A 72089-nucleotide genomic window follows, 5' to 3' on the forward strand; every position below is an offset into this window, starting at 1 on the left:
ACCAGGCGTGCGGAAGAGGTTTCTAGGCTCATAAACCATAGACAGACGGGACTGAGCCTTCTGGTGCCTTATCCTCATGATCTCATTTGATGCGTTCTGATCCATCATAAGCTGAAAAGACTCTAAGTGAATCTGCTGGGCCCGAGCATCCAAATTCGCCCGCTTTGCGGCCATCCTGACTTCCTCTGCTGCCAGGTTCTCCTTGGCTTGTGCTACCTCCTCATGTAACTGTGCCACTTCCACATCATGTTGAGCTTGATCCGCCGGATTGACCACGGCGGTTAACAGGGTTGTCATCTTATCCATTAAAGCCATCAGAACCTGAGTCGGCAGGCGCACAGGGCCTCCTGCCCCGGATGCCGTCATCGCTGCTGACCCGAAAGTCATTGCTGTCACAACCGTAGAGTTCTGCCCGAGTTGCGTGCCAGCCATGAAGATCCCGACTCTGTTTGGTAGCTCAAAGGGGTCCAGAATAATGTTGCCATCGGAATAGCCCCCAAGCACGCCATCTTGCAGTTGATACAATGAATCTGTCTCACCCGTGGACGATTCACCATCCGAGTAGATGGTTGTCTCACCGTCAGACACAGATCCTTCAGAAAGTTCCCCTCCGTGGATGCATCCCACGAAGGCACGCTTCACGGCGGGCTGAGCTCGGGCGGCTCTCGCACGCTAAGCCATCTCGATGATGTTGGTGCAGATGTCCGGCTTTAGGGCCCAGCTTGCCGATCTTGCCGACGAAGACGTGGATTCCGCTGAAGGGGACCCGGTACCCGTACTCAATTGAGCCGGCCTCGGGGCCCCTGCCTGCATCGTCGATGTAGAGCTTGTTGGGACGACTCTTGGTCATCCGGCCCACTGTGTATCCCTTGAGCCCTTCGAAGCTGCCCTTCAAGAACTCAAATCCACCATGCGCTAGCCCCACGGTGGGCGACAACTGTCGTGGAAACGTCACGACAGATGTCCTAGCAAATGGACTTAGTTATGGAGCCATCGCAACTTGGAAGCTTAAAGGGGTTAAAACGGGACAAAGGACACAGGTGTTTATACTAGTTTGACCCCTTGCGGTGAAGGTAATGGCTTAATCCAGTTTGAGGTGGGATTGCTTATGTCTCGATTACCAGGGAGCGAATTTGCTTGACCTAGCTTTCGATCTGATGTTACTTGTCCTGAACCGCCGCCGGGTCGTCCCTTTATATACAGAGGTCGATGCCCAGCGGCTCACAGAGTCCCGGCCGGCTCATAAACAGTGTTCGACTCAGTGTCTATCTATTCCTGCCTTACAATACAAGTCATATACATATGGCAGTCTATCTCTACGGTCCTTAAGCCGCCTTTGGGCCTTGGGCCCTCAACTGAACCGCCATCTTCAAGTATCGTCTTGGGCTTCATATTATGAATCGCCATAGGTATAACCTGGCCCCTCCTAGGCGGGTCATACCTAGTAGTTATATCCCCAACAGTGCCCCAAGATTTCTACTGGAGAAATAAAGAGAAGAACGTGCGTCAACCCCTATGCGTAGATTACCCCAATTTCACCTCGGGAATTCGCGAGTTGAGTGCCAAAACATACATCAAGTGAATCAATATGATACCCCATTGTCACCACGAGTATTCATTTGCAAGACATATATCAAGTGCTCTCAAATCCATAAAAGTATTCAATCCAATAAAACAAAATCTCAAAGGTAAAACTCAATTCATCACAAGATAGATAGAGGAAAACACCATATGATCCGACTATATTAACAAAGCCCGCTCTACATTAAGATCGTGACATGTCAAGAACACGAGAGAGAGAGAGAGAGATATTAAACACATAGCTACTAGTACAAACCCTCAGCCTTGAGGGTGGACTACTCCCTCCTCATCATGGTGGCCGCCGGGATGTTGAAGATGGCCACCAGTGTTGATTCCTCCCTCCGGCAGGGTGCCGGAATGAGGTCTAGATTGGTTTCTCGTGGCTACAGAGCCTTGCGGCGGCGGAACTTTTGATCTAGGGTTACCCCGAAGGTTTTTGGAATATTTGTTGATTTATAGGGCAAAGAGGGGGTGCGGGAGGCCACCGAGGTGGGCACAACCCACATGAGCGCGCCTGGGCCCCCAAGCGCGCCCTGGTGGGTGGTGCCCCCCTCGGAGCACCCCCGAGGTGATTGTGACGTCCGGGTAATTAAGCTACAGTGATCCTCTGCTAATGATGCCACGTGACCTCGTTTATAGCTACTAATCTCCAGTTAGTTCGAAACCGATTCAAATTCAAATTCAAAATTAGGCAAACAATAAAAGTTTTCAAATATTAAAACTAAAATGTTCGGAGTGAACCAAATATTGCATAGATAATTATTGGGGAAAAACCACACATTTATAAAATGTTTAAATACTATGAGATGAATAAAACAGTAGTAAAAATGATTATTTGAATAACTTTTATGATTAATAAAATGTCAAACTAAGTTATTTGGGGTCTAGACTTTTTGTGACTGGACTAAGTCAAAATACTGAATTAGATACTAAGTGTATATTTTACTAAATTAAAATGCAACTAAAATAAAGAAATAAAGATATAATAAATAAAACAGAAAACAAGACAAAAAAAAGAAAAGGAGAACCCCCCCTTGCCCCCTGGGCTTCGGCCCAGCAGGCCACAAGCCCCCCCCCCCCCCCCCCCCACCACTGGGCCCCTTGGCCCAGTTGGCTCAGCCGACCACGCCGGCCCAGCCGGCCCACCGACGGCGGCCCACCCCACTCCCCTTATCCCCCTCACCGAAACCCTAGCCCGATCCCACCCCCCACTTCCCCCGTTTCCCACTCCCTCCCCACGTTCTGGATCGGGGGCGCTCACCCCTCGACCCCGACGCCCGCGTCGACCACCATCGCCGACCCCGCCGCCTCCCCCCGGCGACCGCGCCCCCCCCCACTCCTCGACGCTGGCGCGCGTCCTCGGCGCCGCCTCGCATCGCCGCCGTCGCCTCGCCCCGCCACCAACCCCGAAGCCGCCGGATCGATCCGCGCCCCGCCGCCTGGACGCCGCCACCACCCGACACCGGCACCCTCGACACTGCTGCCCACCACCGCCACGGCCACCTCCTCGACACCTCGCCGGAGCTGCCCCGCCGTCCTCTCCGACGCGACCTCAACTCCTCCCCGAGCCACTGCCAGATCCCTACGCCCCCCCTGTGAGCTCCCCTTCTCCTGGCCCAGTCACCGCGCGACCGCGTCGCCCCGCTCACCGCGGTCGGGCCACTCCCTGGCCGCGCCCGTCGCCCCGCACCGACGCACCTCGCCCTGCCCTGCCGTTCCGCTACGTCCGTCGCCGCCTGCGCGTGCGGCCACCGCGCCTCGCCCGTCCGCCTACGCCGCGCTGTCGCTCGCCGACACACGCGCGCCCATGGCTCCGGTCCCCTCCGTCCCGCTGCCCTGTTCCGGCCGGCGCTCGTGTGCCCTTGGCCGCCGGCGCCCGCGGCCAGCTCTGGCGCGTTGTCTGGGCGGGTTATGCCCGCACAGCGGGGCTCCGCCCCGTTTCGCCGGGTCCACCCGCGAGCCCTGTGGCTCTGCTCCGCTCCATCCCCGTTAACCCGCGCCCGATAAGCCCCCTGGGCCAATGACGAACGGGGCCCACGCCCAAAATGATTTTAAAAAATGATAATAATAAAAAAATTAAATTAAAATTAAAAATAAATAAATAATAATTAAATTAATTAATTAATTAATTAAGTTGATTAATCATGTTTAATTAACCTAATTAACTAGTTAGCTTAATTAAACCCTAATTAGTTTAAACAGTCAATGACGAACGGGACCCACCTGTCAGGTTGACCAGGTCAACTACTGACGTCATGCTGACGTCAGCAGACACTATTCTGGATAATGTTGATTAAATTAAATAAATAAATCCTAAAAATGATTTAAATCTTTTAAAATTAATATAAAATAAACCGTAGCTCGGAAGGAAAAACTTTGTACATGAAAGTTGCTCAGAACGACGAGACGATTCCGGATACGCAGTCCGTTCGTCCGCCACACACCCCTAGCATACCGAACACGCAACTTTCCCCCTCCGGTTCACCAGTCCGAAAACGCGAAACACCGGGAATACTTTCCCGGATGTTTCCCCCTTTCATCGGTATCACCTACTACCGCGATTGGGCACACCTAGCATCGTTACTTGTCATGTCATGCATCGTTATGCATTTGTTTGCATTGTATTCATTGTTTCTTCCCCCTCTTCTCTCCGGTAGACTACGAGACCGACGCTGCTGCTGCCCAGTTCGACTACGGAGTTGACGACCCCTCTCTCTTGCCAGAGCAACCAGGCAAGCCCCCCCCTTGATCACCAGATATCGCCTACTCTTCTCTATACTGCTTGCATTAGAGTAGTGTAGCATGTTACTGCTTTCTGTTGTACCTATTCTGATGCATAGCCTGACATTGATGCTACACCTGTTGATACCTTACCTGCAATCCTAAATGCTTAGTATAGGATGCTAGTTTATCATCATTGGCCCTACATTCTTGTCAGTCTGCCTTGCTATACTATCGGGCCGTGATCACCTGGGAGGTGATCACGGGTATATACCATACATACATACATACTATACAGATGGTGACTAAAGTCGGGTCAGCTCGAAGAGTACCCGCGAGTGATTCACGGATTGGGGGCTGAAAGGACCTTTGTCCCGACGGCCCTCTGTGTGGATCTTTGTGGCGGAGCGACAGGGCAGGTTGAGACCGCCTAGGAGAGAGGTGGGCCTGGCCCTGTTCGGCGTTCGCGGACACTTAACACGCTTAACGAGATCTTGGTATTTGATCTGAGTCTGGCTACGAGCCTATACGCACTAACCATCTACGTGGGAGTAGTTATGGGTATCCCGACGTCGTGGTATCAGCCGAAGCACTTCAGACGTCAGCGACGGAGCGGCGCGCGCCGAATTGGACTGGAACGCCACTAGGCTAGGTCTGCTTTCGGCCGCCCTCGCAACGTGCAGGTGTGCTATGGGCGATGGGCCCAGACCCCTGTGCGCTTAGGTTTAGACCGGCGTGCTGGCCTCTCTGTTGTGCCTAGGTGGGGCTGCGACGTGTTGATCTTCCGAGGCCGGGCATGACCCAGGAAAGTGTGTCCGGCCAAATGGGATCAAGCGTGTTGGGTTATGTGGTGTACCCCTGCAGGGAAGTTAATCTATTCGAATAGCCGTGATCTTCGGTAACAGGACGACTTGGAGTTGTACCTTGACCTTATGACAACTAGAACCGGATACCTAATAAAACACACCCTTCCAAGTGCCAGATACAACCGGTGGTCGCTCTACCTCAGGGATATGAGGAGGGGATCGCCGGGTAGGATTATGCTATGAGATGCTACTTGGAGATGCCACTTGGAGGACTTCAATCTACTCTCTTATACTTGATGCAAGACGGAGGCTGCCAGAAGCGTAGTCTTCGACAGGATTAGCTATCCCCCTCTTATTCTGGCATTCTGCAGTTCAGTCCACTGATATGGCCTCCTTACACATATACCCATGCATATGTAGTGTAGTTCCTTGCTTGCGAGTACTTTGGATGAGTACTCACGGTTGCTTTCTCCCCCCTTTTTTCCCCTTTCCTTCTTTCTGGTTGTCGCAACCAGATGCTGGAGTCCAGGAGCCAGACGCCACCGTCGACGACGACCCTACTACACTGGAGGTGCCTACTACTACGTGCTGCCCGCTGACGACGACCAGGAGTAGTTTAGGAGGATCCCAGGCAGGAGGCCTGCGCCTCTTTCGATCTGTATCCCAGTTTGTGCTAGCCTTCTTAAGGCAAACTTGTTTAACTTATGTCTGTACTCAGATATTGTTGCTTCCGCTGACTCGTCTATGATCGAGCACTTGTATTCGAGCCCTCGAGGCCCCTGGCTTGTATTATGATGCTTGTATGACTTATTTTATTTGTAGAGTTGTGTTGTGATATCTTCCCGTGAGTCCCTGATCTTGATCGTACACATTTGCGTGCATGATTAGTGTACGATTAAATCGGGGGCGTCACAAGTTGGTATCAGAGCCGACTGCCTGTAGGAATCCCCCTTCCACACTCCTTGGCCGAAGTCGAGTCTAGACATTACAAAAACTTTTACTAACTTGGCTGTGTGCCTTACGGGCCCACGTCGCCATCGGGTGGTATTAGGATCTTTTACTCCTCGATCTTTACTCTGGGATTCTGAACTCTCTTCTATTCGGGTTAAACGATTTTGCTAATAACAAAACTAACTTTAGGTTCTCGCGAGTGCTTTCTCCCGGAGAGCCCCTTCAGTCCAGATGGTCACCGACTGCACCAGAAGATTTCGGAGATACTCTTTGATATTCTCTCGAGACTTTGTGCCCATCACTTTTGCTATTCCCGACCACCGATAAATCCTTATGGATAACTACTTACACTTGCCATTCTTACGATCATTCCCCATTGTTCTTGTTATTACAAGATACCCGAAGTTTTCTCTATTGTTCCGAGAATACTTCGTGCCTACTGCCTAGCAGTTCTTTGCCACATGAATACCCCTTCAAATAAATCGCCGCACTTGCCGAGTATCCGCTCATCCCCAGTTGTTCTTGTGTTTCACAAAAGTCTTCAAAAATAATATTCGATCTTCCGAAAATCCTCTGGAGCCTTTGGCTCTTGAAATTCTTGCTTGCTTGCATTATGGTTAATCCCATAACTCTCGTAGTCTTAATGACATTCCTTGTCATTATCATTTTGAGTCTGTTGACTCAATATGTTTGCGAATACACGCAATCATCATTGATCCTTATAAATTACTTTTCCGGCTGAGCTTCCATTCTTTTAACTGGAATTGGTTCTCGACCAATCCAATTGTCGTTGATTATACCCTAAGGCTATTCAACTTATCCATCCCTAATCAGAGCATTGCTTCTGATCCCTTGATTTGGAAATCATAATTCCTTTGCATTTGACAATTGAGTTAGTCAGTTGTTTCTATAATCTGATCTCCTTGCATTCTTCTCCCTCTAGTTGAGTACCGATACTCATATCAGATCCTTTGTGGACCATCAAGTCCTTTGTTGGATTGTTATCCGACAGTGTCCTTCACATTTGATCACTTTATGAGTTCTTCCCCTGATACATAATGCCTTTGTTAAGTTGTATCCTCCGCTTGGCCAACCTTACTCTGCTTTCGGGCTTGTGTTATTTACTCTTGAAACTTGTGGTATATGCCTCTAAGAAGCCCTATGGGTTGAACATATGCCTTCTCTAAACCGTGTGAACCCGAAAGTTTTCACGAGTCATACACTTCTGGTACTTCACCAGATAAAATTTCAACACTGCATCTTCATCGGACGTGAGAAGTGAATGAAAGGTTATGCATTGGAGAAGTGGGAGTCGACCTTGAACTTGTGTTCATGCCCATGGACACGATGTAGATCTTATCATTAAAGCTTCTTTTAAATAAATTATTCCTTTGGTATAAGTTCATCTTATATCTAGGATCTGGCCTTTTGCAACCGTGGTTCCGACCATGATTGTTCTTCTTAGATCTCATTTCTCGGACAAGTTAAAACAATTGTCTTCTATGGAATAATACACCCGTCCAACCTTTACTTTGATCTTGTGTCGAGTATTACCCCCCTGGTATCTCGAGATTATCATGGGACTGCATAACTTCCTATGAGTTCTTCATCAAGTACTACATACTCATTGATTACAAATTTTTCATTGGGCTCTGAGTTATTAAACACTCAAAGACACCGATAACTAAACCAAGTCCGCATTACGGTTTAACAACTCTTACTAATATTCTTTATGTACGAGTTTGTACCCGATCATGTCATTCCTAGCCTGATCGGTTATATCATTACCATGCTAAATTTTAACTGTGCTACCTGGTCCTTAATCCCGGAGCACAACTTTTGACAATGAGCTAAGGTTACGTCGATCTTCCTCGTCATATCAGTTCGCCTTGAACAACAATCTTGATTTCAGGTTTGTGTTGTACCTATGGTTCCAATAACCTCTTGCTTCATCATTCTTTTGACTGATGTGATCGCGGATCGATTACATCTTCGTGGAACCTCTCGACAAATGTGTCATGATCACCATCTACATTCTGATGCTCTTCCAGGATATCAAGTGAATTAATGATGAGACATACCATCCTTGCCCTCGATGAATTGTATTATCATCGACCACTTTATTGCCTTCCCACCAACACAAGCTTGTTCATGTTTGGTGTTATACCTTGAGTTCCTTGCTATCCAGCAATTGTTCTTCTTTACCTTGGAGTATTACCATCCTTTATGTCAAGAATGTTCTGAGATTTGTTCCACCCCTTGAGAATTCTTGACATAGAAATACTTCTTACCATCACCATTCTTTCTTGGTCCCCGTGTTAATTCCAACAAGTGAACGATGTTGTTTGGATTCTTTCCTTCTAGCAACCCTATCTCTTTGAAGTTAATGGTCGAAAGTTCATTCTTAGGCTATTGATTATTGCATCACCATTCTGACATTGGTCGTGCAACCCAACCCATATTTCGGGCGCACCTTTCAACCAATGTTTAATTGTGTATGTTTTTCCTCGAGCATACTTCCTTATATCTTTTGATCTGACAAATGTTATCTCCTTGTTCACTTAATTGTGGACATCCATCTTTTGGGAATCTCGGTGAATTGCTGTTGAGTTCACCAGACACCTCCTTGTCCTCTCCTTGGGTTAATGATGAACTCTTGATAACGGAAATCACTTCATAGTTCATTTCCCGAGAATCTTACAATGTCATTTCGTTGATATGTGCCGCAGCTTTTCTTCTCGGACATCCTGAGTCTGAGGTATCATGACACCAATCGGATCTGAATCTTGGTCGGATATGATGGTTGGGACAACTTTCCAAGAGTTATGATGTTGATCCTTTGATGACCCGGTAACATGATGTCATGCCTAGCACCCCCCCCCCCCGGCTGGAGGACCTATCATTATAGATTCCTTTTCAGCAAGGTTATCCATTCACCCATGAGGAAATTGTAAGACTTATTCTATAAGTTCTTCCTGATGGACCCTTTTTGTTTCCAAAGCCTTAACTTGCTTGAAGACCATGTAATGCTATCTCGAAGCATGTTTGTGGTACTTCGATTTTCAACAAGGACATTTGAAGCCAATGCTAAATGTTTCCTGCTAAATTATCCAAACACCGCTGTATGGGTAATGTCATGAAATTTCTCTCCCCTACCTAAGGAGTTTTCTATATTATATCCTGTCGTGGATATCATGCACTGCTTGTCCTTGGGAAGGATATACCCTGAAATATGTGTTTAAACACATTTTCCTTTCCATTGTTCTGCTTAATCTGATAACCATATTTTCCTTTCCATTAATTGGTTTAACCTTTCTTGTGATCTATATGATCTAAGCAGTAATATTCTCCTGCTTATGAATATACCTCGGCGTACAATTCTGTCAGCAAGACCCTGTTACTATTGTTGATGACATTTCGGTAGCCACCAATGGACGAGAACATTGCCTATTGGCCCGCCTCGTTCAACGAGCAGGAAAATGGTTCTCTTCGTCCCTCGCCCTTGGTATCGACGTTGTTACCGACCTAACTGACAGGTTATTCTCTGGCATGCCTTGCTATCATAACCGTGCAAGATGTCACCGCTCTCTCAACGTTTAACCCACATGGTGGGCCCATAACCCACAGTTCCACAGGATCAAAACCTGACTCTCCTGTACAGCCCTGTTACTAATGGTTATTTCCCACGCTTGGCTTCATATTTAATTCACGGGCCACCTTCCTAATGCTCTATTCTGGTATCGGACACAATACTTATTCCCGTTGCTCTGAACCCCATTCACACTCTGTTTCAGGCAATGAACGATTGCCTATCCGCTTGAAACTTCTTATTGCACCGTCTTACTTTGCTCTCGATGTGTTTCATTTGTTCAACTCGAGAGATACTCGTATGTTCATACTTGGGTAAACCCTAAAAGATTTCCCTTGTAACATCCTATCGTTGTAGAGCTGCCCCTTACCTATTCGTAAGTACGATGGAGATCCCGAAGAAAGGATGACAAATTGATCATGGTGACTTGAAGCAGTGAAATGAAGACATCAACGAAAGGGATCAACCTCTTAGTAAGGGCAGCCAAGACCGAGAAGACTCGTTAGGTTTTTCGCTACCAACACCTTCGCCCCTTACTCCACCGCTTAAATCTCGGGACGAGATTTCTTGTAGTGGAGGAGAATTGTGACGTCCGGGTAATTAAGCTACAGTGATCCTCTGCTAATGATGCCACGTGACCTCGTTTATAGCTGCTAATCTCCAGTTAGTTCGAAACCGATTCAAATTCAAATTCAAAATTAGGCAAACAATAAAAGTTTTCAAATATTAAAACTAAAATGTTCGGAGTGAACCAAATATTGCATAGATAATTATTGGGGAAAAACCACACATTTATAAAATGTTTAAATACTATGAGATGAATAAAACAGTAGTAAAAATGATTATTTGAATAACTTTTATGATTAATAAAATGTCAAACTAAGTTATTTGGGGTCTAGACTTTTTGTGACTGGACTAAGTCAAAATACTGAATTAGATACTAAGTGTATATTTTACTAAATTAAAATGCAACTAAAATAAAGAAATAAAGATATAATAAAGAAAACAGAAAACAAGACAAAAAAAAGGAAAAGGAGAACCCCCCCTTGCCCCCTGGGCTTCGGCCCAGCAGGCCACAAGCCCCCCCCCCACCACTGGGCCCCTTGGCCCAGTTGGCTCAGCCGACCACGCCGGCCCAGCCGGCCCACCGACGGCGGCCCACCCCACTCCCCTTATCCCCCTCACCGAAACCCTAGCCCGATCCCACCCCCCACTTCCCCCGTTTCCCACTCCCTCCCCACGTTCTGGATCGGGGGCGCTCACCCCTCGACCCCGACGCCCGCGTCGACCACCATCGCCGACCCCGCCGCCTCTCCCCGGCGACCGCGCCCCCCCCCACTCCTCGACGCTGGCGCGCGTCCTCGGCGCCGCCTCGCATCGCCGCCGTCGCCTCGCCCCGCCACCAACCCCGAAGCCGCCGGATCGATCCGCGCCCCGCCGCCTGGACGCCGCCACCACCCGACACCGGCACCCTCGACACTGCTGCCCACCACCGCCACGGCCACCTCCTCGACACCTCGCCGGAGCTGCCCCGCCGTCCTCTCCGACGCGACCTCAACTCCTCCCCGAGCCACTGCCAGATCCCTACGCCCCCCCTGTGAGCTCCCCTTCTCCTGGCCCAGTCACCGCGCGACCGCGTCGCCCCGCTCACCGCGGTCGGGCCACTCCCTGGCCGCGCCCGTCGCCCCGCACCGACGCACCTCGCCCTGCCCCGCCGTTCCGCTACGTCCGTCGCCGCCTGCGCGTGCGGCCACCGCGCCTCGCCCGTCCGCCTACGCCGCGCTGTCGCTCGCCGACACACGCGCGCCCATGGCTCCGGTCCCCTCCGTCCCGCTGCCCTGTTCCGGCCGGCGCTCGTGTGCCCTTGGCCGCCGGCGCCCGCGGCCAGCTCTGGCGCGTTGTCTGGGCGGGTTATGCCCGCACAGCGGGGCTCCGCCCCGTTTCGCCGGGTCCACCCGCGAGCCCTGTGGCTCTGTTCCGCTCCATCCCCGTTAACCCGCGCCCGATAAGCCCCCTGGGCCAATGACGAACGGGGCCCACGCCCAAAATGATTTTAAAAAAATGATAATAATAAAAAAATTAAATTAAAATTAAAAATAAATAAATAATAATTAAATTAATTAATTAATTAATTAAGTTGATTAATCATGTTTAATTAACCTAATTAACTAGTTAGCTTAATTAAACCCTAATTAGTTTAAACAGTCAATGACGAACGGGACCCACCTGTCAGGTTGACCAGGTCAACTACTGACGTCATGCTGACGTCAGCAGACACTATTCTGGATAATGTTGATTAAATTAAATAAATAAATCCTAAAAATGATTTAAATCTTTTAAAATTAATATAAAATAAACCGTAGCTCGGAAGGAAAAACTTTGTACATGAAAGTTGCTCAGAACGACGAGACGATTCCGAATACGCAGTCCGTTCGTCCGCCACACACCCCTAGCATACCGAACACGCAACTTTCCCCCTCCGGTTCACCAGTCCGAAAACGCGAAACACCGGGAATACTTTCCCGGATGTTTCCCCCTTTCGTCGGTATCACCTACTACCGCGATTGGGCACACCTAGCATCGTTACTTGTCATGTCATGCATCGTTATGCATTTGTTTGCATTGTATTCATTGTTTCTTCCCCCTCTTCTCTCCGGTAGACTACGAGACCGACGCTGCTGCTGCCCAGTTCGACTACGGAGTTGACGACCCCTCTCTCTTGCCAGAGCAACCAGGCAAGCCCCCCCCCCCTTGATCACCAGATATCGCCTACTCTTCTCTATACTGCTTGCATTAGAGTAGTGTAGCATGTTACTGCTTTCTGTTGTACCTATTCTGATGCATAGCCTGACATTGATGCTACACCTGTTGATACCTTACTTGCAATCCTAAATGCTTAGTATAGGATGCTAGTTTATCATCATTGGCCCTACATTCTTGTCAGTCTGCCTTGCTATACTATCGGGCCGTGATCACCTGGGAGGTGATCACGGGTATATACTATACATACATACATACTATACAGATGGTGACTAAAGTCGGGTCAGCTCGAAGAGTACCCGCGAGTGATTCACGGATTGGGGGCTGAAAGGACCTTTGTCCCGACGGCCCTCTGTGTGGATCTTTGTGGCGGAGCGACATGGCAGGTTGAGACCACCTAGGAGAGAGGTGGGCCTGGCCCTGTTCGGCGTTCGCGGACACTTAACACGCTTAACGAGATCTTGGTATTTGATCTGAGTCTGGCTACGAGCCTATACGCACTAACCATCTACGTGGGAGTAGTTATGGGTATCCCGACGTCGTGGTATCAGCCGAAGCACTTCAGACGTCAGCGACGGAGCGGCGCGCGCCGAATTGGACTGGAACGCCACTAGGCTAGGTCTGCTTTCGGCCGCCCACGCAACGTGCAGGTGTGCTCAGGGCGATGGGCCCAGACCCCTGCGCGCTTAGGTTTAGACCGGCGTGCTGGCCTCTCTGTTTGCCTAGGTGGGGCTGCGACGTGTTGATCTTCCGAGGCCGGGCATGACCCAGGAAAGTGTGTCCGGCCAAATGGGATCGAGCGTGTTGGGCTATGTGGTGCACCCCTGCAGGGAAGTTAATCTATTCGAATAGCCGTGATCTTCGGTAACAGGACGACTTGGAGTTGTACCTTGACCTTATGACAACTAGAACCGGATACTTAATAAAACACACCCTTCCAAGTGCCAGATACAACCGGTGGTCGCTCTACCTCAGGGATATGAGGAGGGGATCGCCGGGTAGGATTATGCTATGAGATGTTACTTGGAGATGCTACTTGGAGGACTTCAATCTACTCTCTTATACTTGATGCAAGACGGAGGCTGCCAGAAGCGTAGTCTTCGACAGGATTAGCTATCCCCCTCTTATTCTGGCATTCTGCAGTTCAGTCCACTGATATGGCCTCCTTACACATATACCCATGCATATGTAGTGTAGTTCCTTGCTTGCGAGTACTTTGGATGAGTACTCACGGTTGCTTTCTCCCCCCTTTTTCCCCTTTCCTTCTTTCTGGTTGTCGCAACCAGATGCTGGAGTCCAGAGCCAGACGCCACCGTCGACGACGACCCTACTACACCGGAGGTGCCTACTACTACGTGCTGCCCGCTGACGACGACCAGGAGTAGTTAGGAGGATCCCAGGCAGGAGGCCTGCGCCTCTTTCGATCTGTATCCCAGTTTGTGCTAGCCTTCTTAAGGCAAACTTGTTTAACTTATGTCTGTACTCAGATATTGTTGCTTCCGCTGACTCGTCTATGATCGAGCACTTGTATTCGAGCCCTCGAGGCCCCTGGCTTGTATTATGATGCTTGTATGACTTATTTTATTTGTAGAGTTGTGTTGTGATATCTTCCCGTGAGTCCCTGATCTTGATCGTACACATTTGCGTGCATGATTAGTGTACGGTCAAATCGGGGGCGTCACAGTGATTCTCTGGCCCACTGGATGTCTTCTGGTCCATAAAAATCCACAAAAAGTTTCGCGGTGTTTGGACTCCGTTTGATATTGATTTCCTGCGATGTAAAAAACAAGAAAAAACCAGCAACTAGCACTGGGTCAATAGGTTAGCCCCAAAAAATGATATAAAGTTTCTACAAAATGATTTTAAAACATCCAAGAATGATAATATAACAGCATGAATACTTCATAAATTATAGATACGTTGGAGACGTATCAGCATCCCCAAGCTTAATTCCTACTCGTCCTCGAGTAGGTAAATGATAAAAGAAATAATTTATGAAGTGCGAATGCTAGCAAAGTGCATAAGTTTGATCAATGATAATTTCAATCACTTTTCCTAGCATCATAACATCAATTCTTTCTCATAAAAACTCATCATGATAGAGTAGCAACCAATTCACATGTTAAGGTTCAAACAATGAATTCTCTTGAAACTCAACAACCTATATTCTTAGTCACCAGACAATTGCAATTCAAGTTATTCAACAGAGTCTAAGTAAGAGCTCCACATACTCAACCATCATATAGTCTTCTATGATTGCTAACACTCACCGCATACACATGAGGAAAACATTTCAACCGGACACATAGAAAGATAGGGGCTCATAGTTTCACCTCCCAACGTATTCACCTCAAGGGTGATGCCAACAATAATAACTCATGCTACCCATATTCAGCTGGACATATATGCCTAGATCTTTCCTCACCACATGATGCTTGCCAAAGGAGAAAAATAAAAAGGAATAGAGAGAAAAACTTTGACTCTTGCATAAAAGTAAATACATAAAGTAAAAGATAGGCCCTTCACAGAGGGAAGCAGAGGTTTCCATGCGCTTATTTGTTTGTATGCTCAACCCCTTAGTGCAAAAGAACGTCAGGTTATATTGCCCCTTGTGATGGCAACCTTTATTATGCAGTCTGTCGCTTTTATTCTTTACCATCACAAGTTCGTACAATGCTCAATTTTCTCTTACACTAAATGATCTCACACTTTTAGAAGCAATATTTATTGCCTTATTGCACCGATGACAACTTACTTGAAGGATCTTACCCAATCCTTAGGTAGGTATGGCGGACTCTTGAAAATAAGATTTGGGTTTGAAAGGTTTTTGGATGCACAAGTAGTATCTCTACTTGGTGCAGAATTTTTGGCTAGCAAAGATGGGGGGCAAGCACCACATGTTGAAGGATCTATGACAATATAACTTCTGTGTGAATATGAACAAACATAAATCATTATGTTGTCTTCCTTGTCCAATGTCAACAATTTTGGCATACAATATTTTGATGGGGGCTCACAATCACAAAAGATTTCCAAGATAGTGTAGTTGCATGTGAAAGTTCTCTTCCTTCTACTAATCATTCATGAGTTGCTTGTATGACCAATATTGTGATTGTCATGCCTCAAAATATTTCACTTTCTAAACCCAATGTGAAGCTACCACTAGGAATGGTATATAATTTCAACTCCATTACATTCAATTTATTCAACAATTTACTCATAGGATAAAAGTGAAGCACAAGAGTAAATGACAAACTACTCCAAAAATATATAAGTGAAGATCATGCGAGTAGTTAAGTAAATAGATAGCTATGTGAGGACTCTCTCTTATTAAAAACTTTCAAATCTAAGTATTTGATTAAAATAGCAAGCAAAACAAAATAATATGACATTCCAACAATAGCACACATCATGTGAGGAAGCAAAAACTTAGGATCAACTGATACTAACCGATAATTGTTGAAGAAGAAAGGTGGGATGCCTACCGGGGCATCCCCAAGCTTAGATGCTTGAGACTTCTTGGAATATTAACTTGGGATGCCCAAGGCATCCCCAAGCTTGAGCTTTTGTGTCTCCTTAATTCCTCTCATATCACGGTTTCCCTAAATCTCAAAAAATTCATCCACACAAAACTCAACAGGAACTCATGAGATAAGTTAGTATAAATCAATGCAAAACCCTGCCATTTTCTACTGTAGAAAATCACTAAAATTAATATTTGACATTGCATACTAAATACCTCTGCATATTTAATACTCCTATCCTCAAATAGAATCATTAAAAAAGCAAACATATGCAAACAATGCAACCATAACAGCAATCTGCCAAAACAGTACATTCTGTAAAGAATGCAAGATTCATAATACTTCCCTAACTCCAAAAATTATGAAAATTTACCACACTGTAGTAAATTTGAAACATCTTACTGTGCAAAAAGTTTCAACATTTTATCACATTCTGACTTTTCTAGGGAATTTTTGCAATAGCGATAAACTTTCTGTTTTCAAACAACAACTCATATGCTTGCAAATTAAGCATGGTAAAGGCTATCCTTGCCAGTTTTATTGAAATAAAAGATACAAAACATTATTCTAAATAATGGCAAGCAAATCCTAGCAAAATAAAATGACGCTCCAAGAAAGTATAGCTCCAAGTGAGGTTACCGATAATGTTGGAGACGAAAGAGGAGATGCCTTTTGGGGCATCCCCAAGCTTAGTTGCTTGGATCTTCCTTGGATATTAACTTGGGGTGCCTTTGGAATCCCCAAGCTTAGGGTCTTGTCACTCCTTATTCTCCTCATATCGATATCTCACCCAAAACTTGAAAACTTCAATCACACAAAACTTAAATGAACTTCGTGAGATAGGTTAGTATGATAAAGAGCAAACTGTTTCACTTTGGTACTGTCAAAGGCAAGATTCATAATTGTTTCCACACAATGTCTACTGTAGCATATCATTTCCACAATTTATATTGAGCAATATAAGCCATAGAAACTAGGAAACAAGCAAACTATGCATTTTTTTCTCGAATACGCATGAGTGTGCGTACTATATATTAAAGAGGAGAATGGGGAAAAGAAGCAAACTATGCATTGAAAACAGAATCTATCAAAAATAGAATAGTCTATAGTAATTTGTACTCCAACCATACTTCTGCTAATACAAAAATTCGGAACAATTAGGACAACATAGATAATTTGTATATCTATAACCTGTAAAAATTTCAGATCAAAATCACATTCCAGTGAATTTTCAAATTTCTTGGACTGAGCGCAAAAGTTTCTGTTTTTGCACAGATTCAAGTCAACTATCATCCACACTATCCCAAAGGCTTTACTTGGCACTTTATTGAAACTAATACAATAAAACATGATTACTATAGTAGCATAATCATGTGAACATACAAAAACAGTAGGTAAAAGTGTTGGGTTGTCTCCCAACAAGCGCTTTTCATTAATGCCTTTTAGCTAGGCATGATGATTTCAATGATGCTCGTATAAAGGATAAGAATTGAAAAATAAAAGGAGCATCATGAATCACAAGGCAAGCACATTTAAGTCTAACCTCCTTCCTATGCATAGGGATTTTGTGAGAAAACAATTTATGGGAACAAGAATCAACTAGCATAGGAAGGCAAAACAAGCAAAACTTCAAGATTTTCAACACATAGAGAGGAAACTTGATATCATTGAGATATGTAGAAGCACATGTTCCTCTCCCATAATAATTTTCAGTAGCATCATGAATGAATTCAACAATATAGCTATCACATAAAGCATTCTTTTCATGATGCATAAGCATAGAAATTTTATTACTCTCCACATAAGCAAATTTATTCTGATGAAATAGTAGTGGGAGAAAATTCAACAAAATAACTACCATGTGATTGAAAATTAATATCATGATGACAAGTTTTAAGGTTATCATTTCAATAAAGCATACATGTCATCACCATAATCATCATAGATAGCAACTTTGTTATCATAGTCAAATGAAACCTCTTTCAAGATAGTGGAATCATCATTAAATAAAGTCATGGCCTCTCCAAATCCACTTTCATCAATATAATCATCATAAATAGGAGGCATGAATTCATCATAATAAATTTTCTCATCAAAACTTGGGGGACTAAAAATGTCATCTTCATCAAACATAGCATCCCCAAGCTTATGGCTTTGCATATCATTAGCATCATGGATATTCAAAGAATTCATACAAGCAACATTGCAATCATGCTCATCATTCAAATATTTTGTGCCCAAAAATTTATTGACTTCTTCTTCTTCTAACAACTAAGCACAATTTTCTGATCCATCATTTTCAAGAACGATATTATAAAGATGATCAATAATATGATGCAACCTCAATTCCATTTTTTATGTAGTTTTATTTTATAAACCAAACTAGTGATAAAACAAGAAACTAAAAGATTCGATTACAAGATATAAAGATATACCTTCATGCACTCACCTCCCCAGCAACGGCGCCAGAAAAGAGCTTCGTTGACAGGATGTGAGCGCTTCTTAGCTAACCTCCCCGGCAACGGCGCAAGAAAAGAGCTTGATGTCTACTACGCGACTTTATTCTTCTAGACTCGTGTTGGGCCTCCAAGTGCAGAGTTTTGTAGGACAGTAGAAATTTTCTCTCAAGTGAATGACCTAAGGTTTATCAATCCGTGGGAGGTGTAGGATGAAGATGGTCTCTCTCAAACAACCCTGCAACCAAATACAAGAAATCTCTTGTGCCCCCAACACACCCAATACAATGGCAAATTGTATAAGTACACTAGTTTGGCGAAGAGATGGTGATAAAAGTTTAATATTGATGGTAGAAATATATTTTTATAATCTGAATAAATAAAAACAGCAAGGTAGCAATTGATAAAATGGAGCAAAAACGGTATTGCAATGCTTGAAAACAATGCCTAGGGTCCATACTTTTGCTAGTGCAATCTCTCGACAATGCTAATATAATTGCATCATATAACCATCCCTCAACGTGCGACGAAGAATCACTCCAAAGTTCCTATCTAGCGGAGAACATAAGAAGAAATCGTGTGTAGGGTATGAAACACCTCGAAGCTATTCTTTCTGATCGATCTATCCAAGAGTTTGTACTAAAATAACACCAAATAATTTCAAATTCATAATACTCAATCCAACAGAAAGAACTGAAGGAAATATGCCCTCGAGGCAATAATGAAGTTGTTATTTTATATTTCCTTATTCATGATAAAAGTTTAGTATTCATGCTAGAATTGTATTGATCGGAAACCTTAATACATGTGTGAATACATAAACAAACATCGTGTCCTTAGTAAGCCTCTACTAGACTAGCTCGTTGATCAAAGATGGTTAATGTTTCCTAACCATAGATATGAGTTGTCATTTGATAACAGGATCACATCACTAGGAGAATGATGTGATCGACAAGACCCATCGGTTAGCTTAGTATAATGGTCGTTCAGTTTTATTGCTATTGCTTTCTTCATGTCAAATACATATTCCTTCAACTATGAGATTATGCAACTCCCGGATACCAGAGGAATACCTTGTGTGCTATCAAACGTCACAACGTAACTGGGTGATTATAAAGATGCTCTACAGGTATCTACGAAGGTGTTTGTTGGGTTGGCATAGATCGAGATTAGGATTTGTCACTCCGAGTATCGGAGAGGTATCTCTAGGCCCTCTCGGTAATACACATCATAAGCTTGAAAGGAAACGATTAAGGAGTTAGTCATGAGGTGATGTATTACGGAACGAGTAAAGAGACTTGCCGGTAACGAGATTGAACTAGGTATGAAGATACCGACGATCGAATCTCGGGCAACTAACATACCGATAGACAAAGGGAATTACGTATGTTGTCATAATGGTTCGACCGATAAAGATCTTAGTAGAATATGTAGGAGCCAATATGAGCATCCAGGTTCCGTTGTTGGTTATTGACCGGAGAGGTGTCTCGGTCATGACTACATAATTCCCGAACCCGCAGGGTAGCACGCTTAACGTTCGTTGACGCTAGAGTAGTATTGGGATATTTGATGAGTGGTAACCAAATGTTGTTCGGAGTCCCGGACGAGATCCCGGACGTCACGAGGAGTCTCGAAATGGTCGAGACGTAAAGATTTATATATGGGAAGTCATATTTTGGGTTCTGGAAAAAGATGCAGTTTTCTAGGTATTGTACGGAGAAGCTTCTAGAAGGTTCCGGAGGATTCTGGAGGGGTCCGGATGTCCACAAGTGGTTCCACCATGACCCAAGGGCTAGCATGGGCTGCAGGGAGGCGCCCTGGCCTTATTGGTATAAACGCACCAAGTCCTCAAAAGCCCATGTGGCTAGGGAAGGCAAAAAAGTAAGGAGTCCTAGTAGGAATAGGATTGGACTTGGAGTCCAAGTCCTCTCCCCCTTAGCTGCGCCCTAGGGATTAGAGCGGCTGTTCATCACTCCCCTCCACCTATATATAAAGGGGAGGGGTGCCCCAAGAGAACACACCAAGCCCTTAGGGCCCCTCTCTCCCGTTACTCCGTAGTTCCACCGCCTCGTCCCGGCGATGCTTAGCAATGCGCTGTCGGTATTCCACCACCACCATCACCACCATGCCGTCGTGTTGGTTGTGATCCCATCTACTTCTCCTCTTCCACTTGCTGGATCAATAAGGAGGAGACGCCATCGAGCCGCAAGTGTGCTAAACTCGGAGGTGACGTACGTTTGGTACTAGATCGGTTTGATCGTGATCGGATCGCGAAGAGTACGACTACATCAACCGCGTGATAAATACTTCCACTTAACGATCTACGAGGGTATGTATACACACTCTTCCCTCTCGTTGCTATGCATCTCCTAGATAGATCTTGCGTGAGCGTAGGCAATTTTTTGAAATTGCATGCTACGTTTCCCAAGAGTGGCATCCGAGCCAGGTTTATGCGTAGATGATATGCACGAGTAGAACACAAAGAGTTGTGGGCAGTGATCATCATACTGCTTACCACCAATGTCTTATTTTGATTCGGCGATATTGTTGGATGAAGCGGCCCAGACCAACCTTACATGACCACGTTCATGATACTGGTTCAATCGACAGACATGCAACTAGTTTTGCATAAAGGTGGCTGGCGGGTGTCTGTTTCTCTTACTTTAGTTGAATCGAATTTGACTTCGGTCGGTCCTTGTTGAAGGTTAAAACAGCAAACTTGATAAATCACCGTTGTAGTTTTGATGCGTAGGTAAGAACGGTTCTTTCTAGAAGCCCATAGCAGCCACATAAAACTTGCAACAACAAAGTAGAGGACGTCTAACTTGTTTTTGCAGGGCATGTTGTGATGTGATATGGTCAAGACATGATGTGATATACGTTGTTGTTTGAGATGATCATGTTTTTTAAAAGTTACCGGCAACTGGCAGGAGCCTTATGGTTGTTGCTTTATTGTATGAAATGCAAACACCATGTAATTGCTTTACTTTATCACTATGTGTTAGCGATAGTTGTAGAACCAATAGTTGGCGAGATGACCGTGATGCTACAATGGAGATCAAGGTGTCAAGCCGGTGACGATGGAGATCATGACGTTGCTTTGCTGATGGAGATCAAAAGCACAAGATGATGATGGGCATATCATGTCATGTATTTTGATTGCATGTGATGTTTATCTTTATGCATCTTGTTTTGCTTAGTATGACGGTAGCATTATAAGATGATCCCTTAACTAAATTTCAAGGTATAAGTGCTCTCCCTGAGTATGCACCGTTGCGAAAGTTCTTCGTGCTGAGACACTGACGGTGTCCTAGACTAGGGGGTACTCACCACGTCGTCTCCTGATCAGTTGGATTGGGCCGAGGACCCCCATGGCCGTTTACTCATGGGCTAGCTCGGATAGCCGATGCATACACGGGGAAGATTCCACAAGACTTGGTGATCAAGACAAAGACTCCTCTCCACCAACGTATTCGACTAGGTCTCTTGTGATCCTAGGCCTCTGGTACATTATATAAGCCGAGGTCGGGCTAGTTGATAGGGATATGCTTGATCATTATGATATTATTCATCATACCCTTAGGTCTTAAACCACAACGTATGATCTCGAGGTAGATCAACTCTTGTAATCTCTATATTCATCAAGATCAATCAAGCAGGAAGTAGGGTATTACCTCCATTAAGAGGGCTCGAACCTGGGTAAACATTGTGTCCCCTGTCTCCTGTTACCCATCTATCCATGACACACAGCTTGGGACCCCCTACCCAAGCTCTGCCGGTTTTGACACCGACAATGATGCTTTCATTGAGAGTTTCGCTGTGAGATCAATGAAGGATCAATGGCTCATTTGCAGATTAATTGCGACGTCGGCATCTTCGTCACCGGCTCGACTGGTCACCTTGGCTCGACCGAGGACTGCACTCCGTGTTAGATCGTCATGTTCGGATGATGACCTTCATCAACATCAACTCCGATCTCTCTCAAGATCATGGAGGAATCATTCATGGAGCCCGGGGGCTCAACGTCAACATTGCCCTTGAGCGACTGTGCTGTTTTTCTGGACAGCGAACTTGTATCCACCGCCACCACATCCACGAGTGTCATTTTAATGATTTCTTTGGTGGAGTTGTGCGAAATTAAGTCTACAATAACCATGCAAAATTTTGTCGAGTTCCGGTGGAGGAATCTCCGGCAATCTACGATATACCGGAGCCCTGTCAAATCTGGACAGGAATCTGGACGAGTTTAGGGCGTGGTCTCCAGAGCCCAACTTGGAGGCCCTTTGTAAGATCCAATCTTTCATCTGTTACGGTATTCCCATATCTACCACCCCTCAAAATTTAGCTCGATCCGACGGTTCAAACTCCAGGAACCTTCCGATGAGTGGACCAATTTTCTGATCTATTTTCTACGCGAATACGGATCCGACCCGAATTCATGTTTCTTTATGAACGTGATATTGGACAACCTTTTTAAAGGAATTTCCTTCTAGGGTATTGTGCGTTGTTCTTAACACATGCCCATAAAATTTTAAGCCTTCTCTGAGGTACTCTTCACCATCACGCTGGTGTCAAACCAGTCCGGTAACATTGCTCCACGGCTACCGACCTGCGTTAGACACGTTGTCACTTTGTTGAGCTGAGCTCAACTTCTTCGAATCATCATCTTGGTGAGCCGGACAAGAGTTCGGCATCATGAAGGATAAATCATCACCAACATCGCCGCCCCAAAGATTACACGGAGCAGGCACACCGGCGTCACCGCACGGTCGCTTCATCAAGCCGGCATTGACCACATCACGAGTTACGACCTGCATCGGCATGGCCGCACTGTTGCTTCTTCAAGCCGATGTCCATCACGCCGACCTACTTTGACTCATCGGCTGATATGGAGGCTTCAACACCTCCGCTAGACTGGGGGCTCCGCTATTTCTTCATCAACATGCTCCGGTGACTTCGGCGTCACCGGTCGACCAGCTTCGACACATCAGCTGGCATGGTGGATGCAACATCACCTTACCGACCTGCTCCATCACCTCGACATTCAGGCCATATTTCTTTAATTATTTACTTCACTTAAATTAATTAAGTAGAAGAATTTTTTAAAGCATATTATTGTTATTATTTCTGGCTTGTACTATTTTATGTGTGCAGGCAATTGGTTCAGATCGGGCCGCGCTGTCACCTCGATGTACCGAGGAACCACGACACCTCAGCTGGACCGGAGGCTTTGTCATCACTTCATTAACCCACACTGGGGACTTCGGCATCATACTGCCGGCCTTCTCCTTCGCCTCGGTCGGCCTGGGGGTTCCACCTCGCCACATTGGCCTTGCTATGTCGCCACTTTGGAGTGTCAAGCTCTTCTCTCCGCCACCTCAGGACCGGCTTGGGGGCTGGGACCTCGTCCAGCCGTAAGCTCGGGCCGCGCATCGACACCGAGCACATTAACCAGCTAAGTGCTTTCATGCTCAAAGTTTTCAATTTTTAATTTGTGTTTGGTTCGACCGTGCTCACATACGTTGTTTATTAAAAGAAACTCCCTTTGCCCATGTTAACTGGGGGCTCATAAAATTTGTATGAGTTGTTCTATAATAATTGTTTTCTTCCTAGTCGTTGCAAAGTCTTTTTCTATCACTCCTTTTTAGACACGACTGTGTGGTCAATAGCCGGGGAGCCTAGTTTCTCTCTGAAAACTGCTCGAGTTTTGTTTGCTAAACTGGCCTAACGAGCAGTACTCCGCCTTCGGGATAGGAGGTTGTAGCCATAGGCTGGCCCGCTTGAATTCTTGAGATCGGATGTGTCATATTAATGCACGACAAAAGCACAAAAATTTTAAGACCAATTTTCAGATTGGCACCAAATGACTTGATTTAGTTCGGACGTCAAGCTTTTACATAAGTTTTTTGGCTTTTCGAACTTATGGCATTTTAAACATATTTGTGTGTGTCGGTGTCAAAACCAGCGGATCTCGGGTAGGGGGTCCCGAACTGTGCGTGTAAGGTCGATGGTAACAGGAGGCGGGGGACATGATGTTTACCCAGGTTCGGGACCTCTCTATGGAGGTAATACCCTACTTCCTTCTTGATTGATCTTGATGAATATGAGTATTACAATAGTTGATCTATCACGAGATCGTAATGGCTAAAACCCTAGAAGTCTAGCCTATATGATTATGATTGCCTCTACGGACTAAACCCTCCGATTTATATAGACACCGGAGGGGACTAGGGTTGTACAAAGTCGGTTACAGAGAAATGAATCTTCATATCCGTATGCCAAGCTTGCCTTCCATGCCAAGGAGAGTCCCATCCGGACACAGGTGCGAGTCTTCGATCTTGTATCTTCATAGCCCATCAGTCCGGCCCACGTCACATAGACCGGATGCCCGAGGACCCCTTAATCCAGGACTCCCTCAGTAGCCCCTGAACCAGGCTTTAATGATGAGGTGTCCGGCGTGTAGATTGTCTTCAGCATTGCAAGGCGGGTTCCTCCTCCGAATACTCCAAAGCATCTTTCGAACATAGAAAATGTGTCCGGTTCCACAAAACAAATACACACACAACCGTAGAGAGTATAGTATTTCACGAGTCCAATCCGCTGACAACTTTTTACAGCGTGACATCATGTCGCCGTCCGGCCATTATTCGAACCATTTTTTAGCCGACGCGCTTCATATTTCGAGATGCAGTTTCATGGCACGTCTTGTCAAAGCAGAGATCGTGTCCCCTTATTGCGGGATTCTCATCAATACGGGCGTGGGTAACCCAACCGTGCCGCCTGCACAACCCTTGGGGAATAGGCGAGTTTTAAGGAGAGTGGGGAGGCACTTGATATTCACTGCCTTTATAAAGAGATAAGGATTTACCCCTTTCACCCACGCCTTCTCTCTGCCTCCCCATTCTCGAGCTCCAACGCCTAAGTTCTCATCTTTTCCGCCCCAAGAAAACACTCCAACCATGTCCGGATCCGGAGCGCAGGGCAAGTGGATGGCCTCCACCGTCAAGGAGAAGGATATTACCAAGCTTCGGGAGGCTGGGTATCTGGCCAAGGAAACCGCCCACTGGCTTCCAGCCAAGGGACAGATCATCCCTACCCCAGAACCCCATGAGAGGGTGGTGTTCATCCCCCACTTCATCCGTGGGCTGGGATTTCCTCTCCACACGTTCTTCTGTGGACCCATGTTCTACTATGGGCTGCATTTCCACGATCTGGCCCCAACTCCATCCTCAACATCTCGGCATTCATTATCGTGTGTGAGGCCTTCCTCTGCATCCGACCCCACTTCGGATTATGGCTAAAGATCTTCAACGTGAAGCCGAAGGTGGTGAGTGGCCAACACGCAGAGTGCGGAGGTGCCATGGCGAGCAAGATGCCCAACGTCACATGGCCCGAAGGCTCCTTCATGCGGACCATCAAAGGGTGGCAGAAATCATGGTTCTACATCACAGAGCCGTGCGGCACCACCTGGGCCGCGGCTCCCGCATTCCGGTCCAGAGCCCCGATGTGGCTCACCTCCTGGCCAGAGAAGGGCCTGGACTGGTCTTCGCCAGACGAGCTGACAGCGCTTCAGACGCACATCAAGAGCATGACAGACAAGAACATCAATCTTGTCAATGTGATCCAAGTGATGCTTATTCGCCGGATCCTTCCGTGCCAACGCCAGACTTGTCATTTGTGGGAGTATGATTCGGCCAAGCACCAGACCTTGTTGCAGTTCTTCATCACTACACACAAAGACATCTGGAAGGTGCTCTTCAAGGCCAACGAGACGAGACCGGCCACCACCAAGGACCGCGGGCACGACTTGGCCCATCCCGCAAGTCCGGTAAGCTTTTTCATGTTTTCAAGGTGTATCCTTTACTTGCATACTCGAGGAAGACGCCTAAGCCTCCCTATTGATTTTCTCAGGGCTGGACAAAGAAGGTGGAGCGGATTCACTGTCTGGCTCCGCTGCCCGAAGACCCAGAAATCCCACTTCTGACGAAGATGCTGGTCCCGGCGCCCTATCAAGCGTTGGAGAAGAAGGCCAAGAAGAAGGCCAAGGGGACCAGAGGTGGTCTCCGTTGCAATGGTGCTTCAGACACGACGTCCGAAGACATCGAGACTCACTCCTCCGCCGCCGAGGACGAAGAGGAGGAGGAAAGAAACTCTCCCCCTGAGGGAGGAAGGAAAAAGAGGGCAGCCTCCACGCGTCTGGAGGCTGAAGCATCCAAGAAGGGGAAAGGTTCCCTCCCGGACAACTCCCCAGCGGCCACCGACAACAGCTTGGAATGGCGCCCCAGGGATAAGCCCATGGCCAAATCGTGAGTACTCAAAAACCCGGACACATTCATATATACGGCCTCACTACTTCATAGTATTAACATGTTGAATCATGTATTTGCAGTCCGGCTCGGTCCAACCTCGAGCGATCCTCATCTTCAGGGGATTCGCTGGACCCGGAGGCGATGGACAGCGGGACCCTTTCGTCGGCCTCCTCTCCCAAGGCCATGGATAACATCAAGGTGTTGTCCCAAAGGATGCCAGGCCAGGGAGAGACTCAAGAGGCCATTAGGGTGGTGCAGGAGGGTGAAACCTCAGCCGCCGGTCACATGGGGGAGAAAATCCACGTGGAGACTGGCGACGGGGGCCATATTCATATCGGCCCCCAGTCGAATATAGTTCCGGAGACCTATACGGCTCCGGAATCAGGAAAGCAGCCTCTTTTGCAAGAAGGAGGTGCTCCTATTCCATCGGTGACCTCTGTCCATCCAGAGGCACCGAATAATTTGCTGGAAGCACTGCAAGGCACTTCCATAGTTGAGGAACACCATACCCTTATGGGTACGGTATTGAGAAGATCCAGTCCGCTAAGAGCGGACTGACCGAAGCCTGCACAAGCCTTCTGACAGGCTTTGAGGTAAGCAACGCAATTATGTAAAAAGAAAGTCAAAGTATAGACAATAGCCCCTGATACACTGTCTGGTGTTTGAGAAGAAAAGCCGGACAGAGGATCAAACAAGTTTCGCACGAGACTAACCAGATGAGTCAATGTGAACAAGCAGGCGTCATTACTGGCTGCGACTTCTCATACTGCTAAGGTTTCCGGACTGAAGCAGAGTCTGTAGCGGGCCGAGGAAGAGCTCAGCCGCGTGAAAAAACAGCTGGAAGACAACCAAGGTATGTAATAACTTTGTCTATTTTTTCAAGAAGGATGAATGATTTGTGTTGACTAAAGTGCCATGATATTTATTAGGAGCGGCGACTGAGGTGGAGGCCCTCAAGAAGGCGCTGGCCGAGGCCGAGGAGAGAGCGGCCAAGGAACAAGCCGCCCGTGAAAAGCATGAGGCCAGGGTCAGTGAGGTCCAGCAGGAGCTCTAGGATGCCGTCAAGAAATGCGAGTCCTTGGATCGCAACATTACGGATCAAGAGTTCGAACTTGCCAAGGCCCGCCAAAGCACACACGATGCCCGGGTTGAAGCCCAGGGTGCCCTCCAGGAAATCCAGGAGGCCAGAGAAATCGCGGCGGGTAAGACCTTTATTATGCAGAGCAAATATGTGAAGAAAAGGTTCCTCTTACTGACTCGGATTTGGAGTTCTCCAGGGGCGTTTGCGGATCTGCCGTGCAGTGTTTCAGACGTTGTCGAGTTCTTCCGGGCCGAAGAGGGGAGCTCTACGGAGAAGCTGTTTTGGTCGCAATACCTTGCGCTAGAACATCCGGTGCTTGTTAGCAATCAGCTAAAATAGCTGGTCGAACTGCATAGGGTGGCCGAATTAGCCATGAAGGATTTAATAATCCGGCTATGGCCTCCCGAAGCCATACCCAGCAGCTACTTAGGGCTCGTGAAGCGGTTGGTCAATGCCTGCCCTCAGCTTGATGCCATCAAGCGGTCGGTCTGCATCGAAGGCGCGCAAATGGCCTTCGCCCGAGTCAAGATGCATTGGGTGAAGATGGACGCCGTGAAGCTTGTGACCGAGGGACCGCCCGCGGGCAAGGAGCACCATACACCCGAGCTATATTTTGACAATGTCTTGGAGGGATCCCGCATTGTGGCGGGGCAGTGTTCAAAAGACGTTATCTTTGAATGAAGTCATTCGTATTGTCCCTTCCTGTATTATGAAACAGAGTCGTGATGTAATATAATGCTTGTTATTCAAAATTTTACCTCATGTGTGGCTGTTTTGTTAAATCTGAGATTTGGCCAGTTGGCGGCTTCAGCCCCCACGTAGGTAGTATGGGGGTGTTCGAGATGAATCTAAACACTCTTATTCCAAAGTTTGGTCCTTAAAGGAGGTCTTTAGAGCAACGAATAAGGCAATTAGACTATGTGGCTTTATCACCCTCACTTAGCCATAGGAGTTTGACAATAGAAATTTAGGCCCAGCCCCTAGTATTCGTAAGTCCGAACTTGGGATGCTGTAAACACCTGATCGGATAAAACCGATTCATCGCATAATGCGGAAAAAATCGCAAAAGATTTGAGACCTCTTGAACAGCTGACTGGCTCACGCCGCATCATGACAGTCAGTTTTTGGCTTTCTCTACTGAGGTGCTCATCCGGATGAACCAGGACACAATCGCAGTAGTTCTCCCTTTACTACCCTAGCCGATATAGCAGAACGTAAGGTAGTAAGCACAGGAGCCGGGCAACCCAACTCTTGACCAAAGACATGATTCGGAGTCAATGCATATAATGCTACAATTCGGGGTGCCGAACTATACTGTAAAAAAGTTTTCGGACTTTGTTGCCATATTATGGGGCGTAATGAAGCCCCTGGCCAATTAAGGCGTACCAGAGTGTACGGGTGCAATTTGATAAGAATATCAAGAAAAAGAAAAATGAAGCAATAAGCTAATGCCGCAGAAATTGGGCCGCAAGCTATTTTCCATTATAGTTTGATTAATACGTCAAAGCGTATTTGTACAAGTAGTGTGATAAGAAACATGGCTATTTACCATGCCACGACCAAGGGAGAGCTGCGTGCGGGTCCTTGAAACATGCATAACGATCGTTTAAAGAGACCACCTGGAAATTCCCTTATATGTCAATGCTTCTTGCCGTCTTGGTGTATCCGTCCTTTGATAGGTCCGACAATCAGGTCACCAGGAAAGGCCTGGGAAAAAAACTGAAAAGAAAACGAAATAGTAAAAGTATGTGGGTCCAGGGAAGGTTGAGCCGTATTATGGACCGCGGTCTAGTTGTGCCTCCGTCAATGCCCATGGTATTTTGAGTGCGTAGTTATGTACACGCGGTACGAATGCCGTCGTTTGATCGGGAATGGGACGGAGGCTGAATTTCTAGTCAAGCTCTTGATGAACTGGACTGTCCTGATGCAGAGTAGTTCGGACTCGCTTGACAGTGTCCGGGAACTTGGCTGCCGAATTAAGGTTCTGCCTGGAAAGGCCGCTCTGTACCTCTGCTACGATGGCAGTGGTCTGCTCCTCGGTACAGAGGGAGCGTTCCGTGTTTCCATTGGTTGTTATGACACCGCACGGTCCGGGCATCTTGAGCTTGAGATAAGCGTAGTGTGGCACCGCATTGAATCGAGCGAATGCGGTTCGTCCGAGTAGTGCGTGATAGCCACTGCAGAAGAGGACGATATCGAAGATCAACTCTTCGCTTTGGAAATTGTCCGGGGATCTGAAGACCACCTCCAGTGTGATTGAGCCCGTACAGCGGGCCTCTACACCTGGGATGACACCTTTAAAGGTGGTTTTTGTGGGCTTTGTCCTTGAGGGATTGAGGGATTCCTGGATTAGGGGGTATCCGGACAGCCAGACTATACACTTTGTCCGGACAATGGGAGCATGAAGATACAAGACTCAAGACTCTGTCCCATGTCCGGATGGGACTCTCCTTTGCGTGGAAGACAAGCTTGGCGATCCGGATATTATATTTCTTTCCTTGTAACCGACTCCATGTAAACCCTAGCCCTCTCCGGTGTCTATATAAACAGGAGAGCTTAGTCCTTAGAGGGACGATCACAATCATAATCATCATAGGCTAGCTTCTAGGGTTTAGCCTCTACGATCCCGTGGTAGATCTACTCTTGTACTACTCATATCATCAATATTAATCAAGCAGGAAGTAGGGTTTTACCTCCATCGAGAGGGCCCGAACCTGGGTAAACATTGTGTCACATGCTTCCTGTTACCATCAGCCTAAGACGCACAGATCGGGACCCCCTACCCGAGATCCGCCGGTTTTGACACCGACATTCGTGCTTTCATTGAGAGTTCCTCTGTGTCGTCGCTGCAAGGCTCAATGGCTCGTCTTGTTGTCAAGGACAACATCACCTCTGGGGGAGCGCTGGCTGTAGGCCAAACTCTCCAACTTGGCGGCTTCATCATGGCTGCCCATTGGCTGTCGCGCCGACGATGACCTCTCGGGTCAGCACGCATAACCTTCACGTCGATTCGGAACTCGCCGAACAGATGGATCTGATAGAGCTCTCCTCCCTTAATGAGCTCTTGGATCACATCGCCACTTCGGGAGTCACTACAAACTATGACCGGATCGGGCTTAAACCCAACCAAAGGGACATTAATTCCCCGCTGGCCACCCACGAGATAGCGGTAGTGGAGGAGCCACATATGGATCACTCCTCTATTTTGAGGACGAATTATGTCCGAATCACCGAGCTCCCTGAGCCGAACACCCGCTCAAGGGAAGACATGACCCAGACCCCGGACTTAGAATCGGGCATTGGGCCGGAAAAATTGGGTAGCACCCCGGATCCCGAGCTATTGAACTCGGAAACTCCCCTTGCCCTGGGCGCTAGATCGGATCAGAATCCAGATTCAGCTACAAACGCCCACCCGAACTTAAACCATCTCTCCCATATCAGACAAGAGCCCCATGAGACAGTACATCGCTACTGAGCCAGATTCCTCCTTGTGCTAAATAAGGTCAAGGACTGTCGTGAGGAGGATGTAGTCTCACTTTTCTGCAAAAACTGTACGAGCAAAGGAATCCTTAATGACATAAGTCACCATGACATAGTGCACTTTGCCGACTTGGCAACCATAGTATAGAAGTACTGTGCGATGGAAAGCGCCTGGAAAACCCAAACAGAATTTTGGGATAGTTCGGCTCTCACCAAAACCTTTGTCCGGGCTAAACGGGCGAACTCTCGTAAGTCGGCCGATCCAATCCCCAAGAAACCAAGGCCCACCCCAAGGCGTGGAACCGTATTGGAAGAATGGCTCAATGGGCCATGTAAACTCCACAGTACGCCGGACACAACACCAACCCATTGCCTTAGGGCATGTTGGATACTCCGGCAGGTAGCAAAAAGTGGCGAGAATCTTCTTGTAAGTCATAAAGCAGAACAACATCCCGCCAAAGAACACAATACGGTACTAACAGTCTTCAAGACTTTTGTCTCAAACAATAGGTGCAAGCAAGCTCATCGAAGCTCCGCTGAAATCTGCCATGTGGCAAAAATAAATCCATGGAACGACACTGCTATAACTTTCAATGCCACTGATGAACCTCGATTCCGGACCATCCGGGCACCAGACGCTCTGGTCCTTAGCCCAATCGTGGACGGCTTTCGGCTCACTAAAGTACTCATGGACGGCGGAAGCGGATTAAACTTGATCTACGAAGAAACACTCAACAAGATGGAAATTGATAAAAGCCGCATTGAACAAAGCAGCACAACCTTCAGGGGAATCATCCCTAGTCGGGAAGCACGGTGTGTGGGAAAAATAACACTCGATGTGGTATTCGGCACCCCGGAGAATTATAGGTCAGAAGAAATCACATTCCAAGTGGCTCCTTTCAGCAGCGGATACCACACCCTTTTAGGGCGGGACGTGTTTACAAGCTTTCAAGCTATACCCCATTACGGGTACATGAAGCTTAAAAAGCCTGGACCCAATGGAATCATCACTCTAGCCAGTGATCCGTACGTCGCACTTCGCGCCGAAAACAAAACCGCAGCACTAGCCCTGGAAGCATTATTCGAAGCCCTAGCAGCCGAAGAACTAACAACACTGTGTGCCACCGTGGACAGGGAGAACGTGATACTCGACAAGCGACCCAAGTCCACCTCATTTAAACCCGCAGACGAGATAGTCAAATTCCAGGTCCATCCAACGGACCCCATGAAGACAGCTTCCATCGGGACACAGTTGAGCCCCGCAATGGACGCCGCACTGCGAGATTTCTTACGCGAGAATTGGGACATTTTTGCCTGGCACCCATCAGACATGCCGAGCATCCCACGCAGATTGGCCGAACACAGCCTCAATATACTAAAACGATACAAACCTGTCAAACAGACTCTAAGGCGGTTTTCGGAGCCCAAACGGCAAGCCATGGGGAAGAGCTAGCCAAGCTACTCGAGGTCGGATTCATCAGAGGTATCAAACATCCGGATTGGCTGGCAAATCTGGTAATGGTACCAAAGAAGGACAAATCCTGGCGCCTATGCATCAACTTCAAAGACCTCAACAAGGCTTGCCCCAAGGATCCCTTTCCCCTCCCCCGCATTGATCAAATCAGAGACGCCACAGCAGGACACGACTCACTGTGTTTCCTCGACGCAAACTCTGGATACCATCAAATAAAGATGGCAGAGTCCGACCAAGTTGCAACAGCTTTCATAACGCCATATGGTCCTTTCTGCTTCAACACTATGCCTTTCGGGCTTAAAAATGCTGGCGCGACCTATCAACGCATGATTCAAACATGCCTGGAAAAGCAAATCGGCAAAACAGTGGAAGCATATGTGGATGACGTGGTCATAAAAACAAGACACGTCAAAACCCTAATAGACAACTTGAGGCTTACATTCGATAACCTCCGAACATACGACATCAAGCTGAACCCGGAAAAATGTGTTTTCGGCGTCCCCTCCGGGAAACTGCTGGGCTTCATTGTTTTCAATAAAGGAATTGAAGCGAATCCGGCAAAAATCTGAGCTCTGTCGCAGTTGGCTATACCAACAGACCTCAAGCACATCCAGAAACTAGCTGGATGCATGGCTGCTTTAATCCGCTTTATCTCCAGGTTAGGAGAAAAGGCATTACCTCTTTACCGCCTTCTTCGGTGCACCGAACACTTCATGTGGACGGATGCAGCCGCGGCCGGACTGGACGAAATAAAGACCTTATTGGCCAGTAATCTAGTCCTAACAGCGCCAAATATTGGCGAACCTATGCTCCTGTACATAGCTGCAACACATCAAGTTGTAGGCGCAGTGCTCGTCGTCGAATGAGAGGTTGATGGATACAAATTCCCGCTCCAGAAGCCGGTTTATTACGTATCCACTGTCCTCACCCCATGCAAATCCCGATACCCACACTATCAAAAAATAGCATACGCGGTCTTCATGGCATCCTGGAAGCTACGACACTACTTTCAAGAGTGTTCGATTACAGTGGCCTCTGAAGTACCACTCAATGACATAATAAATAACTGCGACGCTACGGGCCGGATCGCTAAATGGGCCATTGAGATCATTCCGTTCGACATAACATACAAACCACGGCGGGCCATCAAGTCTCAAGTACTGGCTGACTTTGTCGCCGAATGGACAGAAGCCGAACTCCCTAAAGAGTACGGCGCGTACTCTAACTAGATCATGCACTTCGATGGCTCTAAATGCTGGCCGGATTGGGAGCAGGTGTAGTCCTGACGTCTCCCACTGGAGACACGGTCCAGTACGTCCTCCAAATATTATACACAAACTCCAACAATGCAGCCGAATACGAGGCTCTGTCGCACGGTCTTCCGATGGCAGTCTCTATGGGCATTCAACGCCTAGAAGTGCGCAGGGATTCAAACCTCGCAATATCACAAATAAACGGAGACTTCGATGTCAAGGATCCGAAAATGGCGGCCTACCATAATGTCGTCCTCAAAATGTCAACTCAGTTCGAGGGGCTCGAATTCCACCATGTGGCTCGAGAAAACAATCAAGCAGCGGATATCCTCGCCCGCATCAGCGCTAAACACGACCCTGTCCCACCTAACATATTCCTGGAAAGGCTGTTCAGGCCATCCGTGATATGGGAAGGGGAGTCCGACAACACTAGCACGGATCCGAATACACCCCCATATTCCGAACTATCAGACATAATCGGAGGCTCCACCACCGAAATAACATCCTCGGCCCACGAAATCATGGCTGTAATCGCCCCGTGGACTAAGCCTTTCTTGGTCTACCTAAATAGGCAGGAGCTCCCCAAAGACCAAAATTAAGCACGTTGCATCGTTTGACGTTCTAAAGCTTACAAAGTCCATAAAGGGGAACTCTATAAGAAAAGTGCGACTGGAGTGCTCCAAAGGTACATCTCCGAAGAGGAAGGGCGGCAGCTCTTGGCTGAAATCCATGCCGGACTGGGCGGGCACCATGCCGCGGCTCGAGCACTAGTTAGCAAGGCCTTCCGTACAGGCTTCTATTGGCCGGCGGCCCGAGCAGACGCACAGGACCTTGTCCAACACTGTGTCGGTTGCCAGCTCTTTGCCAATCAGAGTCATATGCCCCCTACCGCTCTCCAAACAATCCCCATAACTTGGCCCTTCGCGGTCTGGGAGCTGGATATGGTCGAACCTCTTAAAGGGGGAAGCCATAAGAAAAAAATACTTATTGGTCATGGTGGACAAGTCCACCAAATGGATAAAAGCCAAACCAGTCAAAACGGCCAAATCCGGACCAGTAATAGACTTCATATCTGGGGTTGTACACCGATACGGCGTCTCCCACATCATCATCACTGATAATGGCTCAAATTGCACAGTCGATGAAGTGAAAACTTGGTGCGGCAAAATGGGCATTAAGCTCTACTATGCTTCCGTCTACCATACCCAAACAAACGGCCAGGTCGAACGGGCAAATGTCTCATCATGAGTGGCATCAAACCCAGACTAGTGCGATCCTTGACAGAGTCGGACACGCACTGGGTCGAAGAGCTCGACTCCATACTCTGGGTCTGCGGACCACGCCGAATCGCACCACAGGATATACAACATTTTTTATGGTGTGCGGTGTGGAAGCAATACTACCCTGCGACATAATACATGATTTGCCTCGCGTACGCATGTACGAAGAGAAGGAAGCCGAGTTAGATCGGCAGGATAACTTGGATGCCCTGGAGGAGGAGCGCGACGTCGCAAAAGCCCGCTCCGCATTCTATCAGCCGTAGGCTCAACGGTACCAAAGCAGAGAAGTGCGGGCCAAAACTTATAGTATTGGCAAACTCATTCTACGCCTACCGGAGAAGAAGAAGGACAAGCTCAAACCTAAGTGGGAAGGTCCCTTCGTCATTGATAAAGTTCCCTCCCTTTTCCTATCTCGACCTTTTTTCCTTTTCACACAAAGTATTTAATACAGTACGGACGCCCGGATCACTCCGTCCACACTATGTGTGTAAGCAATACCTGGGGGCTTCCTATACAGAAGCTAAATATAATTACTTTAATGGCTTTTTGCCCATCACATATGCGTTCTTTTTCCATATGCGTCTTTTCTTCACCATTATATGCATCGATATGACTTAAGATGTGGCCATGCTGGGTTGCCTGGCTCTTGTGTTTATGCCCTACGTTCCCGTTAATTCAGCTAGGGCATAAGGGGAGCACCTCTGCGATTGTTACTACCGGTTCAGCTGGATGTGTACCTCAGACTGGGTGAAGCCAAAAGCTAGCGTCCTTAAGGGAATATTCGGTCGGTGAACAAAAGATGTCTTTCGTTTATTACAACGCAAATCCCTAGAAGTTTTGTATCTTGTGTCCTTGTTCGCAGTCTGGACATGTGCATCGTCGCATGCGTACCTAGGGAAAGGAACCCCTAACGGAACTATTCTCCCTGGAAGATGTTTCTTACTATCCATGTAATATAACATAACTAGTTGGGTACTTGTTTGTTCAAGCAGTTATGACCCCTACGCCTAGTTTCCATGCATACCCCGGTTCTGGATAACTGAGCGGGTATTCGGATACACCTCGGACTATCAGATCCGGGGGATGAAACGAAAAGGTCCACCATGACAAATGATTTTAATCCGGCTAGGGACTACTTATGTCCATTGAATTACACAGTCACTTGGACTGACTATATTCCTCCTCTATACCATCCAACAGGCTATCTAGCTTACAATCCTGTTGGGAATACTTTGCGGCTAACGCTACCTGGTCATACACCAGACTCACGGGAATTTCTCGCCCATCTGGCCCCGCCGGTCCGACTTCGGCCATATGGTTCGGGTCCAGCTTGGTGTAGCACGTCTTCACCATAGCCCAGGCTTCTCTTGCACCTTGTCGTCAGGCTGACATATTCCACAATCGGAAGCGCCGCCATGCTCCTTGAAGCCTATCCACAAGATCCCCCATGCCCTTCAACAGGAAGCTTGAAGGCCACAAGGCCTGAGCAACGCCCTGCATCACCTGCCGAGCTCGCTCGTGCAGTTGTGAGAGGTCTTGCAGTACATCACCTGCAGACGAGGGCATCTCCTCCTCAAGGCAGCCCGTTAACATACCTGCAAGTAAAAATTCTTTCAATATGCTTCCTCGCCGAGCTGTACTACAGTTCGTCTAGGCACTTACCATAAATGCCGCGTCGAAGCCTTTTGTTCTCCTTCACGGAGTCCGCCAGCTGAGCGCGGACATCTTTTAATTCCACGTCCAGCCGGACATTGGCATCTTGAAGATTGTTCTTCTCCTGCCTAACTTGCGCCAGAATGCGCTCGCCAGCCTTTAGCTGCCTTTTGAGATGCGACTCGTCATCTCTTATGCCCTCCGAGTTCACCCCGGGATTGTCTGCAGAATTTTCGGTTAGACTTGTCATATCAACCACTTACTAACTAGTGCATCTTCGTACAATTGACACAAATGTTACCAGATGGGGCCTTCTGGGATTCCTCTAACTTGGCAACTGTGGCCCTCAGCTGGGCCATGCACTCCTCCAGCTCCCGAGACAATTGCTCATTCTTATCTACAAGGACATGTGCATAAATTGATCCTTAAAACAGTTGTTCCAACCGTTTCAAGTCTCAGGGGCTACTGCTATACATGCTTATCAAATTTTCTCACCCGTATATCTTTGGTATACTGGTCCGTCGCTCGGGCAAGCCCGCCTTGAGCACCTCGGATGTAAGCGTTAAATGCCTACATCCGAATTGAAAGCATTAAATGCCTCTTCGGAAAAGATGTTGTTGCGAAGTACAGCCCGTCGGCGCCGGTGATTCATGGCGCTCTCTACTTCGGAATTCATGGCAGAGAGCATATCCGCGTCCTCTGTCGGAGGACTATGCGGCTTCGGCCCCGCGTCCGCCTCCTTTCTCGAAGCCGGTTCTGGAATCCGGCTGGTGGAGGCGTGATGGGCAGGATCCCCGGATATAGTCCGGCTACTCCTTTTCCTGCCAGGACATGAAGGGCGCTGTTACACTTCAAGTACAGTAATTGCAGAACAGGTTTTACCTTACCTCTGTAGAAGCGTTTTGACCCTAACCGCCTTCCTCTTAAGCCTGCCCGATCCGGACGCCCGTTGTCGATGGGTCCCTAGGGGCTCGGCCCCGTGCTCTGACCGCCTTCTCTGCAAAAACACGACACTTCAGGGGTAAGGCATGACATCAAAAATGAGTCCTCTTCGGAGGATAGAGTTTTCGGCTTGGCTTACACGCAACGAAGGTAGCAGTCCGGGATAGTCGGCAATAATAGCCACTGAGGCGCCATCGCAGCTCGCCTGATAAAATATACCATTGACGAGCTCCACAGTAATATCCGGATCTTCTTCGAGTCCTGGATCGAGGGCCCTTCCGGGGTCCTCTGGCTGTGGGGAAGGGCTGAAGATTGTTTCTACGGCCCTCCTTAGTTCCTGATCGAAAATATCAAGGCAGATAATCTTAGCGAAGAACGCTACAATAAGTGAAGCGGGGAAAAGAATAACGACTTACCCAGCTTGGGGGGTTGTGCATGGAGAATCCATCTCGTGGTTTAATGTGAAGGAATTCTTCCTCTTCTCCTTTGTATAAATCGGACAATATCCTCGCCAGAGCCGTGGCAGAGTCTGGACCTTTACGGCCACAGCGGGTGGCATCATCTTCCCCGTTGAAATGCCACATGGGTTTTCCCCGATATTGAAGCAGTTGCACTCCCCGCATTATGCATATTGCCATAACCTCGACTATCGTCAGTCCAGATTTGGCCAGTAATTTTATCCTGCTCATCAGGTAGTGTATTTCCCTAGTATCCTCCTCTTGGGGACCCCGAGGGCGCCAGCTTAGACGTGCCCTCGGCGGGGCATTACTGAACTTGGGGAGGCCTGTCCGGACTGGATCCAGAAGGGGAACATCGTCAATGTAAAACCACTCCGAGGTCCAGTTCTCTGGTGCCTTCTTGGGAGTGCCGGATAGGTATCCGGTCTTGGCGATGCGCCATACTTCGGCTCCGCCCACTTGACATAGGGATTCTCCCTAGTTGCGAGGGACGAGGCAGAACAGCTTCTTCCATAACCCGAAGTGAGCCTCGCAGCCTAGAAATAGCTCACAAAGGGCAACGTATCCTGCTATATGTAGCACGGAGGTAGGGTAAGGTTGTGCAACTGGAGTTCGTAGAACTCCAGGAGCCCGCGAAGAAACGGGTGGATAGGAAACCCGACGCCCCTTAGCAGATGCGGGATGAGGCATATTCGCTCCTCTGGAGATGGATTTGGAGATCCCTCCGCTTGCTCCCCACCATTATAGGTGGCTATTCCGGCTCGGACGGGGACCATGAATGCCGGTGGAAGAAACCCTTAGGTCTGTAACTCTATCAAACGGCTGTGAGGAACTGAACACTCTACCCAGTCCCCCAGCTTGGAGCAAGGGGAGCGAGAAGAAGAGCTACGACGACCGGCCATGTTGGAATGGTTTTTCCGGAGCGCTCTGTTGGATGCTTGCTCGAGGGAAGAGAGTGAGGTTTGGATCTGAGAATCCCCGTCTCTTCAAATAGACAGTTAACCTGCAGGATCGGGGGTGGCAAATTCAAAAATGCCTCGGCTCCTCGCATTCGCTCGCCACGTGGAGATGGTCATTATTGACGCGCAGAAGCCGAGGAGTACAACATTAACGGGAAGCCGGATGTCGGTGTCAAAACCGGCGGATCTCGGGTAGGGGGTCCCGATCTATGCGTCTTAGGCTGATAGTAATAGGAAGCAAGGGACACAATGTTTACCTAGGTTCGGGCCCTCTCGATGGAGGTAAAACCCTACTTCCTGCTTGATTAATATTAACAATATGAGTAGTACAAGAGTAGATCTACCACGAGATCATAGAGGCTAAACCCTAGAAGCTAGCCTATGATGATTATGATTGTAGTTGTGATCGGCCTTCAAAGGACCAACCTCTCCGGTTTATATAGACACCGGAGAGGGCTAGGGTTTACATGGAGTCGGTTACAACGAAGGAAATATAATATCCGGATCGCCAAGCTTGTCTTCCACGCAAAGGAGAGTCCCATTCGGACACGGGACGGAGTCTTGAGTTTTGTATCTTCATGCTCCAATAGTCCGGACGATGTATATAGTCCGGCTGTCCGGATACCCCCTAATCCAGGACTCCCTCAGTAGCCCCTGAACCAGGCTTCAATGACCATGAGTCCGACGTGCAGTCTTGTCTTCGGCATTGCAAGGCGGGTTCCTTCTCCGAATACTCCACAGTTAGTATTGAACACTTAAACCGTGTCCGAATCTGCAAAACGATCTTCACATACCGCCTTAGGGAATCATAGCATAAATTTGATCTGCTGGCAATCTTTGTATGTCATGCCCTTGCATCGTGGCCTGGCCAAACACGAACCGGCGTTTCCTGGCCCTACCTCGACTCACATTGCGAGGCAGTTTTATTGGCATGCCCTGCCAAAGCAGAGATCATGTTCCTCTTATTACGGGATCTTCCATAAATATGGGCGTGCGCAACCCCATGACGACCGTCGGTACGACTCCTTGTGTTTTTAGATAAGTCTCAAGCGGTCATGCTGAGGACTCTTGATATTCACCCCTTTATAAAGGGGCCGAGGCCTATGCCTCTTTTCCACCTCTCCTGCGCCTTTTCGCACCTCGAGTTCTAACACCCGAGACCTAAGCTCAAACACCCCAGATCCTCCAATATGTCCGGATCCAACCCTCAAGGCCAGTGGGTGGCCTCCTCGATCCAAGAGGAGGACATTGCGAGGCTTAGGGAGGTCAGATATCTGACCACCGACATCCAGCATAGGCTTCCTGCTCCGGTGCAGGTCATCCCTACACCAGAGCCAAATGAGAGCGTCGTGTTTGTTCCTCACTTCCTCCGCGGCTTGGGCCTCACCCTCTATCCATTTGTGAGGGGGCTCATGTTTTATTACGGGTTAGACTTTCAAGATCTAGCTCCGGACGCTATCCTCCATATTTCATCGTTTATCATAGTGTGCGAGGCCTTCCTCCATGTCACTCCACACTTCGGCTTATGGCTCAAGACCTTCAATGTGAAGCCGAAGATGATCGAGGGGCGACATGCGGAGTGCGGAGGTGCCATAATAAGCAGGAATACCGATGCCCCCTGGCCAGATGGTTCTTTCCCAAAAGTATCCGATGTATGGCAATGAGGTGGTTTTATGTCACGGCTCCCAGAGGCACAAAGTGGGTGGCTGCCCCCGAGTTCCGCTCGGGCCCTCCGTCACAACTGGCGTCCTGGACTGACGTAGGACAGAATTGGGGGCCCACTGGCGACGTACCAATACTGCGGAGCCACATCCGGGAGCTTCTTGAGAGGGACATTAACCTTGTCAGCATAATTTAAGTGATGTTAATCCGACGGATATTGCCGTGCCAACGCCGACCTCTCCGGATGTGGGAGTTCAATCCAGAGGGTCCACGGACTGTTAAGCACTTCTTCGGCCTGAAGCTCGAAGGGATGTGTAAATTATTCTTCGAACCACAAATAGAGTGTCCGAACACCAGCGAGGATGCGGGCCTAAGCTGCAATCGCCTAGATACCAAAGTAAGTAACCTTGATACCAGACACTTTGTTTTATATTCGTCATAGTCATTATTCTGAAAACCCTCCGTGGCCAGGAATGGCTCAGCAAGGCGGAGAGAATCAGGTGTCCGGTGCCACTTCCCGAAGGCTCGCCTGGTCCAACCATTGCCAAGATGCTTGGCCGGGTGCTCAGCAAAATGCCCTCAGGGAAAGACGAAGGAAAGGATGGTGAAGCCGAACTTCACACACTGCGCATCTGGACCGAGGGAGTTGCTTCCTCTCCTAGGGAGGATAGTCGGGGAGGGGAGTCCGAGGCCACCTCCCCGCGTAGGAAGAAAAGGGCCGCCTCCAAAGACTTGGAGACGGGGATGCCGAAACAGGGGAAGAAGGTGTCAACGGGGGACTCTGCCCCGACGGGCGTCCTCACCACGTCATGCCCGCCAACGGGCCAGCCTTCAACCGAGCCGTAAGTTCATCGTTAATTTAAAGGTACTGTGTTTCTCCGAGATCATAACCAGGATTCGTCTTTTGTAGTCCGGCTAGCAGCTCTTCTCAACAGAGCTCGTCTTTGGGGGATCTTCCTCCGGAGATGATGGAGAGAGAGACCCCACCCACCTCTCTGACTCAGGAGGCAGGCGACACCGAGGTGTCATCACGGAGGAGTCCGGATCTGCCGAAGCCGGGAGCTAATACGTCAGCCGCCCTGAGCCCGGAGCGTTTAGCTCCCACGGGGGGTGATGAGAAGGGTCCCACACAGTTCAATGTCCGGCCGGACATACTGACAGGCCTTCTGGAGCGAGCTGCGCTGTCGGAGGAGCACCGCTCATTAATGAGCACAGTGCTCAAGAAGATTTCATCCGCCACAAGCGGTTTGAATGAAGCATTTACGAGCCTGCTCAGTGGCTTTGAGGTATGTAGTGAAAAATACACTTTTTTGGGTGTGAGGAACGCGCTAGGTGTGCTCCATATGGATAGTAGTCCTGAGACTCTGGTTGCCTGCCCTAGGCGGCAAACGGGGGATCATATAGTAATGATTGTGATGTACATATACATAGGTATCTAAGGGTCCGGCAGCTGACCAGTCCGTTGAAGTTGCCGAACTAAGGAGGCAGATCGGATCTATTGATGCCGATATCACGCTGGTGAACAAGCGGCTGAACGAGTCACAAGGTATGTGCTCTGCTTTCCTTATTATGTTGTATAGGAAAATATGAGAGGGGCATAGTATTAATGCAATATGTTTGAACTGCAGATGGTGCTGCTGTCGTGGAGGCCCTGAGGGCGGAACTTGCCCAGGCCAAGGAACAAGCTTGGTTTAGCAATGCGGCTGCCCTAAAGGCGGCCGAAGAATTGAGAGCCGAACAGGCTGCTCATCGCCGAAGCGAGGAAAAGATAGCCGAAATGGCTGTGGAGTTGAAAAATGCCGCCGACCGGTATGAACTCCTTGAAAAGGAGAATAAGGCTAGTTCGGCCGACCTGAACAAGGCACTTAATGCCACCAAGGAGATGCGGACCGAAGTCAGGGGTGTGCAGGAGGAGCTTCGACAGGCCGGTAAAATCGCGGCTGGGGGCTCCTACTTACTGCGGACGAAGTTTTTGGATCCGAAGTATGCTCCCCTGGATGGACGCTGGAGTCCTGCAGACGCGTATGCGGACTTGGCGAAGAGTACAGCTGATGCAGCCAAGTTTTTCGAGGATCAAGGTGATAAAGAAGTGGAGAAGCTTTTCTGGTCGCAATTCAATGCTCCCGCGCGCCCGCTGCCGTTAAGTGAGAAGATGGCTGCTGTGGCGGAGCTTCACAGGTTTTCCGGGCTTGCAATGGGGTCTGTAATAGACCATCTTTCGCCAAAGGGGCCTAAGCCGGACAGTTACTTTGGTTTGGTGCAACAGTTCCTTGGGACCGTATCTCAGATCGACGCCATGAGAAGGTCGGCGTGCATAGAGGGTGCACTAATGGCTCTTGCCCGCGTTAAAGCATATTGGACAGATATAGAGGCCACCATTGTAGCGACCCAGAATCCGGCGGGAGGCCCGTATCCGGCCGAGCACTACTTGGCGCAGTTAACAGAAGGTCTCGCTTAATAGAGGCGCAGTGCTCGAAGAATGTCTTGTTCGAGTGACAAAGCGAATCATTGTAAAAACAATGTTATTTCGATTATGAGGCTATATTTATACTTTGTGCCCGAAAGTATTATTTGTGCCTCCTGTGCGGCCGTTGTTATGTCTATGTGTAATTCTGAAAGTTAGCAGTCGTTGGCTTCAGCCCCCATGCATACAATGCGGGGGTGTTCGTGAAAAATATGCATAATCACACTTGTTCCAACGTCTTGGTCCATTAAGGAGGTGATCGCACGTCGAACTAGGCAACCAGACTATATAGCTGTAACACTTTCACTTAGCCATAGGAGTTTGACAGTGGGGCTACTATGTAGCCCCTAGTACTTTTGCGTGCATCCGAATACGGGCACATATGTACATGGCCGGGAAACGGCCCTTCGTTAATGCGGAGGAATCCTAAAGATTCCGGTAAGTCTTCAAGTGGTTGAACAGTCTCACGCTATATCATGACAGTCAGTTTTCGGCTTTCTCTACTGAGGTGCTCATCCGGAATAACCAGGGCACAATCGCAGTAGTTCTCCTTTGGCCGCCTTAGCCGATAAGAACGGGACATAAGGCGGCAAACCCAGGAGCCGGGCAAACCCAACGTTTGACCAAAGACATGATTCGGAGCTGATGCATATAAGGCCAAACTCGTGACGCCGAACACTCCCGAAGGTATTCGGACTTTATAACAGAGAATGGGCTGAAGAATGCCCATTCATTATAAACCATGTATTTCCAGGTACGTGGATTAGTCTGTCGTGGTGAAATGCCAATAACGGCAGTATCCTCTGTGGGTATGGAACCCATGGGATGTTTAAACAACAAGAGGCAATAGAAAAGGTTTACACAGGGGCTTAATCTAAAGAGAAACCTTTGAGCGGGGCCCTGCTGCACATCTGCGCCTTTGTCTCCGTTGTGCCGTATCCTGGAAGGGTATCGCGCGAATGTTGCCTGTAAAAAAGAAAACTCGTGTAGGAGAGTACAACGTAAGTATACGATGGATAGTAAAAGTGTAAGACGTTGGCCTGCCAAAAAGTCGAGCCAAGTGTGGGGCTATATTAAATATTTATAGCCCCTTGTGTCCTCCATGGGATATATACGGTGCCCTGGTTCAGTTTTATCCGGGCTGCAGGACTTATCTAACCGTGTCTGTGGTCTTAATGACCAGTCATGATTTTTGATATTGGAGGTCGCTTATAGTCCAGCCGCCAGGGCCGTCACGTGTTCCTCTGCGCGTGAAGAGCGCTCTATGTTTCCATTAACGGTGATGACACCACGTGGACCGGGCATCTTGAGTGTAAGGTAGGCATAGTGCGGTAATGCGTTGAAGCGGGCGAAGATCGTTCTTCCAAGCAATGCATGATAGCCGCTTTGGAAGGGTGGGATGGTGAAGAGTAGTTCTTCGCTTCTGGAGTTGCCTGGGGAGCCGAATGTTACCTCCAGTATGACGGAGCCCCTGCCGTAGGCTTCAACGCCTGGTATCACCACTTCAAAGGTGGTTTTGCTTTCGCTAATTTTGGATGGGTCTATCCCCATCATGCGGACAGTGTCCTCGTATATTAAATTGAGACTACTGCCGCCGTCCATGAGGACGTGGGTGAGATGGTATCCGTCTATTATTGCGTCAAGCACCAAGGCCTCTGATCCTCCGCACTGAATACTAGTCAGGCAGTCCGTGTGATCGAAGGTGATCGGACAAGCCATCCAGTAGTTAGGTGTGGGTACGATGGGCTCTATATCGTACGCGTCTCTGAGTGCGCGTTCGTGCCTTCTCGTTGATGTGTGAGTCGCGTGGATCATGTTTACTGTTTTAACCTCTGGTGGGAATTTTTTCTGTCCCCCAGTGTTTGGCTGACGAGGTTCATCCCCGTCTTCACTTGGTGTTTCCCTTCCCTTGTGTTCGGCATTTAATTTGCCGGCCTGCTTGAAGACCCAGCACTCTCTACGCGTGTGGTTCGCAGGTTTGTCGGGGGTGCCATGAATTTGGCACAGTCTGTCCAAGACTCTGTTCAGACCGGATGGTCCCTCTTAACTGCCTTTAAGTGGATTCTTTTGCTGATCGGGTCGAGAGCCCCTGAACCCGGCGTTTACCGTTGTGTTGTCCAGGCTCTCTTCCTTGTTTTGACGTTTGTTTTTATTACGTTGTGGCTTCCCGTTGCCATCCCTTATTTCGGATGTGCTTGGGATCGCTGGTGCCTTTACGGGCCAACCAGCTATCTTCACCCGCGCAAAAGCGGGTCATAAGGCCTGTTAAGGCTGCCATTGTCCTTGGCTTTTCTTGGCCGAGGTGTTTGGCGAGCCACTCGTCGTGGATGCTGTGTTTGAATGCCGCTAAGGCTTCGGCATCCGGACAATCGACAATTTGATTCTTCTTAGTGAGGAATCTGTTCCAAAGCTTGTGGGCGGACTCTCCGGGCTGTTGGATTATGTGACTTAAATCGTCCGCATCCGGAGGCCGGACATAAGTCCCTTGAAAATTGGCCCTGAAAGCGTCCTCGAGTTCCTCCCAACTCCCAATTGAATTTTTGGGGAGGCTTTTCAACCAGTGTCGAGCTGGTTCCTTCAACTTGAGGGGAAGGTATTTGATGGCGTGGAGGTCATCCCCATGAGCCATGTGTATATTCAGGATAAAATCCATGATCCAGACCCCTGGGTCTGTCGTTCCGTCGTATGCCTCTATATTCACAGGTTTAAAACCCAGTGGAAATTCATGGTCCAGTACTTCTTCGGTGAAGCATAGGGGGTGAGCAGCCGCTCTGTATCTGGACGTGTTGTGGCATGCCATCGGTTGTTGTTGTGTCCGGTGTTTATTCCAAACTGGTATTCGATTGGCATAATCGTTTTGGTGGTCATAGTCGCGCGCCGGGTTGTGTCCTTTAGATCCGTAGATGGATCTAGCCGCACCAGCTTTCTCATCCAGGTGCCCACGTAAATCGTGCGCGGCGTCGGTTGCTGCTCTATTGCGGTTACATAGTGGTACGTCTGGCCCCCTTGTGGTGTTGTTCTTTGGTGGAACGGGCTCGTTGTCGAATTCGGGCAGTAGCTTGCGTTTTGGGTAGCTCTTTGTATGGCGATCGTCGTCGTATCTTTCTTTGGTGTCTAGCACTTTGTTCCATCTGCGATTGAGTGTTTCTTGTGCGGCCTTTAGCCGTTGCTTCTGCTTCTTTAGACTTCTTGCGGTGGCCATAAGCTTTCTGTGGAGGTTATCTTGTTCCACGCATTTTTCCGGGATGATGAATGCATCGTCATTCGGACTGTGTTCTTGTGCTGGGTCGGTTTGATGAACTCGTCCCTCAGGATCATTGTGATCGGGCGTCTGCTCCGAACTGTGTTTGGCGTGACCTGGCTCATCCTGCTCCATCGCTGGGTCCCTATGGTCATTGTGGCCTTCGGAGTTGACTGGGGTATCGATCCTTCTGGCGCTCTTGTCACTATTTTTACTGTTGCTGGACTTGGAACGGCGTCTGCGCCGTCGCTTTGGTTTTTGCCCCGGGGTTTTATCTTCTGGATTGTTGCCGTCGTCCTCCTTAGGCGTGTCCACCATGTATATATCATATGGAGTGGTGGCTGTCCACCGTCCTGTGAGCGGTGGTTCCTGTTCTTCTCCTGCATTGTCGTCTATACCGCCGATGTCTTCGGAGTCGAAGTCAGGCACGTCGGTTAGATCGTCGACCGTGGCAATGAAGTGGGTGGTGGGTGGGCAACGAATTCCTTCATCGCCTGCTTCCCACTCGAGCCGGACATAGTTCGGCCAAGAGTCTCCTGTCAAAGAGAGAGATTTTAACGAGTTCAGCATGTCGCCAAAGGGCGAGTGCTGGAAGATATCCGCAGCGGTAAACTCCATTATCGGAGCCCGGCCAGGCTCGGCGGGCTCGGGAGCGCGCGGACTGGGACTTATAGCCAGATACGAGTCCGGGGATCCGGTGTCACAGGCTTCCTTAGAGGTAAGGTCTGTGTTTGGCTCTACCGCTGATGAGTGTGCAGCCTGCAGGGCGGGGTCCATCCACCCATCCTTGGGCCATGCAGTCTGCTCCGGATTTAGGTCCGGGGCTACTACAGGGGTGATATACCGAGCATTGTCCGACAGCGGGTCTAAGCCGTGCTCATCGTAACCGTCCGACATTCCTGGCTTAGCCCTGATTCCCTCGAAGATCAAGTCTCCACGGATATCGGCCGTGTAGTTCAGGTTTCTGAACCTGACCTGGTGGCAAGGGGCGTAGCTGTCGATCTGGTCCAGATGGCCAAGTGAATTGGCCCGTAGTGCGAAGCCGCCGAACACGTAGATCTGTCCGGGGGGGGGGAAGTCTTGCCCTGGACCGTGTTGTTGACGATTGAAGGCGCCATCAAGCCTCGTAGCAACGACACACAGGAACTCTCAATGAAAGCACCAATGTCGGTGTCAAAACCGGCGGATCTCGGGTAGGGGGTCCCGATCTGTGCGTCTTAGGCTGATGGTAACAGGAAGCAAGGGACACAATGTTTACCCAGGTTCGGGCCCTCTCGATGGAGGTAAAACCCTACTTCCTGCTTGATTAATATTGACGATATGAGTAGTACAAGAGTAGATCTACCACGAGATCGTAGAGGCTAAACCCTAGAAGCTAGCCTATGATGATTATGATTGTAGTTGTGATCGACCTTCAAAGGACCAACCTCTCCGGTTTATATAGACACCGGAGAGGGCTAGGGTTTACATAGAGTCGGTTACACGGAAGGAAATATAATATCCGGATCACCAAGCTTGTCTTCCACGCAAAGGAGAGTCCCATCCGGACACGGGACGGAGTCTTGAGTCTTGTATCTTCACGCTCCAATAGTCCAGATGATGTATATAGTCCGGCTGTCCGGATACCTGCTACGTCTCGAGCTTGTGTTGGTTTTCCCCGAAGAGGAGAGGATGATGCAGCACTGTAGCGTAAGTATTTCCCTCAGTTTTTGAGAACCAAGGTATCAATCCAGTAGGAGGTCACGCGCAAGTCCCTCATACCTGCACAAAACGATAGCTACTCGCAACCAACGCGATTAGGAGTTGTCAATCCCTTCACGGTCACTTACGAGAGTGAGATCTGATAGAGATAATATTTTTGGTATTTTTGGTATAAAGATACAAGGTAAAAAGTAAAAGAAAAGCAAGTAAATAAAGTGATGGACATTGATATGATGAGAATAGACCCGGGGGCCATAGGTTTCACTAGTGGCTTCTCTCAAGAGCATAAGTATTCTACGGTGGGTGAACAAATTACTGTTGAGCAATTGACAAATTCGAGCATAGTTATGAGGTTATCTAGGTATGATCATGTATAAAGGCATCACACCCGAGACAAGTAGATCAAAACGATTCTGCATCTACTACTATTACTCCACTCATCGACCGCTATCCAGCATGCATCTAGAGTATTAAGTTAAAAACAGAGTAACACCTTAAGCAAGATGACATGATGTAGAGGAATAAATTCATGCAATATGATAAATACCCCATCTTGTTATCCTCGATGGCAACAATACAATACGTGCCTTGCAACTCCTTCTGTCACTGAGTAAGGACACCGCAAGATTGAACCCAAAGCCATGCACTTCTCCCATTGCAAGAACTACCAATCTAGTTGGCCAAACCAAAAGGATAATTCGAAGAGACTTGCAAGGATAACTCAATCATACATAAAAGAATTCAGAAAAGATTCAAATATTATTCATAGATAAGTTGGATCATAAACCCACAATTCATCGGTCTCAACAAACACACCGCAAAAAGAAGATTACATCGAATAGATCTCCATGAGAGAGGGGGAGAACATTGTATTGAGATCAAAAAAGAGAGAATAAGCCATCTAGCTACTAGCTATGGACCCGAAGGTCTGAAGTAAACTACTCACACTTCATCGGAAGGGCTATGGTGATGATGTAGAAGCCCTCCATGGTAGATGCCCCCTCCGGCGGAGCTCCGGAATAGGCCCCAAAATGGGATCTCATGGATACAAAAGGTTGCGGCGGTGGAATTAGTTTTTTGGCTCCTGTTCTAATCGTTCGAGGATACGTAGGTATATATAGGAGGAAGGAGTACGTCGGTGGAGCTCCGAGGGGCCCACGAGGTAGGGGGCGCGCCCTCCACCCTCATGACCGCCTCTAGCGCTTCTTGGAGTAGGGTCCAAGTCTCCTGGATCACGTTTGGTTGGAAAGTCACGATCCCGAAGGTTTCATTCCGTTTGGACTCCGTTTGATATTATGTTTCTTCGAAATACTGAAAAAGGCAAAAAACAGCAATTCTGGGCTGGGCCTCCGGTTAATAGGTTAGTCCCAAAAATAATATAAAAGTGGAAAATAAAGCCCATTATAGTCCAAAACAATAGATAAAGTAGCATGGAGCAATCAAAAATTATAGATACGTTGGAGACGTATCAATACCCCCTAATCCAGGACTCCCTCACCGAACACTATTCGTTGTAACAGGTCCTTTGGAGTATTCGGAGATGGAACCCGCCTTGCAATGCCGAAGACAAAACTACGCGCCGGACTCATCGTCATTGATGCCTGGTTCAGGGGCTATTGAGGGATTTCTAGATTAGGGGGTATCCGGATAGCCGGACTATACACTTTGTCCGGACTATGGGACCGTGAAGATACAAGACTCAAGACTCTATCCCATGTCCGGATGGGACTCTCCTTTGCGTGGAAGACAAGCTTGGCGATTCGGATATTATATTTCTTTCCTTGTAACCGACTCCATGTAAACCCCAGCCCTCTCCGGTGTCTATATAAACTAGAGAGCTTAGTCCTTAGAGGGACGATCACAATCATAATCATCATAGGCTAGCTTCTAGGGTTTATCCTCGACGATCTCATGGTAGAACTACTCTTGTACTACTCATATCATCAATATTAATCAAGCAGGAAGTAGGGTTTTACCTCCATTGAGAGGGCCAGAACTTGGGTAAACATTGTGTCCCATGCTTCATGTTACCATCAGCCTAAGACGCACAGATTGGGACCCCCTAACCGAGATCCGCCGGTTTTGACACCGACAGGGATCAATACCCATTTTGTGCAGTTTATCCTTATAGAGCAGGTTTAGGCTGCTGCCGCCGTCCATGAGGACTCGCGTAAGATGGAATCCATCAATGATTGGGTCGAGGACCAGTGCGGCTGAACGCCATGACGGATACTGGTTGGATGGTCCCTGCGATCGAAGTTGATCGGGCAAGACGACCATGGGTTGAACTTTGGGGCGAGTGGCTCTATCACGTAGACATCCCTGAGCGCGCGCTTGCGCTCCCTCTTGGGGATATGGGTAGTATATATCATGTTCACCGTTTTAACTTGGGGGGGACTTCTTCTGTCCCCCTGCGTTCGATGGCTGAGGCTCCTCGTCATCGTCCTCGCTTTGCGACCCCTTCTCTTTGTGCTCGGCGTTTAGCTTGTCGGCCTATTTAAAAACCCAACACTCTTTGTTGGTATGATTGGCTGGTTTATCAGGAGTGTCGTGGATCTAACATGGACGATCGAGTATGCGGTTCAAGCTGGACGAGCTCGGATTGTTTCTTTTGTATGGCTTCTTCCGCTGACCGGACTTAGAGCCACTGAATCCAGCGTTGACCGCCGTGTCTTCGATGTTATCACCGTTGCTTCTACGCTTGTGTCTGTTGCGTCGGGGCTTGCCATTGCTGTTTCTGGCTTCAGAAGTGCCAGGTTCGCTTGTATTGTTATTGCTATGGGCTAGCCAGTTATCCTCGCCCATGCAGAAGTGGGTCATAAGCGTCGTAAGGGCTGCCATGGACTTCAGTTTTTCTTGGCCGAGGTGTCGGGCAAGCCATTCATCACAGATGCTATGTTTAAAGGCCGCTAGGGCTTCGGCATCCGGACAGTCGACGATCTCGTTCATTTTAGTTAAGAACCTAGTCCAGAATTTCTTGGCTGACTCTTTGGGCTGTTGAACTATATGACTTAAGTCGTCGGCATCCGGAGGTCGGACATATGTACCTTGGATGTTGTCGAGGAAGGCATCTTCCAAGTCCTCCCAACTGCCGATGGAGTTTTCGCGCAGACTCTTCAACCAGTGCCGAGCTGGTCCCTTGAGTTTTAGCAAGAGGTATTTGATGGCGTGAAGATCATCACCGCGGGACATATGAATATGGAGAAGAAAATCCTCAATCCATACCGCGGGCTCTGTTGTCCCATCATATGACTCGATGTTCACGGGTTTAAACCCTTCCAGGAATTCATGTTCCACTACTTCATTAGTCCATCTACCATTGAGCAGATCTTGATCAGCTTGAAGATGTTGCTGCTTCTTTTTCAGGCTCCTTGCAGTGGCTATTAGCCGGCACTTAAAGCGCTCCTGGTCGACGGGCTCCTCGGGCACGATAAAGTCTTCGTCGCTGAGGCTCACCTCGTCCTCGGAGAGCGGAAGGTAGTTGTTGTCCTTCGAGTCTTCATTCATGGCCTGTTCATCAGGGCTAACTCGCCCATCTTCCCGTTCGTCCTGTTCAGAAGTTGGCTCAACGGGGTCTTCATTGTCTTCGGCACCGTCTGGAGTATTATTTTCTCCTGTGCTGGTATTGCTGTTTTTTCCATGACGTGGTTTAGAGCGGCGCCGCTGACGTCGGCGCTTTGGCTGTATCTCAGGAGGTTTGTCCTTGACTGGATCCTTCTGATTGTCGCCGTTGTTTTCTTTGGGTGTATCCACCATGTATACGTCATACGATGAGGTGGCTGTCCAGCGCCCTGTAAGCGGTGGTTTTTGTGTCTGCTCCTCTCTGGCATCGTCGTCCATACTGTCAATGTCTTCGGAGCCATAATCGAGCATGTCGCTTAAGTCTTCGACAGTGGCTATCAAGTGGGTGGTGGGTGGGAAGCGAAATTCGCCTTCATCAGCTTCCAATTCTAGCCTGATATAGTTTGGCTGAGAGTCCCCTGACAAGGAGAGGGATTTTAATGAGTTTAGCACATCGCCTAAAGGTGAGTGCCGGAATATGTCCGCGGAGCTGAACCCAAGGATCAGCACCTGATCAAGTTCGAGGGGCGCGGATGCACGCGGTTCAGAACCTATGGCCGGAGGCGAATCCAAGGTTCCGTTGACACGGGCCCCGCTCAAGGTTGGATCTGTGTGCGGCTCTAACGCCACTGAGTCTGCGGCTTCTGCAATGGGGTTGAGCTTCCCGTCCTCGGGCAGCACAATCTGCTCCGGATCTAAGGCCAGAGCGGTTACAGGCGCTATTTCCTGGGCACGGTTCGATGACAGATTTAGGTCATGTTCATCGTGGTGGCAGGGAGCAGCTGTCATGGGCTCAAATCCGGTGAAGATCAAGTCTCCACGGATATCGGCAACATAATTCAAGCTTCCAAACCTGACCTGATGGCCAGGGGCGTAGCTGTCGATCTGCTCTAGATGGCCAAGCGAGTTGGCCCGCAGTGTGAAGCCACCGAATACGAAGATCTGTCCGGGGAGGAAACCTCCCCCTGGACTACATTGTTGTAGATGATTGACGGGGCCATCAAACCTTTTGGTGATGACGCAACGGAACTCTCAATGAAATCACCAATGTCGGTGTCAAAACCGGCGGTCTCGGGTAGGGGGTCCCGAACTGTGTGTCTAAGGTCGATGGTAACAGGAGGCAGGGGACACGATGTTTACCCAGGTTCGGGCCCTCTCTATGGAGGTAATACCCTACTTCCTGCTTGATTGATCTTGATGAATATGAGTATTACAAGAGTTGATCTACCACGAGATCGTAATGGCTAAAACCCTAGAAGTCTAGCCTATATGATTATGATTGCCTCTGCGGACTAAACCCTCCGGTTTATATAGACACCAGAGGGGACTAGGGTTGTACAAAGTCGGTTACAGAGAAAGGAGTCTTCATATCTGTACGCCAAGCTTGCTTTCCATGCCAAGGAGAGTCCTATCCGGACACAGGTGGGAGTCTTCCGTCTTGTATCTTCATAGCCCATCAGTCCGGCCCATGTCACATAGACCGGACGCCCGAGGACCCCTTAATCCAGGACTCCCTTAGTGTGTCTCCAGCATAGGTCTCGCAGTACAACGCCAGACACCTTTAAAGCTTCGACAATATCAAAGAGGGGTTGCGGCTAGAGCCGAACCCACCAAAAGCCAAGGTATTCCATGGACTCCTCGGCAAAACATTCTCGGATACTGCTTTATATGCATCGGTTTTGAATTGTGTCTTCGGTAAATAGTTGGGTTGCCTGGCTCCTGTTCTTGCCTCCTACGTTCCGCTTTGTTCGGCTAGGTGTGCAAAGGGAGAACCACTGCAATTGTGCTTCTAGCTCACATGGCTAAAGCGCCTTAGTGGAGAAAGCCAAAAACTGACTGTCACAATAAGCGCAAACTGGTCAGCGATCTGATGATTGTGTTAAAGTATAAGATCGATAGAGGTCACCCTGTGTTAAATGACGGGCCGTTCGTAACATTGGCTGAAGTGTTTACGGCTTGACCTCGGCTGTCGTCGAACACTAACTGGGGGCTAGTATCTGGCCTCCCAACTTTAAGCTCCTATGACTAAGTGAAAGTTATAAAGCCCGCATATCTAATTGCCTCATTTCTGCTAACACAACCGCCTTCGGGCACCGAGACGTCGGCTAAGGGTTGTTTTGTTATTGCGGAAACACCCTGTGTAGCATCTACAAAGGGGTGGAAACCGACGACGGGCCACTTTCAACTGATAAACGGTCGCAAAGGAGTCAAAATAAACATATCATCGGTGTTTGTATTTAATATACGATGGCTGCCTTCCGTAATCATCGTTATAAAGCCATAAATATGCATCAGTTTGACTTAAGATTTCGGCCAAGCTGGGTTGCCTGGCTCCTGTGCTTACCCCTACGTTCCTGATTGTTTGGCTAGGCAGTACAGGGAGCACCTCTGTGATTGTTACTACTGGGTCATCCAAGTTAGTACCTTAGACTGGGTGAAGCCGAAAGCTAGCGATCTTAAATGATTTAATTGGTCGGCAACGAAGTAAGTGGAAATTTAGGTTCGCTATAGACCACATAGTTCGGGAACTTTCCCCAAACTAAATCCTCAATATTTTCCTCCCACATTGATCGGAGGTGAGGCTTCATGATCATGATCAGCATGGCAACCCAAAGAAAGGAACCGATAGCGGGACCATTTTCTTTGGAAGATGTTTTTTACATTTAATAGCAATATAGCATATCTCTCCGCATACCTTTGTTTATAAAACCATATGGCCAGATTGCCTTGTTTGTCGTAAACTTTCCCATCGTAAAGGCTTTATAAAGTAGGACCCCCAGCTACTGGCCGAGGAGGTTGAAGCTGATGGTCGGTCAACAAAGTTTTGTACAATGCGGATTCGAGCATTAATGATCTAAATTACTTGGATACATAGAATCATTACACATAAAAATTGCGAGTAAAATCCATTTACTGTGACCCATCTTTTAAACCCCTTGGGGCCTGTTGGGGAACGTAGTAATTTCAAAAAAATTCCTATGCACACGCAAGATCATGGTGATGCATAGCAACGAGAGGAGAGAGTGTTGTCCACGTACCCTCGTAGACCGAAAGCGGAAGCGTTAGCATGACACGGTTGATGTAGTCGTACGTCTTCATGATCCGATCGATCAAGTACCGAAGTACGGCACCTCCGAGTTCAGCACATGTTCAGCTCGATGATGTCCCACGAACGCTATTCCAGCAGAGCTTTGCGGGAGAGTTCCGTCAGCACGACGGCGTGTTGACGGTGTTGATGATGCTACCGACGTAGGACTTCGCCTAAGCACCGCTACGATATTACCGAGGTGGAATCTGGTGGAGGGGGGCACCGCACAGGGCTAAGAGATCAAGAGATCAATTGTTGTGTCTAGAGGTGCCCTCTTGCCCCGTATATAAAGGAGGGAGGGAGAGGCCGGCCCTAGAGGGGGGCGCCAAGTGTGGGGAGTCCTACTATGACTCCCAAGTCCTAGTAGGATTCCCCTTTCCTTTCCAGAGTAGGAGAGAAGGAAAGAGGGGGAGAGGGAGAAGGAAAAGGGGCCTGCACCCCTTGTCCAATTCTAACAAGAGGGGGGCGCGCGCCTCCTTCCTTTTGGCCTCTCTCCTCTATTCCCGTATGGCCCAATAAGGCCCATATACTCCCCGGCGAATTCTCGTAACTCTCCGGTACTCTGAAAAATACCCGTATCACTCAGAACCTTTCCGAAGTCCAAATATAGTCGTCCAATATATCAATATTTACGTCTCGACCATTTCGAGACTCCTCGTCATGTCCCCGATCTCATCCAGGACTCCGAACTACCTTTGGTACATCAAAACACATAAACTCATAATACCGATCGTCACCGAAGTATAAGCGTGCGGACCCTACGGGTTCGAGAACTATGTAGACATGACCGAGACACGTCTCCGGTCAATAACCAATAGCGGAACCTGGATGCTCATATTGGTTCCCACATATTCTATGAATATCTTTATCGGTCAAACCGCATAACAACATATGTTGTTCCCTTTGTCATCGGTATGTTACTTGCCCGAGATTCGATCGTCAGTATCATCATACCTAGTTGAATCTCGTTAGCCGCAAGTCTGTTTACTCGTTCTGTAATGCATCATCCCACAACTAACTTATTAGTCACATTGCTTGCAAGGCTTATAGTGATGTGCATTACCGAGAGGGCCTAGAGATACCTCTCCGACAATCGGAGTGGCAAATCCTAATCTCGAAATACGCCAACTCAACAAGTACCTTCGGAGACACCTGTAGAGCACCTTTATAATCACCCAATTACATTGTGACGTTTGGTAGCACACAAAGTGTTCCTCCGGTAAACGGGAGTTGCATAATCTCATAGTCACAGGAACATGTATAAGTCATAAAGAAAGCAATAGCAACACACTAAACGACCAAGTGCTAAGCTAATGGAATGAGTCAAGTCAATCACATCATTCTCCTAATGATGTGATCCCGTTAATTAAATAACAACTCATGTCTATGGTTAGGAAACTTAATCATCTTTGATTAACGAGCTAGTCAAGTAGAGGCATACTAGTGACACTATGTTTGTCTATGTATTCACACATGTATTATGTTTCCGGTTAATACAATTATAGCATGAATAATAAACATTTATCATGAAATAAGGAAATAAATAATAACTTTTTTATTGCCTCTAGGGCATATTTCCTTCAGTCTCCCACTTGCACTAGAGTCAATAATCTAGTTCACATAACCATGTGATTTAACACCAATATTCACATCTGTATGTGATTAATACCCATAGTTCACATCGTCACGTGATCAACACCCAAAGGTTTTACTAGATTCAATAATCTAGTTCACATTGCTATATGATTAACACCCAAAGAGTACTAAGGTATGATCATGTTTTTCTCATGAGAGAAATTTAGTCAACGGGTCTGTCACATTCAGAGCCATATGCATTTCGCAAATATTCTATGTCTACAATGCTCTGCATGGAGCTGCTCTAGCTAATTGCTCCCACTTTTAATATGTATCCAGATTGAGACTTAGAGTCATTTGGATTGGTGTAAAAGCTTGCACCGATGTAACTCTTTATGATGGGCTCTTTTATCACCTCCATAATCGAGAAATATTTCCTTAGTCCTCACTCAGGATATTCTTGACCGCTGTCCAGTGATCTACTCCTAGATCAAAATTGTACTCCCTTGCCCAACTCAGAGCAAGGTATACAAAAGGTCTGGTACATAGCATAGCATACTTTATAGAACCTATGACTGAGGCATAGGGAATGACTTTTCATTCTTTTTCTATTTTCTGCCATGGTCGGGTTTTGAGTCTTACTCAACTTCACACCTTGCAACATAGGCAAGAACTCCTTCTTTCACTGTTCTATTTTGAACTACTTCAAAATCTTATCAAGGTATGTACTCATTAAAAAATCTTATCAAGCGTCTTGATCTATCTCTATAGATCTTGATGCTCAATGTGTAAGCAGCTTCACCAAGGTCTTTCTTTGAAAATCTCTTATTCAAGTATCCTTTTATGCTATCCAGAATTTCTATATCATTTCCAATCAACAATATGTCATATACATATAGTTTTAGAAATTCTACAGAGCTCCCACTCACTTTATTATAAATACACGCTTCTCCAAAAGTCTGTATAAAACCATATGCTTTGATCAACTCATCAAAGCGTATATTCCAACTCTGAGATGCTTGCACCAGTCCATAGATGCATCGCTAGAGCTTGCACATTTTGTTAGCACCTTTAGGATTGACAAAACCTTCTGGTTGCATCATATACAACTCTTCTTTAATAAATCCATTTAAGGAATGCAGTTTTTATATCCATTTGCCAGATTTCATAAAATATGGCAATTGCTAACATGATTCGGACAGACTTAAGCATCGATACGAGTGAGAAAATCTCATCGTATTCAACACCTTGAACTTGTTGAAAAACCTTTTTGCGACAAGTCGAGCTTTGTAGATAGTAACACTACTATCAGCGTCTGTCTTCCCCTTGAAGATCCATTTATACAATATGGCTTGCCGATCATCAGGCAAGTCCACCAAAGTCCACACTTTGTTCCCATACATTGATCCCATCTCAGATTTCATGGCCTCAAGCCATTTCGTGGAATCTGGGCTCATCATCGCTTCCTCATAGTTCGTAGGTTCATCATGCTCTAGTAACACGACTTCAGAACAGGATAACCGTACCACCCTAGTGCAGATCTTACTCTGGTTGACCTACGAGGTTCGGTAGTAACTTGATCTGAAGTTTCATGATCAATATCATTAGCTTCCTCACTAACTGGTGTAGGCATCACAGGAACTGGTTTCTATGATGAACTACTTTCCAATAAGGGAGCAGGTACAGTTACCTCATCAAGTTCTACTTTCCTCCCACTCACTTCTTTCGAGAGAAACTCCTTATCTAGAAAGGATCCATTTTAACAATGAATATCTTGCCTTCGGATCTATGATAGAAGGTGTACCCAATAGTTTCCTTTGGATACTCTATGAAGACGCACTTCTCCGATTGGGGTTCGAGCTTATCAGGTTGAAACTTTTACATATAAGCATCGCAGCCCCAAACCTTTTAGAAATGACAACTTTGGTTTCTTGCCAAACCACAGTTCATAAGGCGTCGTCTCAACGGATTTTGATGGTGCCCTATTTAAACTGAATGCAACTGTCTCTAATGCATAACCCCAAAATGATAGTGGTAAATCGATAAGATACATCATAGGTCGCACCATATCCAATAAAGTGCAGTTACAACGTTCGGACACACCATTACGCTGTGGTGTTCCATGTGGCGTCACCTGCGAAACTATTCCACATTGTTTTAAATGAAGGCCAAACTCGTAACTCAAATATTCTCCTCCATGATCAGATCATAGAAACTTTATTTTCTTGTTACGATGATTCTCCACTTCACTCTGAAATTCTTTGAAATTTTCAAATGTTTCAGACTTGTGCTTCATTAAGTAGATATAGTTATATCTGCTTAAATCATCTGTGAAGGTCAAAAAATAATGATACTCGCCACGAGCATCAACACTCATTGGATCTCATACATCGGTATGTATTATTTCCAATAAGTCAGTAGCTCGTTCCATTGTTCCGGAGAACGGAGTTTTAGTCATCTTGCCCATAAGGCATGGTTCGCAAGCATCAAATGATTCATAATCAAGTGATTCCAAAAGTTCCATCGGCATGGAGTTTCTTCATGCGCTTTACACCAATATGGCCTAAACGGCAGTGCCACAAATAAGTTGCACTATCATTATTAACTTTGCATCTTTTGACTTCAATATTATGAATATGTGTATCACTACGATCGAGATCCAACAAACTATTTTCATTGGGTGTATGACCATTGAAGGTTTTATTCATGTAAACAGAACAACAATTATTCTCTGACTTTAAATGAATAACTGTATTGCAGTAAACATGATCAAATCATATTCATGCTCAACGCAAACGCCAAATAACATTTATTTAGGTTTAACACTAATCCCGAAAGTATAGGGAGTGTGCGACGATGATCATATCAATCTTGGAACCACTTCCAACACACATCGTCACTTCACCCTCAACTAGTCTCTGCTTATTCTGTAACTCCTGTTTCGAGTTACTAATTTTTAGCAACCAAACAAGTATCAAATACCCAGGAGCTACTATAAACACTAGTAAGGTACACATCAATAACCTGTATATCAAATATACCCTTGTTCACTTTGCCATCTTTCTTATCCACCAAATATTCAGGGTATTTCCGCTTTTATTGACCATTTCCTTTGTAGTAGAAGCACTCAGTTTCAGGATTTGGTCCAGCTTTGGGCTTCCTCGCGGGAGTGACAACTTGCTTGTCATTCTACATGAATTTCCCTTTCTTTCCCTTTACCCTTTTCTTGAAACTAGTGGTCTTGTCAATCATCAACACTTGATGCTCTTTCTTGATTTCTACCTTCATCGATTTCAACACCACGAAGAGCTCGGGAATCGTTTTCGTCATCCCTTGCATACTATAGTTCATCACAAAGTTCTAATAACTTGGTGATGGTGACTAGAGAACTCTGTCAATCACTATCCTATCTGGAAGATTAACTCCCGCTTGATTCAAGCGATTGTAGTACTGTCAGGACCCCGACTCGATGTCACATCGATCTAGCTTGTAACACCCCATATCACTTTGCGGCCTCACGCACGGTATCCCCACGGGTGTCGCCTTACCTTTGCCCGGGACCGTTTGCGCCTTTTGGCTCACGTATATGATAGTGTCGCTAGCATCCATATGATAAAGAGCCCGGACTGACATGACTAGTCGTAAACCCAAAGTGGCACAGTGCTTACAGGGACAGGCATCCATGACCCAGCAACGAACGTGTCGGTCATCAGCAAGTGGGTCCGGGCTGTAGCACTGGGCTAGCAGGACTCCGGTAAACCGGGCTGTAGCGGACTAACAGGACTCCGGTACTCACTGCGTGACATTTCCCCGAAGGGACAGACACAGGAACGAAGAAGGACACATGCCGGCCAGCCTAAGTGTTCCAGAGCAGTAGCAAGCTACCATGGCTCAGTGGTAACACTAGGAGACATTTCCCGGTAAGAGAGGCTACTAAGGATAAACAACTAGGTAGTCAGATCCCACACATACCAAGCATTTCAATCATACACACAATATGCTCGATATGTGCAAACACAACAAGGCATCACAACATGACTCTATGACACAAGTACTTTATTTAAGGCTCAGAGAGCCATACATAACATACACAAAGGTACGGGTCACACGACCCAGCATTCAAGTCATACAGTCATACAAACCAGCAGCGGAAGTAACTTGTCTGAGTACAGACAACTAGGAAAATAAAAGAGGCTTGGAAAGCCTAGCTATACTACGTGGTCCTTCACAAGCTCAGGATCACCACCTGGGCCTTAGCCTACTCATTGATGTCAACGTCTACGTAGAACCCATCAGAAGGGGTTGCAGCGTCTTCTGTGAAAATGTAAATTATAGCAACATGAGTACAAAGGTACTCAGCAAGACTTACATCAGATCCTACATACATGCATATTATCAAGAAGGGTTGGTGGAGTTATTGCAGCAAGCCAGCTTTGACTCTTGGCTAGGCTAACCTACGAGACTCCAACTTGAAATGGTTTTGCGTACACGAGTCCACTACTCACCACTTCAATACACTACCGAGGATCCACCTTCGTCTTCCTACGGAAGAGCCATCCTCGGCACTCACACTTATCTTGAGGCTTTTAGTAGTTTCCATTTACTTGTCTATGAACTGTATAGGCAACCAAGTAGTCCTTTACCGCGGACGCGGCTATTCGAATAGATCATGATAACCCTGCAGGGGTGTACTTCTTCATACATGTTTCCACCACTTAGCGTCTGCACACGACATGTGCTCGGCAGACTTCAAGCGAAAGCCGACGTGGGTGTAGACCACGACCTACCTAAACACTTAAGCCTCTAGTCCAGGTTTATCGCCTATCCAGGTTCCATCCGCAGGGAGTCCGGCCGAGGTTTCCCATACGGCCCCGAACGATGTGAACAGGGTTCCCGAGATACCTAACGGGTATTCGGTACACCCGGCCACGTACCTACCGCATCACAGCCCACCCCTACGGTCAGCGCTGTCCACGGCCTCCAGTAGGCTACAAACACCAGAAACTACTTGCAACTCCTGGACAGAGAGCTAGGGTGAATAAGAAGTCGAGCGGGGTCATATTTCAGGGCCCAATGCATGGTAGTAGCTGTATCTTAAATCACACATACAGATCTCAGTGCTTAAGGTCGGCTTCAATGAAACAACCCACCATGTACTCCTACATGGCCTCTCGTCGATACCTTTACCAAATCGTGTTCACCACACCACTCTCATTACCGACATAATCATTTCACTCTAGCCATCACCCAGATGAACCAGACCTGACACGACTCTAAGCATAGCAGGCATAGCAAGGTAGGAACAACACATACATATGGCTCAATCAACTCCTACACATGCTGGTGGGTTTCATCTAGTTACTGTGGCAATGACAGGTTATGCAGAGGAAATGGGTTCAACTACCGTAGCACACAGCAGTTTGAAACGCGCTGTCTTAATGCAGTAAAAGAGAGCAGGAGCGAGAACATGGGATTGTATCGATATGATCAAATGGTTGGTTGCTTGCCTGATGGTTCGATGCAATGATACGGTTCTTCGTTAGGGTAATCACGGTACTCCTCGGGGGCAGAACCTGCCGCAAAGAACACCGATACACACCCATCACCAAACAATGTGCAACAATATGATGCACGCATGAAACATAGCAATATGAGTGTGTTGGGCTAATGCAACTAAGACCAGAAGGGTTTGAACCAATTTGAATCAAAGATTCAAATTTCAAACTCAAACATGGCCTTTTAAAGTGCTTTTCCTTGTTCTGCATTAAACATCAGGTTAACTTGTTTAATCATGCATGAAAATAGTACAGATGGATAGATTGGATTTTTCTGATCATTTTTCATATATAATTTGTCTGATTTGGAGTTACAGAATAAAAGTTATGAATTTTTGAAGTTTAAACTATATTCTGGAATTTCCTATATTAGATTAATTCCAGAAAATCAATTATTGCGTCAGCCTGACGTCAGTGTGACGTCAGGAGGTCAACAGAACACGTCCGGGTCAAACCTGACAGTGGGTCCCGCGTGTCAGTGTGATTAGATTAATTAAGGTTTAATTAAAACTAAACCTGTTTAATTAACAGGGCTGGGCCCCACCTGTCATTGACTCAGGGGAGTCAACCAGGGCCCACCCGTGGTCAAACCCGGGTCGGCTGCACCAGCGTTTAGCCGCCGGCGAGCCCGACGCGGCGGCGGAAGTGGTTTTGGCCGTTTCGGCCACCAAATGGGTCGCGGAGACCACCGGAGTGGAGCTGAGGACGAGTCGCAGCTCTTGGTGGAGTCCGTTGGGGTCGGGGTGGCCGGAGTTGGCGCCGGCGACGACTTTGGCGGCCACCGGGGTTCGGCCGAAGACGAACTTGACGCTAGAGGGGTCGGTGAGGCTCGGGGAGTGGCTAGCTAGGTGCTAAGTGACACGGTGAGCATGATGGACACCGTGGAGTGGCCGGAGGGTGACCGGGAGCACGTCGGCGACGAGCTCCACGACGGTGGGTGCGGTTGAGCTCCGGGAGGTCGCTACACAGCTCGGGAGCAAGAAAAGGAGGGGAGGGAAGATGGCTAAGCTCACAGTGAGTGCGACGAAGCCCTTGGTGTGGCCGGAGATGGACCGGAGCGACGACGGCGTTGAAGGGGATCTCCGGCGACGGCGGTTCGGGCGAGGTCGTTGCGGTGGACTCGGGCGTTGCGAGCGCTCGGGGCTCGGCTTGCTCGATGGAGTGGACAGCGGCGGAGCTCCTGGACACGATGAGAGGACGCACGGGCGGCGGGGAGCACGGCTACGACGAAGGCACGGCGATGGTGGCGTCGGTCATGGCAGGGGAGCACGAGGGGGAGGAGCTGGAGAGGAAAGGGGGTGTCTGGGGGGTTCGGGGGAGCGAGAGAGGCTGATCCACGACGTCACCGGGCGCGGGGAGCGGCGAGGCGGCGAGCAGGTGCGTGGCGCGCGCTGCGGTCGCCGTCGGGCACCTGCCTGCCTGCCTGGCCGGCAAGCAGCTCGCTGGAGCGGCGCTGGGCTGGGCCGGCAGGTGGGCCGGGTGCTGGGCGCCAGGTAAGTTTTTTTTCCATTTCTTTCTGTTTTCTGTTTTTTAATACTTCTGCAACTTTGTTGAATTAAATAAAATACTTAGGCAACTCCTAAAATCACCAAACTACTCCTGGTCCATAGTTGGATTATTTCCAACATGAAACATTTTAGTTTGGAGATATTTGAGCATTTAAATATTTTATATAATTTTAAATGCCCAAATTCAAATATTTATGATTTAATTCAAAAACCCTAAGATGGCCTAGGAAAATGTGCACCACTTTTGGCAGAGGTTCTGAACCAAGACAAAAATGATGGGCATTTTAGAAGGGCATTTCAGGTTCATTGAAAAAGTTTTTAGTAAACCCTAGTTGGTTTCAGAGGGGACTGGGGGTTCTGTCATCCCCATTTCAGGTTTCTGGTGAAAGAATAAACATGATGCAACACTCTAATGCATGACTAGCTAGGGTGTGACAACTCACCCCCACTCAAAAGAATCTCGTCCCGAGATTTGGGTTCCTCCGGGAAGAAGGCGGGATACTCAAGTCGAAGACGATCCTCCCTTTCCCAAGTTGCTTCATCCTCAGAATGGTGCGACCATTGAACTTTGAGAAACTTGATATTATGACGTCGAGTGATACGCTCGGCCTGATCGAGGATACGAATGGGGTACTCTCGATATGTAAGATTATCTTGGAGATCAAGCGTTTCGTAGTCCACTCCACGGATAGGATCCGAGAAGCAACGCCTGAGTTGAGAAACGTGGAAGACATCGTGGACTCTGGAGAGGTGCGGAGGTAGTTCCAACTGGTAGGCAACTTCTCCTCGTTTAGAGAGAATGCGAAAAGGTCCAATGTAACGAGGAGCCAATTTGCCTTTGATACCGAAACGATGGGTTCCCTTCAGAGGGTTAACCCGAAGGTAAGCCTTCTCGTCAACCTCGAAAGTCATAGCCTTATGTTTTCGGTCATATTGACTCTTTTGACGAGATTGGGCTGTTTTCAACTTTTCACGAACGATGCGAACTTGCTCTTCTGCTTCCTGAATCATATCCGGGCCAAAGAATTGTCTTTCCCCGGTCTCTGACCAGTTAAGGGGTGTTCGACACCGTCGTCCATAGAGAACTTCAAAAGGGGCTTTACCCAAGCTAGACTGATAGTTGTTGTTGTAAGCGAATTCGGCAAATGGAAGGCACTTCTCCCAATCCATTCCGAATGAGATAACAGAGGCTCGAAGCATGTCTTCTAGGATCTGGTTGACGCGTTCCACTTGACCACTCGATTGAGGGTGAAAAGCGGTGCTAAAGGAAAGGCGGGTTCCCATAGCATTTTGGAAACTTTCCCAAAATCGAGAGGTGGAAAGACTTCCTTGATCCGAGTTAATTTCCAAAGGAACACCATGGAGAGACACTATCCGGGAGATGTATAAGTCCGCCAATTGACTAGCGGTTATACTCTCGCGAACAGGTAAAAAATGGGCCACTTTGGAAAGACGATCAACAATGACGAAGATAGCATTATTCCCTCTTTTGGTCCTGGGAAAACCGGTAATGATGTCCATACCAATTTTATCCCATTTCCATTCAGGAATGGCTAAGGGTTGAAGGGTGCCAGCAGGCCGTTGATGCTCTGCTTTTACACGACGACAGACGTCGCAGCTAGCAATATACTGAGCAATTTCTCTCTTCATCCTAGTCCACCAGAACCTCTGGCGTAGGTCCTGATACATCTTGGTACTACCGGGATGAATGGTGAGAGGGGATTCATGAGCCTCCTTAAGGATCAACTGTCGTAGATGCTGGTTCTTGGGAACCACTAAACGGTTCCCAAAGTACACAACACCATGATCATTTGTGGAGAAACAACTAGCACCTCCGCTAGCAATGTTCTCCTTGATTTTAGATATTCCCTTATCTCGCTTTTGGGCAGCGATGATTTGATCCGTAAGAGTAGGTTTCGCTACCAAGGTGGAAAGAAATCCTTGAGGAACAATGTGAAGGTTAAGCTTCCGAAATTCCTCATGGAGAAGCGGTTGACTTTGTTGTAACATCAGGTTGTTACAATAAGATTTACGACTTAGCGCATCAGCCATGACGTTGGCTTTCCCTGGGGTGTAAGTTATTCCTAAGTCGAAATCTGTGATCAACTCAACCCAACGTCTTTGCCTGAGATTCAAATCCGGTTGGGTGAAAATGTACTTCAGACTTTGGTGATCAGTGAATATTTCGCAACGGTTACCGAGGAGGTAATGTCGCCAGGTCTTAAGTGCATAGACTACGGCTGCAAGCTCTAGATCATGAGTAGGATAATTCTCCTCATGTGGGTGCAATTGCCGTGAAGCGTAAGCAATTACGTGTCGATCTTGCATGAGAATGCAACCTAGTCCTTGTCGCGAGGCGTCACAGTAGATAACAAAGTCCTTGGAGAAGTCTGGCGGTACCTGTACGGAAGCAGAAGTCAGGCGTCTTTTCAGTTCCTGAAAGCTGTGCTCACATTGTGGAGTCCATTCAAACTTTTTATCTTTCTTGAGGAGTTCGGTTAGAGGTTTAGCAACTTTGGAGAAGTTTTCGACAAAGCGACGGCAATAACTCGCTAAGCCTAGAAAACTCCGAACTTGCTTGACCGATTCAGGTGGAGTCCAATTAAGGACGGCTTGAACTCGCTCAGGGTTAACAGCAATACCTTTACCAGATATTACATGACCCAGATAGGTCACTTCTGACAACCAAAATTCACATTTGGAAAACTTGGCATAAAGGCGGTGCTCTCGAAGTTTCTTCAACACTAGCCTTAGATGTTCGGCATGTTCTTCCTCGTTCTTGGAGTAGATAAGTATATCATCGAGGTAAACCACGACGAATTTATCCAAATACTCCATGAAGATTGAGTTCATTAACCGAGAAAAGGTGGCTGGAGCGTTGGTTAAACCGAAGGACATGACGGTGTACTCGTATTGGCCATAACGAGTAACAAAGGCCGTTTTAGGAATGTCCCCGTTTCTGATTTTGATTTGATGGTAGCCCAACCTCAAATCCATTTTGGAGAAGATTGAGGATCCAGCGAGCTGATCATACAGGTCGTTGATCCTAGGGAGCGGATATTTGTTCTTGATTGTGACCAAATTGACAGGTCGGTAATCTACAACCATCCGGTCCGTACCATCCTTCTTCTTGACGAAGAGGACGGGGCAAGCCCACGGAGATGAACTAGGTCGGATGAAACCCTTTTTCAAGGACTCATCGAGTTGTTTCTTAAGCTCGGCTAGTTCTAGTGGTGCCATCTTATAGGGTCTTCTAGCAATCGGAACGGTTCCTGGAATGAGGTCTATTACGAACTCAACATCCCTGTCAGGTGGAACACCTGGCAATTCCTCTGGGAAGACATCCGGGAAGTCACGGACTACCGGAACGTCCTCAAGGTCTAGCAAAGGGCTGGCGTTAAGAGAATATAATTGTCGCTTGGCTAATCGGGTCAAGACATTGACTATCTTCCCCGAAGGATGAGTGAGTTGAACAGTCCTAGAGAAGCAATCAATTTTGGCATGATGAGCTGACATCCAGTCCATACCCAAAATGATATTAATATCTGAAAATTTGAGAGCTATCAAAGATGCAAGGAAAACAAGTCTGTCGACTTGGATTTCATTTCCATAACTTACCCTGGAGGTCTGCCATCTAGAACCAGGAGTAGAAATTTCCATAGTGGATGGCATGTTACAGAATGTGGTGTTATGCAAACGAGCATAGTTCTCGGATATAAATGAATGTGAGGCTCCTGTATCGAAAAGAACAGATGCCGGGTGGCAATTAACAAGGAGCGTACCGAGAACGATGTTGGGATCCTCTTGAGCTTCTTCGGCAGAGATACAGTTGACATGGCCACGTGTAGCGGTGGCCGGCTTGGCGTGGAACACTTTCCCTGTCGGCTTGCCACGGCCAACAGCTTTAGCAGAATGGTTGGGGTTGGTCTGGGGACACTCACGCATCTAGTGGCCAGATTCCCCACACTTGAAACAAGTCACGGAACTGGTACGTGGAGGAGCATTGTTGGTTGGACCCCCATAGGGCTTGGCTGGTGCAGACTGTTGAACAGGGCGAGGCGCCTGGAAAGATGGCCTCGGTGTGAACCTGGGTGGCAGGGCGGTGTTGGGCACCCACACGCGGCGCTTCTGAGGACCAACACCGGATGAGGAACCCATGTCATGGCCATGCTTGCGTGTTGCGTCATAATCAGTCTAACCAGTTTCAGCACTGATGGCCTTGTTAACAAGTTTTTGAAAAGATGTGCACTCATGCAGACGGAGGTCGCGGCGAAGCTCAGGACTAAGTCCCTTACGGAACCTTGCTTGCTTCTTGGCATCAGTAGAAACTTCCTCAGTTGCATATCGTGCGAGGTTACCGAACTCCCTGCTGTAAGCATCCACAGAGAGTCGGCCCTGAGTGAAACTGCAAAATTCCTCACGTTTACGGTCCATGAGACCCTCCGGAATGTGATGTTCACGGAAAGCCTCGCTGAATTCAGCCCAAGTAGTGACATGGCCCGCTGGGCGCATAGCTCCATAATTCTCCCACCATAGACTGGCGGGGCCTTCAAGATGATATGCAGCAAAGGTGACCTTGTCGGCCTCAGCTACTAGCACGGAACGCAACTTGTGAGAGATACTGCGAAGCCAGTCATCAGCGTCGAGAGGCTCGATGGAGTGGTGGAACGTGGGTGGATGTAACTTGATGAAATCACCGAGTGACACCACGTTAGTCCTCTGATGGTGTGCTGTGTTCTGTTCAATACGCTCCAACAAACGGTTGGTCTCCCGCTTGTTTCTTTCGGCTTCCATCATAACCTCGGCTAGGGAAGGAGGATGAGGCAGATTTGCATTCCTGACTTCATTGCCTTCGGCCTGCTCTTAAGGAGCAGGGTTAGTGCGCGTGTTGACCATCCTAGGTAAACAAGACAATGATTTAGTCAGAATGATAAAATTCCGACATAGGATACAGAATGTAAGGAATAACTCGGAATGCAAGATGATCATCCGTATGACATGGTAGATACAGAAACTGCTTCTTTATTCCATCGTCATACACACCATACAGGGTTTAGTACAAGACCAAACAAGGTACTATTACGGTGAAAAGAGGATTGCATCTCATCGGAGGCATTCCAAGCTCCTATACATTATTTTTCTACACCTCCGGAATGCGATACAACTAGGTCATATCCCACGAGTCACGCAGGACGATAGACGACACGGCTAACACGAACTAGTGATACTACCACTAACTCAGACCGATCCGTAGTAGTCCTCGTAGAAGTCACCTCCATAGCCTGGAAGCTCAACATGATCATCCGGAAATAGACGATCTCGCGGAGCTTGTGGACCATAGGGAGTAGGATGAGGTCTTGGACCAACAGACGGTGGCCTGCGGGGACCGCGAGGTGGGGTGATGCCTCCTACATCACGCCAACCCATCACGTCTGGCAGAGCAGATCTCACAGGATAGAGATCGCGCATATCTGAATATCCAGCTTGCACCTCCGGTGCAAACCGAGTCAATGTGGCCCAGTGGTCAGCACGGGTATTGAAGAGCTCTAACCTCAAGGCCCGATTTTCACGGTCCTTATCCTCGAGCATCTCAGCAGTAGTGCGAGTCCGTGAATCCTCCTGGTTGGGGTCAGCATAGATAGCCTGGAGATACCCTTGTGCTCCCGGAAGTGATCCTGGCATATACCGGAAATCAGAGTCCCGAAATAGGCCAGACCTGACTCGCATGATGGTCATCATAGAGTAGGCGGCGTCCTGCACAGCCATCTCAATAGTAACCCCGAGTCCATAGGAGCAGTGAAGGGGCTCGGTGGACCCAGGATAAGATGGAAATATCCTGACAGTGCAGAGATACTGGCTTTGATTAAAGTCTCGGAATTGCTCTTCGACCGTGTACTCAGGATACCAACGGTATCCAGCCTCAGTCATTACCCTGACCAACATGGCGGTATGACCGGGTACATCTAGGCATCGAGTCAGGCGAACCACTTGATTGGGGTCGCGAGTGGCCATCTGAAAACACAATCATAATGCAAAGGCATTAGAATTTCTAACTAAATTTCGGCAGCATAACATTTATTTAGGTTTAACACTAATCCCAAAAGTATAGGGAGTGTGCGACGATGATCATATCAATCTTGGAACCACTTCCAACACACATCGTCACTTCACCCTCAACTAGTCTCTGCTTATTCTGTAACTCCTGTTTCGAGTTACTAATTTTTAGCAACCAAACAAGTATCAAATACCCAGGAGCTACTATAAACACTAGTCAGGTACACATCAATAACCTGTATATCAAATATACCCTTGTTCACTTTGCCATCTTTCTTATCCACCAAATATTCAGGGTATTTCCGCTTTTATTGACCATTTCCTTTGCAGTAGAAGCACTCAGTTTCAGGATTTGGTCCAGCTTTGGTTCCTCGCGGGAGTGACAACTTGCTTGTCATTCTACATGAATTTCCCTTTCTTTCCCTTTGCCCTTTTCTTGAAACTAGTGGTCTTGTCAATCATCAACACTTGATGCTCTTTCTTGATTTCTACCTTCATCGATTTCAACATCACGAAGAGCTCGGGAATCGTTTTCGTCATCCCTTGCATACTATAGTTCATCACAAAGTTCTAATAACTTGGTGATGGTGACTAGAGAACTCTGTCAATCACTATCCTATCTGGAAGATTAACTCCCACTTGATTCAAGCGATTGTAGTACTGTCAGGACCCCGACTCGATGTCACATCGATCTAGCTTGTAACACCCCATATCACTTTGCGGCCTCACGCACAGTATCCCCACGGATGTCGCCTTACCTTTGCCCGGGACCATTTGCGCCTTTTGGCTCACGTATATGATAGTGTCGCTAGCATCCATATGATAAAGAGCCCGGGCTGACATGACTAGTCGTAAACCCAAAGTGGCACAGTGCTTACAGGGACAGGCATCCATGACCCAGCAACGAACGTGTCGGTCATCAGCAAGTGGGTCCGGGCTGTAGCACTGGGCTAGCAGGACTCCGGTAAACCGGGCTATAGCGGGCTAACAGGACTCCGGTACTCACTGCGTGACATTTCCCCGAAGGGACAGACACAGGAACTAAGAAGGACACATGCCGGCCAGCCTAAGTGTTCCAGAGCAGTAGCAAGCTACCATGGCTCAGTGGTAACACTAGGAGACATTTCCCGGTAAGAGAGGCTACTAAGGATAAACAACTAGGTAGTCAGATCCCACACATACCAAGCATTTCAATCATACACACAATATGCTCGATATGTGAAAACACAACAAGGCATCACAACATGACTCTATGACACAAGTACTTTATTTAAGGCTCAGAGATCCATACATAACATACACAAAGGTACGGGTCACACGACCCAGCATTCAAGTCATACAGTCATACAAACCAGCAGCGGAAGTAACTTGTCTGAGTACAGACAACTAGTAAAATAAAAGAGGCTTGGAAAGCCTAGCTATACTACGTGGTCCTTCACAAGCTCAGGATCACCACCTGGGCCTTAGCCTACTCATTGATGTCAACGTCTACGTAGAACCCATCAGAAGGGGTTGCAGCGTCTTCTGTAAAATGTAAATTATAGCAACATGAGTACAAAGGTACTCAGCAAGACTTACATCAGATCCTACATACATGCATATTATCAAGAAGGGTTGGTGGAGTTATTGCAGCAAGCCAGCTTTGACTCTTGGCTAGGCTAACCTACGAGACTCCAACTTGAAATGGTTTTGCGTACACGAGTCCACTACTCACCACTTCAATACACTACCGAGGATCCACCTCCGTCTTCCTACGGAAGAGCCATCCTCGGCACTCACACTTATCTTGAGGCTTTTAGTAGTTTCCATTTACTTGTCTATGAACTGTATAGGCAACCAAGTAGTCCTTTACCGCGGACGCGGCTATTCGAATAGATCATGATAACCCTGCAGGGGTGTACTTCTTCATACATGTTTCCACCACTTAGCGTCTGCACACGACATGTGCTCGGCAGACTTCAAGCGAAAGCCGACGTGGGTGTAGACCACGACCTACCTAAACACTTAAGCCTCTAGTCCAGGTTTATCGCCTATCCAGGTTCCATCCGCAGGGAGTCCGGCCGAGGTTTCCCATACGGCCCCGAACGATGTGAACAGGGTTCCCGAGATACCTAACGGGTATTCGGTACACCCGGCCACGTACCTACCGCATCACAGCCCACCCCTACGGTCAGCGCTGTCCACGGCCTCCAGTAGGCTACAAACACCAGAAACTACTTGCAACTCCTGGACAGAGAGCTAGGGTGAATAAGAAGTCGAGCGGGGTCATATTTCAGGGCCCAATGCATGGTAGTAGCTGTATCTTAAATCACACATACAGATCTCAGTGCTTAAGGTCGGCTTCAATGAAACAACCCACCATGTACTCCTACATGGCCTCTCATCGATACCTTTACCAAATCG

Source organism: Triticum aestivum, chromosome 2B (assembly GCF_018294505.1).
Source record: "Triticum aestivum cultivar Chinese Spring chromosome 2B, IWGSC CS RefSeq v2.1, whole genome shotgun sequence".
Taxonomy (NCBI): Eukaryota; Viridiplantae; Streptophyta; class Magnoliopsida; order Poales; family Poaceae; genus Triticum; species Triticum aestivum.